A 70,701-nucleotide genomic window follows, 5' to 3' on the forward strand; every position below is an offset into this window, starting at 1 on the left:
CTACTTCATCATCCAGTGGCTAAAAAAGTTCATATCACTCGTTGCCCCACCACTGCCTCTAAGCCTCGACGGTCGCCATCTCCAGTACTAAAGATGGCAACGGGTAAGAAACCCGACGGGTGCTGGTTTGGGTTTCAATACTTGCCCGCGGGTATGGGTGCGGGTTTGATCTTAAACCCAATGGGCAAAAGGTCGCGAGCAAGAAAAAGGCATACCCGTACCCGTGAACCCATAAACCCGCTCTAATCACGTTACATATGGGTCCAAGTCACCACTAGATATATAATCTAGGAGCTTAGGTATATAAATTTATCCTAATTACCCGCAAACCCGTGCTTTGGGCGGCCATACGGACGCGCCCGCGGGTATTAGATGCCTGCGGGTAGCGGGCGCGGGTAGCATTTCTTACCTGTGGTGGGTAACGGGTACGGGTGCGGGCGCGGGTATAAGCTCGCATGTACGGGTTTAGGTAGCCTCTATCCGCGGGTATTTTACCCGTTGCCATCTTTATCCAATACACAACGGCAGTGACTTCTGTTTTCGTCGTGCTGCACCAAAGGTCAAACCTTCTTCTACACCACCTGAGCGACAAATGTCTAGCAAATCTGGCAAATAGTGCGCCAAAACGGTGCCTCTCGGAAAGCGCAAATCTAGAAAACAGCCGGACAAGGGGAAAGAGGTAGAAGAAGAACCCCTATCAAACACCTATATGCCAGATCCTTTGGTACAAACGGTTTGAAAAAAACATCCCACATAGGATTTTTGTAACGTATGCACAAAGGTTTCTGTAGTAGTGATGCATCAGCCGAAGAGAAGGGAAACTGGGCGAGATCGACGTCGAATGTGGACTTGTCCTTTGTTTTGCTGCTCGCTATTGTAGTGGGCGAAAGGAAGAGTCAAGAGAGTGCTCTGGCTTTATCAATATTTTTCATAGAGCAAGTGATTGGAGAAAAAATAGTATTGATTGACAACTACGTCGGTGGAGTGTCCCTAAACAAAAGACACAAAATTAACAGTGTTGCACATAATGCTTTAGAAATTTGGAATATTTCTGTTGGAAACTGATGGTTACCGCCGGGATTTGAAACCCTGCTCCTTGGTGATAATATACGTAACGTAGATCTACCTAACATGCATGATAGAAACTATAAATTTGCATTCGGTTTTTTCAGTTCAGTAGTACGGTATATCGGTAAATATGGTATTATTTGTTCGGTTAATACTGTGTTTCCTTAACGTATGGTTCGGTTTCGGTTAATACCAAATTATTTCCGTTCGGCTTCGGGAAATACCATATTTACCAAACTTTACGCGAATTGTAAACTCGACACATCACATGTTTGCACACAACGGGTATCACCCTTCCAATAGGTGTTTTTTTTTTCAAATTATCACCCATCAAAGGGGTAATAGCTTTTCAGCTGCCGTGCTGGTCAACATGGCTACCACTGTGGCTGTAACACCCTAGGGTCCCACAAAAGCCTGGAATGCTAATTAACTATGCTACAAGCATGCTGATCAAAAAAAATAGACAACACCTCCTTTGAAACGAGAGCCGACGCGGAAGCAACAGCAGATAGAGGTACATATTATGAAAGAACATCACACTAACTTTTAACAATATCCTAGTAAAAGAAAAAAACAAGAGCTTGACCTTTCTAGCACATTTTTTAAGATAGTCAAGCAACAACACCAGCATCTATTACATTATTATTGCAACACTACTTTGTATGGTGTAAGTGATGTTATGAACGTGTAAGATGTGATGCTAAGTCCTTCCCTCCGAGCTAGCTTCAAGAAGACAACCTGGGGAGGGAAAATGCAAGGGTGAGATTGGGTAATCTCAGCAAGCGAACTACTTTAACAAGCTGTTTAAACTACAGTATTTAAAGCATCAATTTAAAACTTAAACATGTATAGAAGACATTACATTATTCATCATGTTCATTTTTAAGCCAGTTAAATTGTTACTTCTAAAAGAAGATCAATGAATACATGTTCATAGCAAACATAACTATAACACAAGCAGGATAAAAAAAAACTATCTATCATGTATGACTTAACATTAATAATTGACTTCAACTTCTACGAGTTAAATAGAACTTGTAAGGAAATATCATCATCCAAGACATAATGAATAGAGTTCAAACCATATTAATAATAAATGACAGCTTTAAAATTAACCCTCTCATAATCACATGCCCTCTACTAGTAAGATTACTCAAGCATCTGCATATCATTCATCACAACTAAATTATATATGGAAGATTACTATAACACAATATGATGCATATGGATACTATGCAATGCAAATCCACTGAGGACTTCAATACATTCATAAATCCACAAGTCATACCACAATGAACATATCCACGGAGAAGCGTCGCTTCTCATAATGCCATCCAATGCAACATCAACATATCCAACAATCAATTCCATACAGCAATGCATATGAATGCAATGACATGTCTTCTTTTACATCGCACCCATCCTCGGGCAACATACGATGCGTGACCCTAAGATCCTGACATAACTTCCAATACATATGCAAATGCAAGTACATATGACACGCTACATTCATATTAAAGTATACCACCAATAATACTTAAAATACCAAAAGGTACAATACACATAACATGATCTTCAACATGCAACTTTGGAATAGAGATATAAATAATGCATTCTTTGCAAGCATCTATCAAGACATAAATAAAGCCTTTATGATCAAACCCCGACATACTAAATATGAATTTAACAATAGACTTCTTTCGTATGTAACCGCTACGAATATCGTGTTCTATGCAGAGCACCAATAAAACAACCAATCCACCTATGTTAACCCATGGTTAACCTATTTCATTTGAAACATGTATATGACAGCAAGAACTTCATAATTATAATTGAGTTAGTTCAAAGCATAGCTAACCTACACAAGCATACCTCATATGTTCAATATACGATCATTCACACACTGAATTTTTAGAACCATCATCAAGTATTTGCATTTACACATTCATCCATATTCAAGCATAAAACAAAATACCAATATCAGAGCCACATTACCATCAACGTAATGGAACATTCCAACAGAATTAGGTAGCAGGTTTGATCATCCAAATTATTAAATATAACTATGTGTGGTGCATTATTAATAGTGAAGTAGTAAAAATAACAAGTTATGTCGACTCCAACGGAGCCCCCAATCACTTTAGCATGCGAATTTGCTGTCTCTGCTGCCCACATCGCACTCCAGTAGAGGCAGTTTCCTCTGCTATAGGGATACGGCCGGGCTGCTACAGGGATTCGGTAGCTGCAAATTTGCCGGCCTCTCTTTCCTCCCGTATCACTGTTCACAGCGGATGACTGTGGGCCCAAAAAGAAAAGGAGAGTAATGGAAGGAAAGTAGAAAATATGGTAGCTGCTGGAGATGAAAAAAATATGGAGTAATATAATAGTGTTAGGGGATGCTGTAATAGTATTATAAGGGACGAATTTTTAGAGTATCTGCTGGAGATGGGCTTAAAGTTGTAGCAACACAACAGCTACATTCCCTTGCCTTTACTGATGATAGTGATAGGACATACACATCTCGGCGCAACACCACCTACTCAAGCACTCATATATCAAAACCACAACATACCACACAATATATAAACAGTAAGGAACACGGTCCTATGCCCGCAACCCGACAAACATACAAACTGACGTCTCCACTTTCGTTGGACTGCAGCAGTGCTGCTTCACTTTTTTTATCTTTTTTTCTACTATAGATTTGATAATACATAAATATATATTTGGAAACTATAGAATGAGGGTTACAACTTTCGTTGAGAAAACATAATTTTATCATGCCTCTAAGGTTGGCTAAACGGCCTCTCAAGAAAGCATGAAAAATTGTCACCAATTTCGAAACGCAGTCATTCAAAACTGAAATCTCCAAAATTACTCAACTAAAAATTCTAAACTTTAGTGGACTTGGAGATAAAAAAAAAGGAGCATTACAGTGGCCCATTGTCACCCTTTGATCGGGCAACATAACATATCGCTCAATCAGAGTGTGATATTTAGACCTATCGTCTGTTCAACAGGTGATAGGTTCATATCACCCGTTGACCAGACAGTATGTATATGGATTTGTAATTTTTAAAAATGGGCGCTCATTTTTACTAATTCTGAAAATAAAGAATATATAAATGAAAAAAATTGCCAACTAGGAGCAATGTGATGTATCCATCTCCGAAAAATTCACTGTTACAAATGGCATTTTATCAATCTTTTTTCTTTTTTTTTCTCACAAGAAGGGCTGGAGCCCTCATCTATATTAAATATATGAACACTACATCCCCATTTGGGAAAAAAAAGTCCCTAATAAAGGAAAGAAAAATACATTTGATAACCTTCTTCCACCTCCTCTCTACTACCCGAGAAGCTTGCCAAGAGATGCGGCAAAGACAGCACACATGGTACACCGCAAGAGATGAGGGAAGAGGAGCATCACCGCCCCTAGGCAACCAACTCTAGCTCACGCAAGGTGCAACAAGGAACATCGGCAGCCACCGCTGTTGTTCTAGAAGGAGAAAAATCTGGTCTAGCTGTCTGGAACTAGCCAATCAAGAACCTAGAGAAGCAATCGGTGTCAATTATGAGATCCCCAACGATCCGGAGCAAAACACCCACGGAAGGGATATAGAAGAACTCCAGCCCAATCACTATTAGTGGATTAGCCATACCTCACAAACTTGCCGGAGTTGATCTCATCTAATCGAATGACGCACCGTAGCCCGTCCGGAGTAACAAAATCCACAACCGCACAGCATGGGGAAAACCTAATCCCTAGATTCTAGAACCTACTAGCAGAAACTAGTATATACTAGCCGAACGCCACCAATCCGGGTTCCCCTTCATTCCCCTCCAGTGCCAGTCATCCGTCGAAGAAGTGGGGAACCCGGCGAGATCAATGTCGGATGCGGACTTGTCCTCTGTTTTGGTGCTCGCTGTTGTAGTGGGCGAAAGGAAGAGTCAATAGAGTGCTCGGGCTTTATCAATATTTTTCATAGAGCAAGTGATCGGAGAAAAAAACAGTATTCATTGACAACTACATCGGTGGAGTGTCCCTAAACAAAAGACACTAAATTAACAGTGTTCCACATAATGCTTTAGAAATTTGGAATCTTTCTGTTGGAAACTGGTTACCGCCGGGATTTGAAACCCTGCTCTTTGGTGATAATATACGTAATGTAGATCTACCTAACATGCATGGTCAGAAACTATAAATTTGATCTTGAGTGGCCGGCAGCTAGGACTGTTTTTTCGGTTTTTGGTTTGGGTAGTACTGTATATCGGTAAATACGGTATTATTTGTTCAGTTAATACGGTGTTTCCTTAATGTATGGTTCAGTTTCGGATAATACCAAATTATTTCCGTTTGGCTTCGGGAAATACCATATTTACCAAACTTTACGCGAATTGTAAACTCGACACATCACATGTTGGCAATAGTGCGATACATTATACCTAGACACATCACACTAATCAAGTCTGTAACTGCAATCAACTAATCAACAGTATAACACAATTCACTAATTGAGTGATTCACAATCACAGATCATAGTTCAGAGTTAGTTCACAATTCACAATCACAGATTCACAGATCACTAATCAACTAACAGCTTAACAGAATAGTTCAGATCGTTTCACAATCACACAAATACACAATCATACAAGTCCAATTTTGACCATACACTACTGTCACTACAAGTCCAATTTTGATAATCTGAATAACACTGAACAAGTGAACAGCATTGAATTCTTCTCTATCTCCGTCCTCCATCGCACGGCTACGTGAGGCCTCCGCCCATTCCTCTTGTTCCCCATCGTCCTCTCAATTCCTCCCAAACAAATACAGCCATGGCTCCACAAAATTGACCTTGAAGATGAGTAGATCGGGTCGTTGGCGCACAAACCAGGCCGGATTTGGAAGTAGGCATTGGGATAGAGAACCAGAGGAGATTGAGAGGACCCGTGCTGTTTCTGTGAAGGACGAGGCAGATTCAGAAACAATAAATTTGAGCTTGAGTGGTCGGCAGCGTATGAATAGTTAATCCAGTACCCAGGGCAGGGCAGGGCAGGGCATATTTCGATCACGCAAACGCTCATGTGCGCGCATTATCCTGGATGCGTCGGGATTTGGGACTTGCCATCTCCTACCTGACTTGCCGCGTTTTTTAACTCGATCCACGGCAAGATAATTAGATAAGCACAGAAGCCAACTGACCAACTCGATCCACGGCAAGATCAGCACCAAGAATGGCGAGGCCGCAGCCCCACGCCGTGGTGGTGCCATACCCGGGTTCGGGCAACATCAACCCGGCGCTGCAGCTGGCCCAGCTGCTGCACCGCCACGGCGTCTTCGTCACCTTCGTTATCACCGAGCACAACCTCCGCCGCGCGCAGAACGCTGCCTCGCATGGCGCCGTGCAGGGCGGCAAGGGGTTCCGGGTCGAGGCCATCCCGGACGGGCTGCTCGACGCCGATCGGGATGCGCAAGACTACGACCTAGGCCTGTCCAAGGCCGTCACCCACCGGTGCGCGGCGCCGCTGAGGAATTGGGCGTCCCCAACATGATGCTGTGGGGCGCCAGCGTCCCTAAGAGCATGTACAATTGGGATTAGTATCCTCTAATTTTGCTGAAGCAATATCAAATAATGAACGGTATCATGACATTAGTCCTTCTGAACTGTTAGATCCAAAACGGACGTAACAGATTATCTGCTACAGTATCTCTATAAACATTATAACCGCTACGGTAACCTGTTCTACCGTTCCTGAAGAACTTCATCGGGCTCAAACATGATGGTGGTCAGAATTGCGGCCACCGACGTTGTAGATGTGGCGATGGCTCAGATGCCAATGGGGCACTTTGAATGACATCCCACAAAGCCACATGGCTGCAAAGAAAATACCAATAAGAACATTGGAAAGGAAATAAATTTGAGCTAAAAATGAGTTATGCATCTTACCTCAGGGCTTAAGCTTGAGTCTGAGGGAGAGTTTGAACCTAACCTTCATGGAAGGAACTTTCGAGTTGGCAGGTCGTGCGCCGAACTCAAAAGCGGGGATCACCAGAATGACGCTTTTTGCCCTTGGCCTTTTCTCCGATGAATCCTCTATCAGAGGCTCCAATGTCATGGTTGGGACATCATCTACTTCCCCTAATGCTTTTGCCTGAGGCGCGCTCGAATCATTTGGATTTGCATCATCAACGAGGACCACTCGAGTCTTTGAAGTCTTTTCACAAGATGAGAATAGACTCCAAATGTGTGGGACTCATAATTGAAGATTACCTCAGGCAGAGTTCCCTTGCTTGGAGCATGATATAGATCAGGAAGGACGTGGACAGTCATATCTGCAGCCTTAGTCTCCAAGTCATATGCTACAATCCATGCCCTATTCCTAGCTTGGGTCATGGCTGAGCAACCTTGCACTGAGGGGGACTTGTACTCTTTCTCCCTCAGTCGTTGGTTCCCTAGTCGAAGAGCCTTGGTGAGTCTACTCCCAAAGTCAATTCAATCTGAGGAAGAACCTGCAAGGACTAACAATGAATTATGATGTCACGCCCGGTTTTTCAAAAGAATAACCATGTGTATTCCACATGTACGCCCGGTTGTCGAAATCTTGATCTTGAAATCACTCGAACTGTTCCAGAACGTCATCGACTAATCGTAGGAACTTTCGACAAACAGCACAAAGGAAACACTAAGAACAATGCACCAAACAGAAGCAAGACGCTATAAAAATCCTACTAACGGAAAGTACTCGCTACTACGATCGCGGGAGCTCGAGAATCGCCTAAAACAGAGCTCGTATGAAAAAGTTATGAGGGTTTTAAGCTACAAGGGCTTTTCTGAAAAAAAAACAAGGGCTAATTTGTAAAACAGAATTCTAGGGGCTGATTTGTAAAAGTCTAGGGACCTATTTGCAATTAACTAAAAGTTTAAGGGGCTAAAAGTAAAATAACAGGTTTGTCAGAGGTTATTTTGTGAAATCATAAAAGTCTAGGAATCTAATTGCAAAAGTACATATTTAAAAGGATTAACAGATTTATTTTTAATTAGAAAACCCTATTTATGACGTCAGCATGACATCATCACGCTGACGTGGACGCTGACCGGCTCGGCTCGGCTGACGTGGCTAACACGCGGGCGACATGTGGCGCTGACGTGGCTCTCATAAGCTGACTGGGTTAAAGAGGACACGTGGCGTGATCTAATTGGCTAGCGAAGGGATATTTTGCAATCTAATCGTGGTCGTTGCTGCAAGATCGGACGGCTCTCCTTGAGTCTTCCTCCTCTGGTCGATGCGACCGGCGGCGCGGGGATCAGTGCAGCAGCGCTCGGCCGGAGAGTCGCCGAAGTTGAGCTCTGTGGCCGGCCTTCGACGGCGAGCGGCGGAACGCGGAGAGGAGACGACGGCGAACCCGTTTGAGGGGCAAGTTCGCGTCGGCGCAGTCTCCAACGGCTCGGCGACGGCAGTGACCATCGGGGATGGTTCGGCGGCGATGTGAAGGCGCTCTGGGGGAGGAAACTCGATGAGATTTGGGGTTTTGGGCGCGGTGTGGTGAGAGGAGGCCCGACCGGGGGTTTGATTTGGATTATATAGACGGGAGGAGAAGGCGCGGGCTGGAGATCGTGCGGCGGCTTTTTCGGCGGCAGTTGCGGCACGACGTGAGCAGAGTGGGAGCGGGAGTTGGGGACGGCGATGGTTGCTGAGATGAGCCTCGTATATGATTTGGAGGATAATGGGGGAAGATATGGAAAATTGAAAAAAAAAATTACCTTAATTTCCATCGTCCTTACTTTGGGAGGAAGGTCACATAGGGTTTTCAGGACATCTTCCTAATTTTCTGCTAGAGCCTTGTTGAGGAAAAACTTGACTCTCTTTTTCACAATCACCGGCAATAGCTCTGCAAGAAGATAAATACACTTAGCTCTTATGAGTATATAGTTAGAGATAATAAGAATACGACAAGCTTACCTTTGTCGCTGTCTTTTGTTGGGTTGAGGGTCCTGAAAACATCCATGCTGGACGAACTCTAGACTTCAACAGACTTAAACAATATTGATTGACAACTCCATCGGTGGAGTGTCCCTAAACAAAAGACACAAAATTAACAGTGCTGCACATAATGCTTTAGAAATTTAGAATATTTCTGTTGGCAACTGGTTAACGCCGGGATTTGAAACCCTGCTCCCTGGTGATAATATACGCAACGTAGATCTACCTAACATGGTCAAAAACTATAGCGTTGAACTCAATCCAGTACCCAGGGCAGGGCAGGGCATCTCTCGATTACGCAAACGCTCAGGTGTGCACATTATCCTGGATGCGTCTGGACTTGGGAGTTGGGACAGGTCGTCTCCTCCCTGACTTGCCGCGTTTATTAACTCCATCCACGGCAATATAATGTAATTAGCTAAGCACTGAAGCCAATTGACCAAATCAATCCACGGCAAGATCAACACCAAGAATGGCGAGGCCGCAGCCCCACGCCGTGGTGGTGCCATACCCGGGTTCCGGCAACATCAACCCGGCGCTGCAGCTGGCCCAGCTGCTGCACCGCCACGGCGTCTTCGTCACCTTCGTTATCACCGAGCACAACCTCCGCCGCGCGCAGAACGCCGCCGCGCAGGGCGCCGTGCAGGGCGGCAAGGGGTTCCGGGTCGAGGCCATCCCGGACGGGCTGCTCGACGCCGACCGGGATGCGCAAGACTACGACCTAGGCCTGTCCAAGGCCGTCACCCACCGGTGCGCGGCGCCGCTGAGGGAGCTCATCGTTCGGCTCGGTGCCACGCCCGGCGTCCCGCCCGTGACGTGCGTGGTGCCGACGGCGCTGATGAGCTTCGCGCTGGAGGTGGCGCGGGAGCTGGGCGTCCCGACCATGATGCTTTGGGGCGGCAGCGCGGCGTCGCTCATGGGCCACATGAGGCTCCGGGAGCTCAGGGAGAGAGGTTACCTACCGCTCAAAGCTACTCGACGTCCCTTTGACTTGGTCAGCTGCATTATGAAATTTTCAAATTTGCACTGTTTATCACCCATGCCGTTGACTAATTAGCCAATCAACATCATCCGTGTTTAAAAAAATGAATAAAAATAGTTTTGGATTTTTTTTTACTGAGGGACTCAAGTAATTGGTAGTTAGTACCAAATAGATCTGACATTATCAAATGATCTCATTTTTAGTCTCTTTCCTTGGTAGTAGTAATTCAACCAAATGTTATCTACTATTTCACTTTTGTGCTATGCAATTGTTACAAGATTTAACTATTCTTTTTTCTTGGATCTGGTTGTTTTTATATATTACAGGCCAATTGCTTCACTTCATTTTTTTTGAGCAAGTTGTTTTGCATCAAGTAAAAGTCTTCTCTCGTGTACAGAGATGGCTTTTAAAAATTGAACTTAGCAGTTAGCACACCAAGCAGTATTCTGAGCGTGCATGTTAGAGAAGCGTTAGGGCTCAACATTATACATACTAAATTGACAAACAAGATTATGTAGTTTAGCACAACACAACAAACGCAAAATGGCCAGCTTAATTAGACTTATGTTTTCTCTGGTACAACTAGAACATTTTACTCCCAACGGGTAGACCTGGCCAAATAGGTGGCCCGGCTCGGTTAGGCCTGTTAGCCAGGCGGGCTAGGCTAGGCCAGACGGGGCCATGTGCCGAGTGAAAGGATCTAATGGTTCTACAGGAGAGGTGAATAGTGCACTAATAAAAAATTAAACTAACTATCGAATTCTAGAATAAAGAGCAATCTTAGTCTAGAATAAATAAAAGCAACTAGACGACCTAGCAAGTTAGAATGATAAATACAAACATGCCAGCATATAGAACATAATTAAAGTGTGGAATTAAAACTTGCATGAAGGAAATGCTAGAAGCAAAATACGAAATGTAATAAGAGTAGGGAAAAGGGACACCGAGTTTTTCCCGAAGTATCGAAAAGTTGGCACTCTTCACTAATCCTCGTTGGAGCATCCATACAAGAATGTCTCTCTCCCTTGAGTCACCAAGTATTCATTAGTGATTGTCATTTTTCCATCTCCGAATTTGCGGGCATCAAACCAAATACACAAGCTTTCCGGAGCTCTCACGAGACCTCCAAGAGCTCACTGAGAACATCTCCAATCTCCATGACCGGCTAAGTGTTGCTAACCACCAAAAGTAATAAGCTAACTAGTTCACTTAATCTCTATCAAGCCTAAACAACAGCTAGATGCACACTCACTACTCCTGAAGCACTAATGAAGTCTTTAATCTTCAATTAAGAACTTGAAAATCACATCAAGTGCTCTCCCTTGCCTCTAGATGATACACACTGTGTATGAATGCTTCTGGGTTGCAAGAGAGATGAATAAAACTAAGGGGTTATATAGAGGCTAGAGGTTCAAATCTAGCTGTTACCCAACCACTCACTTTTTTTGGAACACCAGATGGTCCGATGCATACGCCTCTATTAACACCGGACAATCCGGAGAGTTTACTTTTTCCACACGTTGATTTGACAGTTGTCAGTAGCCGTTGCAAAATACTCCGGTGTTCTTCCACATAGCATCACCAGATAGTTCGGTGAGTTATAATTCATTTCCTCCGAAAATACCAAGGTTCTATTAAATAGTCCGGTGATAACTCCTTTAAATCACCGAATAATCCGCTCAGTTCAACTCTGATTTTCTCCAGAAAAATAATCTTTCTATTAAATAGTCCGGTGCATGCGTACTTCAGATCACCGGATAATCTGGTGCATATAACTTCAAATTTCTCTGAAAAATGACTCTTCTGTTAAATGCTCCGGTGTAAAATTCCTTCAATCACCGGACATTCCAGTGAGATCATTTGAAATTTTCACAGAGAAGAAAAATAGTCCGATGAGCATAATTCTTCTCACACCGGACAATCTAGTGAGAACAAACTTTCTAGAACTCATCCAATTCAACCGACTTTGAGTTCTAACTTCTCAACTTCTCACCCATGGGTTTCTTTGAGCTACCTAATGCTAGATTTTCACAAGTGTGCATCCAACTATATTTAAACTCAACTAGGTCAAACTACAACACTTAGCCCCCTTTTATAGTATGATCAAAAGACAAAAACGAAACCTATGTCTACTCTAAGTGTCCTTCATCACCTTGTGACACTTAGAACAAGAAAACCCTTAATCTTGACGTAAATATCCTTTGATCGACCAATAAAATTTCATGAGGGACCAAGAAAACCCATTCATACATTGTGAACTAAAGAATTTTAATTCCCTTCAAAACATACGTATTAGTCACAATGATACAATTGTCATTAGTCACCGAAACACTTACCACTTAATTAGGGGGCTAGATGCTACACCGAGCCTTCGGCCCAGGTGCGGTGACGGTTGGGCGGGGCGGTGGGATGGGCGACAGCTGGACGGTGCAACACGGCGAGCTATGTCATGTCTGGACCGTGCCTACAGTAGTGGGTCTCATATCAGCTCATTTAGACAGCTTTAGCAACTAGTTACTGTTGGGATCTAGGATCCCAAACCCTCCTAGTGAGGATAATATTCATTTTTTTCTTGCATAGAAGTCAAGAGGTATGTTACCATAGTTTACATCATAACGAGAGGGACAGAAAATAATGGTGCCCATAGGCCACAGCTCCTTATGAGTATTTCTCTTCGTGAAACACATGGGAACGGAAGGTGGGATCACTGGCATGGGAACATACCATGGCTAAAGGAGTGTTCTCATGGCTTATTGTTACTAAAAGCATAGGTGTACCAGTATACAAACATATGCAGAAATAAATCACATACAAAAAAAAACAAAGTAGCTAGGGAACTTTTCATTGTATTGATATTTACAGAATTTACAAAGTATAGGTTCCTGGGATTTTACATCAACATGCGCCTTGATCGATACATCTGACAAATATCAGTGACACCTACTAGTTCCCGGAGCATCGTAAGACAACCCGGTTATTTACACATCCATAGACTGACATTTGTACGGTAAACTTTCGATTGAGCTGCGATGATAATCGTGTCTTCAGTTCTTGAGTAATTTGGTCTCCAAGATGCACAAATGCAATGCAAAATGACAATATTAAAGTGCCAAAGCCTCGTCAGTCAGGACTAAGTGTTTCCGGCTCATGGTCATGGAAAGGATGGTATCAACATTCTCCTAGCAGCCTCGTCCGTCAAAGAGCATGATCACGACCACAAACACGTGAAGTATTTGATAATTGACAGTAGGCACGAACATGTAGCTACACACTTAACACATGGAGAGATTGATGAATACTCAATATTTTGCCTTCAGTCTTCGCTTGCTCAACTTCTGCTATGAGAATTCTTCGTCAAAACCAAGTCAAGGCAACTTCTGCTGGGAGAGATTTTTATAAGAATAATATTAATTTATTGAAAAAATGCAAAAATATTATGCATATTTATAAAATTGCAAAATAGTACACTATTGGCAAATCAATTGCCAACAGGTGCTATTATGGCCGACAGGCTGACCCACCCGTTGGCAAACCAATTGCAACAGGATACTAGTTTTGCAATTTTTTAAAAATGTATATATAATATTTTGCAATTTTCTAATTGATTAATATTATTCTAAAAAATCGCTGGGGGAATTCACTTGATCAACTTCGGTAAGAATTACATATTTTAGAATAAGATATTTTCACAAAACCATATATTTTAATTAAATAAAGTTATATACAGTAGAATATAGAATCTAACAATGCGTGCGGCTGCCTCACTAAACTCTTCCTCCAAATTCACCAACCATAGAAAAATTCTCTTTTCCAAGGAAGTAGCATAGGAATAGTGCTTCGATCGAGGAAAGGAAATTTTACAGAATCAGGTCTAATAGAAAGACCTCCTCTTGTATATACCACGTGTCCCTCTTTTTCTCTCAGTTGCATGTGTTAGCTGTTGGATTGGAAAATGACGGTATGGATTAAAGATGACCAAATGGGCCAATCGGGCCGACCTGGCACGGGCCCAACTCGGCACGGCCCGAAATCGGCACGGCCCGATTGGCCCATTTACTATTACGGGCCGTGCCGTGTTGGCCCGCGTGCCGAGTCGTCGGCCCACGGTACGGCCCAGCTTTTACCGTGCTGTGCCGGGCCGGCCCACGGCACGGTCGGCACGATGGGCCCGGTCGGCACGACGGGCCCGTTCGGCACGACGGGCCCAGTCGGCACGGTGGAGGCACGACGGGCCCGACCGGCACAGTGGAGGCACAACGGGCCAGGTCGGCACGGAAAGGCACGACGGGCCCGGTCGGCACGGTGGAGGCACGTTCGGCCTATCAGCACTCCGAAAAATAGGAAAAATAAAAAATAATAGCTAAAAAATCCAAAAAAAAAATATAGAAAATAAATACATAAGAGCTTTATTGATTGGTTGCCTCGTTAAAAACCTTTCTACTAGAAGGAAAAAAAGAGTACAACCTATGATTATGCTCCGAAAATTACATGGTTTCATTAGAAACCCCAGAATTTTGTTTGCAATATTTAATATGCTTCCTCAAGTGTCCCGTTCCATTTGGAGATCTGGCACCTAATTCTTTGCTGCATATATTACATTTAGCAAATCTTACCTGTTCCCTGTTAATTTCTTTAAAGACCTTTTCAAAATGTTGCCACACCTATGACCATGCACGCGAGTTCTCGGCGTCTTGATCCATGAATTGAAATATGGAATTGGTTTCTTGATGTGAAGTGGCTACTGGCTACTTGGCTAGCAACTAGGAAAAGAGAGATGGGTGGCCGATGAGATCACATGGAGTTTGAGATGGAGTAGATGGTATTTATAGGCCACGATGAGAGGAGGGGTGGGTGGGGGTGGAGCCGTGGGGGTTATTTAAAAAAAAACAAAAAATATGAATAAAAAAAACTTAGAAATAATAGGGGCACATGATTAATTCTAAAAATAAGCTTTATTGATAGGTTGTCTCATTAAAAACCTTTCTAGCAAAGGAAAAAAGAGTACAACCTAGCTTAGAAAATTTGAAATTACGCGTTCTCATCAGCATCTAGATACAAATTTTGGAATGATTCTTCAAGCTCAGTATTTTCTGTAGTGTGTTGCATTCATGCTTCAGTTTGTTTCCAATCCTTTACTATGGTGAGTATTTCAACCATCTCACTTGACAGATTTGTTCTTCTCTCTTCGATTATCCTTCCTGTAAGACTGAAGGCAGCCTCAGAAGAAACTGTAGATACAGGAACCGTTAACAAATCTCGCGCTAACAGTGAAAGCACTGGATAATTCGTCTTGTGCTCATGCCACCATTGCAGTATGATGAAGTTTTCTTGTTCGTGGCTGATAACGTCACTGTCGATGAAGGTAGTTAGCTCCCCTCCAGATGTTGGAATTCCGGTGCTTGTAGACGATCGTGACGAAGAGTCTGAACTTCTTGATGAAGAACCTGCACCAAATATTTTCCCCCACGTTGTCGTCTTCTTACTTGTTGTGGGTGCTAGTGGAGGTCGTTGCAGGCGAACTCCGCCATACTTTGTTTCATATTTACTATAAACTTCGAATAACTTAGAACGAACCTTAGTATAATAATTAGAATAATTGTGACCAAGAGCATCACCTAGAATTGCGAGAACTCTACAAAAAGCTGCAATTTTAGCTCTAGGATCTAAAATAAAGGCAAAGGCATACAACAAAGGAATTTCTTTCCAATACTTTAAGAATTTAGATTTCATATGAACCACACAATCTCTTAGAAGATTGTCATTTTCATAGTTATTTAAATGAGTAGCAATTTCAATAATATTATGCACTACTAAACAAGATGTTGGATAATAAACTCCTGATAAACTCACAGTTGAATCATAAAAAAATTCAAGAAACTCCAGTATCCTTTTAGCAACATACCAATGCGCTTCCGTGAGTAAAGTTTGACCCCATGCTGATGGTAATATGTATGAATAAACACACCAAATGTGCTCTTATATGGTATAATATTTTTAAGCATTAAGAAAGTAGAGTTCCATCTCACCGGCATGTCCAAAGCAAACTTACGTGGATGCACATTGATGCCTTCCTGCTCCCTCTTACATGGTTACTGTTGTATAACAACAAGCTCCGGCCGCAGCCACCCTATCTAATGCCTTACACGGGCAGCCCATTCGAGGTCTGACACTCTCATATTGGCTTGCTTGGCTCAATTACTTGTTCTTAGCCTGTTCTCTGATGGACATTAAAATGCAGCCCTAGCCAGCGGGGCTGATAGCGGCTTACAAGAGTTGAGGTGAGTTGAATATGAAAACAAATCCACTAATTGAAGCGATGTCATCTTAATTTGAACTGAATTTAGATTATATATCAAAATATAAAAGAAAGGGGCAACGACGATCGACCATGGTGCCACTTTGTGGGATCATAGGAACAATGTATGTGGTAGCTGGTGAAAGGGAGGAGGTGGGTACCAAGTAGAAGTTGTGGGTGGTAAAGAAAGAGTATATAAGATGATGCCGAAAAGGTGGGAGTGCACTCATCCTCTGGAACCGGCTCCTCTGACTTGAGGAAGGAAAGTCACGGATGAATATTGGAATAAACAATATTCTGTGAGAGGATGAGCAGTATTGTAGTACGAGTGTCGGTCGTGAAAATAATGTGCTGGATTTACTGTACACTAGTACTGTATCAGCACTGCAACACTAAATCTGGGTGTTCCATTTCCAATCCAACGGTGGAAAGCGGAGCAAAATCACAGTCACTGTTCACCCATGACTTTGCTTCCTTAAGTCAAATGAGCCGATTCCCCATCTGCTGTAGATGTAACTGCACATAAGCTCTTCAGAGCGGACACGGATCCTCTGCATTAATGACGATTAATGCAGAGAATTACTGTTTGCACAGTAATACGAGTCTGCTGCTACAGCCCTCTGCATTAATTAATTACTGTTTAGTGATGATACTGTAGATACAGTATTGGATTATACTGTGTCGAGGACACATACTGTAGCACCCCCGGTACTGTAGCAGTTGATCTCGTCCATCATCTCCAAATCAACGGATGTGGAGTGCTCCTAATGCACTCCACTGTAGCTCTCTGCAGTTGCCGCTACTGCAGAGGATCCGTGTCCCTTCAGAGCAGGCAGGATGCACCAACAAGACAGCTTTTTAGGAGGAGTAGAGCGACTGTCTTTAAGAGGTGGACAGAGACGGGCTCTCTAAAGGTCGTAGATGTACAATTGTAAAAAAAACTAACTATATGTCATATTCTCTAGTAGCCAAGCCCAACTCTCAACCGCCCAAGCTTCAAGCTCAACGCCTGACGACCCAGCGCACAGTCGAATGTGTCTCCTGCATCATGACTTGTGACTTGGCCCAAACGCTATCTCCGAAGACCTGAGTCCAAGTTGCGAGAGCCCGAGCCAAGATGGAATTCGAGCATGGCAATGGCAACACGAGGGCCTCTACGACACCGGAGGGGCGAGGTGGCACTGGTGGCACTAGCGGGGCATGGCGCTTTGGGCTCAACCGAGATGGCGCCAATGAGAAACTGAACATCATCTTCTTTCTTAGCTTCTTTGGTAATTGTTGGTTTGTTGCTATGGTTCAATCGTTAGATAGTTAGATGTATGGTTCACTCATTCTATTTTGCTCATGACAAGGTGCATTGTTGTAATGGTTCGTCAAATTAGTTGTTATGCGGTAAATGAAGCAATCACGTCTATCTCCTCTTGAAGCAAGATAGGTCATAAGTCATAATAACTCCATTAGTCATATGTGACTCAGAAATTTAGATGTTAAGGTACTGCTCTGATCGAAGCTTTGAAAGATTTGGTCTTGTTCTATAGAGACAGTAAAATACAATAATAGCATATTAAATTTCTTTCTTGGCATGGGATCAGTAGTTAGAGGTGCAGAGTGTGCAAATTAGAGTACTGCAGAATTTTGCATGGTTCACAAATTGAAAGTATTGCATATTCACATAATTAGCATGGTTCACATGATTATAACATCTTAATTTCTTTGGTAATTGCCTAATTGGTGTAGTCATTAGTTTACTGAACAAATTTGATTGCTAAGAATGCTAATTTGTAACCGTCTATTGAGTATTGACTACTATCTACTTAATGCTATGCAAATTGTTTAATATTTATGGTTATCAAATAATTTTTTAGCTATCTAATTTGAAAATGTTAGACCCCGTCACTGGAGGTGGGGATTAGGATTGCGAGATAAGAAGGTGGTTTATATACGAAATGAAGAAAAGAGGGCTATTTGATCTTAATCCAAGAGTTGGGGAAAAGACAATTGGAGTGCCAAAAGAAGGCACTAAGTATAGGTGAAGTAGTATTCTTACAATGCTTTTTCTTTAGATCTCAAGAGAAAATCACACAGATTGCGATGCATATACGTGTAGTCGTCGTCGTTACAAACTAATTTTAGAATCTGTGTGGCCTTCTTTGTAAGCAGAGTACACACTATTACCGTGGGTAAATGGGCAATTGCAGTTCAGCAAATTTTCTTCCATGATGAACACAGCTGGCTATTAAGCCATATGAAGGCTCTGTAATTGAGGGATCACCTCAATGGGATCAATTCTACAGCAGATACGAGTCACAAGGACCTGCAATTTCTTGGCATGAAACCTGGAAGCGACAAGAACTTGGGTCAGCTTAATATCAGTGAACACCATTGTCGTCTAGTCCGGTTAGGATACCTGGTTTCAAATCCCGACAATGGAACTATATTTTTTTTTCACCGAATTTTTTTAAGTAGTCTTGGTTCTCTCCTAGTCCTATGTCCTATGGTTTTACGCAAAGAGTTTCAGCACTCACCGTGTAAGTATTTTCGACGACGAAGCTCAAGCTCTTTGTCAACAAGATCAGGTGATCAGGTACCGGTGCCGCGGCCATGGATCAGAGGAGTTTGGACAAGGGATCGCCTCTAGAACATTTCAAGATTCAGATACCCTAGTTCCAAACAGCCCCTCGTTTTCTCCATCTCCAGTCAAGTGTTATTGTTGGAGGAGATTGTTCTTGCATTTTTTATCGAGTGGGTTAGAGCATGTACAATGGAGGTATTTATTTTTGCCACGTCATACAAGGTGGGTGCTTATAAGAAAAAAGGAGTACTTAATTCTGCTTCGGGTGCTTAAGCTGTGTAACAAGACGGTTGGATCTATGTAAGCACCTATTTGCATTAGAAAGAAAAAAAATTATACCGTGCTTAATGATATGCCAACATTCTCTCTCTTTTAAGTCCCTGTGCCAAAACACCTTGCATGTACATGCCCTTATATTTATCTTATCTTGTTTTATTGCAAGCAGAGTACAGATGGCCCATGATTTTCTGTCTTTTTTTTTTCGTTTTTTAAGGAGCCCCACAATTTCCTCGAACGTTTTGAGGTTGCACGGGCTAAAGGTGGTCAATGGGCCGGATTAAATGGGCTGGTATGAGGCATGGTCATTTTGGCTCGGTCTAGTCACGGCACGGCACGACAGCTAACGGGCTAGGCCGGCACGGTATGACGGTTTGGGTCGTGCCTGGGTGGGAGTCGTGGCATGATGGATCAGTATGACATGGTACGTTTAACTATTTTTATTTTTTTAATATCTTATATATTTTGTTTAGATCTAATACTATATAGGATATATTGTGCAATGATAATATGTTTGACTCCCAAATAGAATATCGTCTGTTCGATTCTGGGTGAAAGCAAGTTTTTATGATTTTTTTTAATTTTCCGCTGACTGATGTGCAAAAAAGGTCATCGGATCTACTGTGCCGCGAGCCAGTACGGTACAACTCGGTCTTAAGTGAACCGTGCCTAAGCTAGAGTCGCGACACGTGGATCGATACGGTACGACCCGTTTATCTAACAAGCCTAAACAGATCGTGTCTCCATAGACCCGTACCATACCGGGCCTAGCTGCCCATTTGGCCACCTCTAGAACAGGCTACTTTACTTAGGACCCACGAAGCCCACTAGAAAAGTAGCCGACAAACTACCGCATACTGGGCCGGGCCAATATGGTTCGGGCCGGGTCGGCCCAATACCCGCCCCACGCGCACCGAACCGAACGACGGACGCGGTGCCCCCCGCACCAACGAACTGCTGCTTCTTTCTGCTCCTCGTCGCCGTCCTCCCCAATCTGCTCGTATCTGGATTGGAGCGGAGGGGGGCACATCCATCCGGACTCGGAATCGATCTCTTTCCTCGGTAAGCAACCCAAGATTTCTCCGTTTTGAGTTTCTCCAGGACTCAATGAGTTCTGTTCCATAGGATCTCTTAATCTTTCGACTGCCGTGAGCAAGGAATCAAATCCAAATCTTTCTTCTTCGTAGCGGATTGCTTCGCGACACGGTGCATTACTGCTAATCTAATCCATCCATCTGTATCTCTAGTTCGGTTCGATTAGGATATTCTTGTCCATCTTCTCCCCCTCCGGCGCGCGCAAGATCGATCGAATTTGAGAATTCCCCGGCTATAGCAAGCACTTGTTTTGGCAGGGAGAGGATGGAGTTTGGAAGGAAGCCTCTTAGCCTGGTGGAGCTCTGCGTCCGGACGGTCATCGACAACCTCCAGTACCTGGGCAGCGTCGACGGCGTGGAGATGCAGCTGCTCAAGCGCATCCTGCCGCACTGCACGCTGGAGCAGCTCACCTGCATCGAGAACCGCACCAAGGTAGTAATTCGATTGGAGTTTACTCTTCTTCTTGCTAGCCCTGTCAATTGTTCCTTGGAGATTAGATTGTCATTGTTTATATGTGTGTCGCCTGCTTGGAACAGATGGATCTTAGCCCGGTCACCGATGCGCTGTGGAAGCGGTTCTATCAGCGGCAATTCGGCGAGGACAATTTGAACCTTGTCATCAAAAAAATGAAGCAGAGCAGAGCGCATTACAAATGGCAGGACCTCTTCAGGGTAAAATACTATTCTTTCTTCGCTCTTTTGTTCTTTCAGTCGGCTTGCAGGACCTGTGATTGCCCAGTGAGGGAGTTAGGAGAAAGAAGTATGAGGTTTCCAGTACTATTTTTTAAAGCAAACTACCAGTACATTTGGCTAGAGTTTTCCTAAAAAGAGAAATTTTGGATGGAGCTTAGAAGCTACATTAGATACGTGTTTAATTGTTCACAATTTGTTCCCGTCCATCCTTCCAGAGCTAGGCACCTGCTTCAGAATGAGAATCTTCGACATTACCTTCATTCCGTAGTAATTTGTACCTGTAATTTTGTAGGCAAAAACAGAGAAGCAAAAGGAAATTGAAGATATGATGGTGGAGAAATTCACAAAGAAGTTTAAGGCTGAGAAAGCTGGTAAGTAGACTTTACCATGGAGTCAAGGCTTAAGACTTGTTTGTCTTTGCAAAGGTCCGCACAACATAATCTCAAACTTTAACAAGCTGGATTTGCAGTAGGTATGGGGTATTAAACAAGCTCAAATGCATCTTACAAATTGTTTTTGTGCACATGCTTTCATCGCCCCTTGTGCATCTCCAGGCTGTGTGTTTTGGATTACTTGGATATGGATCTGACTATTGTGCTAGAAAATAATAATGGCTTAACTGCTGACCATGGGAATAACTAATTGACTACAGGCAAAGTTTTTGGCCCTATCTACTGCAACTATTTTTACAGAATTGCAATATGCACAAGAGCATATTAATTTTGGCATTTCATGACATCTTTAGTTCTGGTCAATTAGTTTGGTGAAGTTTTCATATATAGCTGCCTGAGATAACATTAATACCTTCACAACCAGTTTAGCTCTCAAGAATTGACTCTGGAATCATGGAGCTGGAATTCAATTTCAGGGAGTGGAGCTCGGGACAACTTGAGCCTCCCACTGCCCTACTCCAGCTTCCTCTTGCTGCCAATTGATTCCACTCCCCTTCCCCCAAATCCCATTGCCTTTGCTTGAGACCACTGCCTCCAGAAGTTTTCTCCCCTAGATATCTTTTGGCTGCTTCGGTGGCGAGCAAGGTGGAGCTTAGGGAGCTGATGTGTGAGCATTGGCTCCAGGTGGCGGCCATGGTGGCCTTCCTTGTCCTCATCATCATTGTTGCTGCGGTCACCACCAACTCGATCTCCCCTGTTGCATCCAGGGGACCTTGCTGTGGTCTCCTGACTGCTGCTTCTTTCCACTTGGCTCTTTTCTCGTCACCGTGGCTTTGCTTCTCTGGATTGGCAATCTGTTGGGAAAAAGATGAACTTCTGGATATTTGGGTGCGGGTACTTTGAAGTTTTTTATCTATTTTGTTGTGCTCAACTGTTTTTTTTTTCCTAACAAAACAGAAAAAACCTCTAATTCTAGAGGTCACCGTAACTCAAAAGGTGGGATTCGAACCAGCATGAATCAAATTATAATTCTACTAGAAAATGAATTGAATCAAATTGCATGATTCTTTGTTTCAGTTCTTGGGACCAAACAGAAAATTCTTGTAAAAGGCCCATTTATAGGAGAAATCTTGACTGCATGCGTTTCAAAGTGTCATGTAAGACCAAGTACACAACTTGACCCACCCACCCAACTTGATTTGGAGATTACACATCACATATGGTAATCTTGACTTTTGAGGGTTTTTAGCCCATTATCAACACAATTCTAGCACTAATCTTTTTTTCCTCCCATTTTATGCAGAGAAACAAAGCAAACAAATTAAACTTTGTACAAAGGTGCCACCAAGCAGCAAAAGAAGTTTCTTCGGGCGTAATTTCCTGTCTCTGTTTCTGTTGAATTTTGGCTTGCAACTTTATTCTTTCCAGCACCTATCTAATATCCAAGTCTTCACAGGAGGTGGGCCTAGCAACCTATCCAATTCCAACTACAAGAGCCCTATACTGAAAAAAGCTAGGATAGAGGTTAACAGGTAACTGTTACTTTTGGAATTATGATCGTAAAATGAAATAACTATTTATGAAACTATATCTAATTCTGTTTTACAGTCGAGCAAGATTGCAGGCTGCTATCCAAAAGAATTGTCTTGCAAGGTTTGTCCCGTCACTATCCCATCGTGCTACATGAATGGTTTAGGAAAATGCCCTTTCACTACTGAAAAGCCTTGTAATTTTAACCTCATGTTACAGGTCATCTCAGCCAACAAGGATGACCTCTCTTAGTGGACAGCCAATGAGAACAACCACCATTCATAGACCCAATTCAACAATCACCATCACCAAACCAAATGGTGCAAACAGGCAAATTCAGAACAGCAGACCCAAATTATAGAAAATTGTTTACTGCGACATCGCATGTTCAACTCCAGAGCTCGTGTGGCTCTGCAGAAAGTATTTCTCCTTTGTACAAGTTGTTACTTGCCATTTCATGAAGTCATTGTACCCTGGGAAACAGCCTTTCCAGCTGTGCACTTGCAGATGTATCTTAAATGTGCATCCATTTGGCGAAGGAGAAACACAACAATTGTGCCATAAGTTCATTATCAATACTTGTAACAATATTTACTTATTAAAGGGGAAAAACATGTTTCTTGGTTGCTCTTCTTAGAAGATTATGGCTCGTGAAATTTCACGGTGAGTATCGAAAGTTTATCACGATTAACAATGCCGAGGGAGAACCATAGAATGTGCAGCCCTAAGATTGGCGTCTATCTCCACATCCAATAGAAGCTTCTAAAACTGAAGCAAATGGCATTTTTTAAGTGGCTGCAAAGCTCAGATGTGTAAAATGAAATACAGTTCACTGCGTCAGGGGGCATAAGTAAAGCATCTGTGGAGTGGTAAAATTTGTATAAAAACAATTAATCTTTAGTCTTACAACAGATGAACAACAATGAAGAAGAATTAGTTGTACATGGGCAAAAATTATCTGATAAGGAAATACGGATCAAAACTTGGACGTGAACTATCCACTTGGTCCTCTGGCTCATTTGGGGATCTGAACCTCTCATGCGACAGTTTTACCAGAAAATAAAGGTTAGATATCAAAGGGTTATTGAGGAATGGTGTGATAAACCCTTGAAGATCTAAAAATTCTTGCAAATAAATTGCATGATTGTCCTCCAGTTGTTCCAGAGAACCCGATTGTGTGAGAGCATATAAGCCTAGCAGATTTGCATACACTGATACGAACACATCTTTATGGTTACCTATGCCGCCAATCCAATCAGTTTCCCCCTCTTTCTCAAGATAGCCACTGGTCAGTGATGTGAGCTGGTTCAAAAAGCCCTCCCTCCAGTTCTGCAGGAACAATTCAGTTTTTCCTCCTGTATCCACCTGACATTTGGACTGCAAAAGCTTCTGAATATTAGAACAGCAGATTTGACATATCAACAGCTTCTCCTCATGGTGGTTATCTATTTCTTTATCAAATATCTGACGGACTAAATCTCCATGGGAGTTCAGAGTGTTACCAGTGTCCAAGACTATCCTTAACAAGTACTCGATGTATTTCAGCCAGTGGCCAAACAAAGAAGTTAGATATTCAAAGCTCAATTCAATAACTCTATCAACTTGCAGTGGTGTGGAATCATCACAGAAGGTATTAGCTGAACCCTTTGCTATTATTTTCTGAACATTCTTCGCAAGTTCTTGTCTTAGATGGGCATCCTCATCCTCCAGCAATTGAATGCATATGAACCATAAGTCAAGTATCTTGCATGTATAAAGACTGATAAATTCAAAAGCACTAGCTTCCATGCATTTCTCTTTGATATGGCCTTCATCACATTCTGAAGGGAAGTACATGTTGGACACAGACGAAGCAACAAAGCTTGCCTCTACAAGAAGACCCGAAGCAACAATTGCCTCAGCAACAGCCCTTCGAGAATTCACAGTTTCCGATGGTGCACTTCGGTTCTTAACAAGACTGACAAAGAAGTTTGCTCTAAGCATGGCATCAGAAAATCTATTCCCTTCATTGATTCTGACAAAGGATGCAGAGAGCCCAGCCATCATAACACCATTCCTAAGTAATTTAGCAAACTGCTTCATGCACATACCCATGCAACATAGAATTATTTCTCTGGTTTTTGCATGAGACAGGGTGCTGTTCAAATGAACTAATCTGTCCCAGAAGGGCAAAATTGTGCTGGTATCTTCTCCATTGTTGAATGGACATTCCATGTTCCAGGAAAAGATTATCTTTAGATTATAATAAAGGCACTTCGGGTGTTCTTCCACAAATAACCGCTCCATTAAAACAGGTTGCAGATTGGCTCCTGCCCATTGGTGCAAAATGTTTCTATTATCACCATGTATGATTGATTTTGTGAGCCGAAGAATCCTCTTCAGGGCTGTAATTCTAACATCATATGTAGGATCAGCAAGACATGACATAATCTCCTTATGTAGTTCAGGGAGGGATACCTCCTCGCTAGGCATCTCTGACATGATTGAAGTGGGTTCACCAAGTATTTTGAACTGAACATCTTCCTCAGAAGTTTCATCGTGTCTCTTAGAAAGACCAACGCAGCTGAAAAATGATTCAGTTGCTTGTTGTTGAAGTTCAATCTGGGTTGGATCATGGAATGCATATCGGGTTGATGTTGTATTGTTCAAGCACTGGGAGCTCAACTCTAACAGCAGTGTCTGGATGACTTCGGTATGTCTGCTTTTCCCTGTCCTTGCAACATCAAGCATGAGATCCAATACCCGCAAGTAAGATGTACTTACTACAGGGCATGAGCATAATTTGGTGCAGCCAAGCCAAGAACATCTTGAGAGAACCTCAATTAGTTGGCCAAGAATCTGATCCTTCTTGCTACTGTCTGTCAAACACCTAAAGTTGTTATCCAGAAGAGAAGACAGCTGCAGCAAAAGGCCATGAATTTTATTGAATGAAAACGACTTCGAAAGCAGAAGTAAATTTCCATTTCCCATATTAGCTGACAAGGGAGGATCAGAACACTGAACGCTGTGAGTTACCAATTCATGATTTCCATGAGGCAAATTATCCAGTATATCACCAACAACGTGCTGCAGTCTCTCATTAGATACCAAACCAATTAATGCCCTTGATGCAAGGACACGAACCCGGTAGTTACTCTGGGTAGCACACCTTTGGATGAAAGGCAAAAGCAAAAAAGGGTCTAAAGAATCGTCAGTTCCACAGCTTATGGGTGAAGGCTTAAGCCTTGATAGAAGAATAAGAATAGGGCACAGGCTAGGGTGTATGGCTTTCGCAATGTGTGACTCCAAATTGCTGGAAAATCCATCAGCGAGCAGTTCAGTTGCGATTCTGAGTTCACTAGAAAGGAAAGGATGAAGTGCTGGGTACCTACATAAGAAAACAAGGCATACATTTCAATTAAGTAGTTGAATCCACCTATTGAAGTACTAATTAGTCTGAGCACTTTGAATATAGATGTTTCACTACAAATAAACACAATAATAAAAAATAATGGAAGCAATAACCATCTGACTTCAAAACAGTAATGATGCCAAATTCATAGTCATATATCATGTTGAAAAGACTGAAGTGCTGAACCAGCAAAAGTACCAACTTTATACTTGCAAAGGATAAAATTCCTGTCTTTCACAAATAGAAGTAACACAGTATAACATTACATGACCACAATTATCACATTGCAAACATAAATGTTATGAACTTACCTGTGGAAGAATTCAAGGCCAGTTAATGATCGTCGTGCTGATTCACGTTTGTGCACATTCAGAAACCCAACCATGCGACGAACCAGTGCAGTATATGCAAGGCAAGCTGCATTGCGCACTTCCCAGTAGGGAGATGAAAATGCATGTATTGCAACTATTGTTGCCTCAGCACTGAAACCAGAAGTGTCAGTCGCCAAATTTGCATCATTAAAGGCAGCTCTAAGCACATTGAACACATGCACTGTGGGAACAACGCCCTCATCTCGGCTTTTAGATAAATTTCCATTAGAATGTACACTTACGGTAGTTCCTGATTGTGACTCACATAGCTCTGCACGACCATTTGTTATTCCAGACTTCTGGTTGCAGTCATTCTGAAAATTAGCTAAAGATGTCTTCGCAAATTCTATCAGCCATTCTAATGCCCTTGGAAGTAGTTTCTTTGGTGTTCCTTCCGGCTCTGCCAGGAACAGGGCGATGAAAGCAGCAGGAATTCCTGCACTCCTTCTTAGCAAATCATCCACAGTTTGCCCTTTAGCAATTGTCCTATCCATAAGTAGCACCATCCATGATTCTGTCATTTTGCAAAGCCTGTAAATGATGACAAAGAAAGATCCTCAGCAAGAAGGATACAAGCTACCAAAAAAGTTTATATTCACATGATACACGATTGTAGATTCTGGTTTAGCTAAATGTTTCAGCCCCATTTGTCACAGCTCCAGATCCAAGATTTCTTGGAGCTCAGTAGATCTAGAGCTATGGGTGGATTGAGGGTATTTAGTTGGCAATCTGGTTTTTATTTTGGACTAAAAATAAAAGCTTAAACCACTTTATTTTATCATACAAACTCCAGATCCAGTATGGATCTCGGAGCTGGAACTGTGTCAAACATGCCCTTCAACTCCAAATACAATAAAATCTAGAATTAGATACAGTAAAAAACTCAGTAAGGTACTAATGTCTATGAGACCATGATTCCATTACCACAATAAGGCATTTTTAATGACTCAAACTGTTAGAAGGCATCTGAATTTCATCCATCAGAATGTAACAAATTTACTGGTGTCCAGAGTTAAGGTATATATGCATCAGAATATGACTCAATTTATTCATCTGACATATGATTGTAACACAAGGATGAAACCGACAAAAAAATTGATGTGTTTTTTGTGATGTCTCACAAACTCAGGAACTGAATTTCACTTGTTGATGAGTTATTGATATAAACATTTCTAATGTAAATAAGAAATGTAGCACTGCAGGTTATATGCGCATGAAATCCCATTCTTTAGGTAAAGAGGTTCAGCAACCTGCCTCAGTGAGCATTGAACATACCTTGAATCATTTGAGCAAAGAAGACGATTGCAAAGGGCAGTAAGCCCAGCCCTTGTCTTGTCTATTGCACCATTATGCTTCATTTTAAGAAGAACTTGTAAAAAATGGTCACCCATTGTCTCTAACTGTTCCACATCAAGAATTTCCGTAGGCATGCTTGTCTCAGTGTTGTCAGACAAACCATTCTGAGATGAATTTGAATGAGAACAGCCAGGCAACGAAATTTTCCTGATGATAGTTCCAAAAAGTAGACTGACCTGAAATATGAAACGGAAAGGTTCATTATAGAAAAAGACATTTAAACACAATATAAAGAAAATTGCATTGCAACAATGATACAAAACTGAAATAAAATATGCAGCTCCTCAAAAACAAGATCTCCTTCTCAATTTATGAATTAGTCAAAATTATGACCTAAAGCAGGAAGAGAAGGCTTACAATAAACGCAACATTACAGTGGCCAGAAACATAATTTCTGAAAAACTACCTGCTAGGAAGTAACTGTTCATCACGTACTCACATTACGGTTATAGTATATCATAGCTAGTAGAATTTGCAAAGTTGCTCAACTAATCTGGAAAAAGGTAAGAAAATGAATCTGCTGAAAAGTAGACTTTTTTTTATAAAAAAGGTAAATAAGTGGTAAGGAACCAATTCATTACCTCCTTCATAGCAAGCCAGCAACCAACCATAACAACATGGTCGGCTGGTTTGCCATTACTCCCTGGTTTTGCGTTCTTCTCTTCTATTTCTGAAGCAGTATTAGGTTGATCCTCATATACATCTGAGAGGAAGGAACCATCATCAATCACGTCATCCATATCATATGGCATATACCATGCATCAGAAGAAACCACCCACAGTGCCAACGAAGTTACACGCATTATGAGTTGAAGAAGCTTTTCTACCAAGCATCTCATTTCAGAAACACATGATTGTACTACCTCAGAGTTCCAATCCAACTCATCAAATGTGTAGCGCAGGGTAAGAAGAACTCCATGAACAAAGCTTTTCTTACATGCTTCAGAAAGATCCCTCTCACCCTCTTCAACAACAGCACAGAGCCACCGAATGAGCGATGAAATATATTGTGCAACTGGGTTTTGACTAGTAGTAACTTCTGTATCGCCATCCATAGATTTTGTGTGACATTCAAGGCAATCACTTTCTTCAGAAAACACAAGAATGCATCCAAGCTCCAAAACATACTTCCTAAATATAAGACGGAAGGTTAATGCACCAGCATCACTTTCTCGGACTCGTGGGCTTAGCACAAGTTTTTTTGCCCATCTGATAACATCATTTATGGATGTACTCAAGGAAATTCCAGGTAGCGGTGTTGGAAACTGCAAGAGAATGCGAAAAGAGCTTTCCCTTAGCCTGTCCCAGCTATCAATTATAGACCCTACAAATGAAATTGTTGAATCTGGTAATGTTATGCTGTCATTATAAGGATAAAGATTGTTCCTCCCTTCAGAGCAGCAAAGAGGCCATACATCTAGTAGTGTAAGAATAAGCTCCATTGCAATTGTTTTCCTTTCGTAAGGACCAGAAGGGTAACAGGAATTAAACAGAAAGGAGCTCAGCCACTTCATGAATTGGAAGAGATCTTCGGCCCTCCGGACAACATCGGCCTTAGCAGTATCAACAGAATCAGCTCCTTTAACACTAGAGGTTGAAGATGGAACCCATGACCCCTGCTTTACATGTCTGTCAAGTGCTGTTCGCACCCTAGCAAAAAACTTTCTAAATAAACTTGTCCATTTCATTTGAAATGCTGTCGAGCTACAACGCATATTCAATGGGACTGCCTCTTTAAGCAAACTTAGTTCCAAGGAGGATGGAAGACTTGATGTCTTCGGATTTAGAAAGAGAGATTCAGCTGCATCTATACGGAGACTTTCATCACTGTGTGTCAGTGCCAAAGCAAACCAATTAACAGGCACTGTAACATTAATCCCTCTAACAGATATAACTGCAGCACCCGTATTATCCTCCTGCTGAGGCTGTGATAAATTATCAGAATCCAAATCAATGTCCCCTTCAACAAGAGCGAGATTTCGAGAGACCTTAAGCAGTGAAACAAGAGCAGCTATACACTGGTCATTTTTCAAAACAACGTCTAGTTTGGTTGCCTTTGCACTTGGGCCAATGGAGATGAATCCAAGCATTGCAAATATGCTATCTGCATCAACTTCAATTAGAGCGGGTAGAGCATAAGTGGTTAAGTTAGAACGTAGTTTTGAATTTCCAGATACAAGTCCCCGCATCAAAGGAGGCAAGCACAAAACTCTGAAGGCATCGTATCCTTGCTCAACACCATCATCATTCCAACATTCATCTCTTAAAGTCTCCATGAAGCATTTTAAAAATGTTGTCACAGCGCAACAAACATCATCATCTATGTACGCATAAGCAGTTTCTGAAAGGAGGGCTGGTTCCAATCTTAGAAGAGATTTGGCACCCAATCGCTTTGTCAAAGAAGCTAAAGGGATATATCTCCCTTTACATCGAGGACCTAGGCGAAGTAAATCATTTGCAATATTGCACAGGAATAATTTGTTGTTTTGTCCATGGCCTTCTGATGGAATACATATTTCCATATCTAATAGGAGATCAAAGATTAAATGCACCTGTTTTACTGTCTGACTCAAAGGATCTTCCAGGTTCCTCCATATGATTTTCAATATACAGTTGATAACATCTCTTGAAAAAGGCTTATAGTCCCTAGAGAAGTCAGTGAAATCAGCTAAAACAGAAGTCTTTATCTGCTGCAAACATATTTGTGTCACTGTAAGAGCATGGAAATTGAAGTGGCTATCAATTGGATTCTCACAATGCTTGCAAAGCTCAGGTAAAATCCCATCATACAATACAGTCCATACAGATCCATTGGAATGAAGCAAGCGCATGTTGAGTATTGTCCTTGGAATAGATGTCAAAATCCCTCTTAGCAAACAAAGTCTACTCAAAACCGAAAGATCTATGATTTCTTCACACAAATCAAAATCAGAAAGCACATTGTGCCCACGTAGATCTTTTCTATCTTCATGATCTGCACAGATACCGAATAGACCTTGGGAAATAAACTGGCAAATCTCCTCGGCGCTCATGAAAATCTGAATTGCAGCACAGAAGCTTACTCCAGAGGCCACCAGACAATCCCTTGAAAAGGCAGATGACTTGAGAACAGAGAGTATTGTCCTAACAGCACTCCTGAAGACATCAGAAGCCTTGTCAAGGCCAGTAAACTTAGACGGGTAGCGCTGCAGCAGGTAGTACATGCAAGACATGGCCTCCTGGCATTGCTCCATCACAACTGGAGATGGCCGGGACCCATCACCAATGTCTCTAGTCACTCCATCAAGCCCATCAACAACATCCAATGCCATGATCTCTGCACACCTCTCTACCGCCTCATCCAAAAATCCCAACTTTGGGTACCCAATCAGCGACAAGGCCGCCCGAGAAACCGAAAATCTTTTCTTTGCCTTGCTACCGGAGCTGCCATACTCCTCACAGAGCGACGCAAAGCACCCGCTGATCACAGGGGAGAATTTCTTGCACTTGGCGAGCACGGATATGAGCGTCCGGTGGAGAGGAAGGGAGTTCTCAAGGAAGAGGATCTCCAGGTAAAGCTTCGTGGCGACAAGCACAGCATCATCAGGAGTCCCAGGAGTAGAAAGAAACTGCACATATGCAGAGGCAAGGTCCTTGACCACGGCGATTTGCGAGTAGGTGGAGGTCAGGGGGGTCAAGTTGTTCAATTGGGTAAAGAAATTGGACGACGTGACCTCGGCCGGCGCAAGAGCTAGTGCTTCAAGGTAGTGCCTGGGGAATACAACTGAAGTGTAGGTATACCGGTGTCGATGCTGCAGTGACCTCCACTTCGCCGACATTCTCCCCCTAAATTAGCTCCTTCCCTTCAATCTGAAGGATAACAATGAACAAAAAAAATGAAGCTTCCATCACAATCGCACTAAACTCTGTAACAGGCATACAAAAAGAAGCAAAAGCGATGGGTTCACCTGAAATCAGCTAGTTCCACTAGGAATCTTGCTCCACGAATCCAAAAGAAAAATAACAGCTTGTTCTACCACGAATCTTGCTCCTGATAAATGACAACAAAGTTCATTCGGTCGGTTTCGATCTGCGCAAACACAACGATGAACTATTCGAGCTGAATTGGGACACGCAAGGGGGGAGCAGCGCTCAGGGGACGGAGAAATTCACCTGCACGCAGCAGCCGCAGCGGGAGTAGCGGCAGCCGCAGCTCGCTTCGCGGAGAAATCTCAAAGGGAGGAGCGAAAGGAGGCCGGGGTTTAGGGTTCCCTTTCCTGATTCCCTTTCCCTCGCTAATGCTGCTGCTGTGATCTGACCAAAATGCCCCTACCCCTCTCAAGTCTGAACCTCGCCCTCGTGCGTCTCGCTGTCTCTTCTCCTGTGCTTTGAGATCCGCGCCGCGGGCGCTTCCGGACTCGCGGTCTCGCCGGCGAACGGCTCTTGGAGATGCCCGCCGCCGCGGCGCGCTGCCCCCTCCTCTGGCGGGCTCCGGTGGCCCCCTCGCGGCCCTCCGTGGCACCGTCTTCCCCTCCGTCATGCGGCGGCGTCTCGGCGAGGGCGCTGGGGGCGGCGGTCGGCGACCGGTGTACGGCGGGCTGCTGCTCGACGGTGCTCCAGGTGGCGCGGCTGGTCGCCGAGGCGTACGCCTCCCTCGACCGCCGCTACGATTCGTACGCCTCCCAAGAAACCACCTTTCTCGCGCTTGCTTCCCCGTCTACGTCTCTCTCGGACATTTCATCGAACAAATGGCGTGTGGTGTTGTGGTGTTCGTGACATTGGGTCGTTCTCCAGGTGTGACCAAGCCTGAGAAGAGCGTCATGGAGGGGTTCAAGCGAGCCTTCTCAGCTTCATGGCCGAAGACGCTCAGGTACCAGGCAACGTACGTGAACGCACAATAACTGAATGTTCAAGGTTTGAAGTTTGTGTTTTGTAGTGTTAGTCGTCAAGGTGATGATGTGTTGGGTTTCGACTGTTATTGCAGGGAGATGGGCGGCCATTTTGGAGAATTGTGGTAGCGGAAGCGACCGGATGCACTGATAATTATTATTTCGAAGAAGTACATCAGGTAACGTCGCCGTGTTCTTGGTGTTGTGCGAATGCATAGTTGTAGTTTGCGGTAGGGCTTTGTGATTGAATGTGAAGCAAGCAACAGTGTTCTGGATATGCTGTTAGCAAACAATGCCCAGACAATAAAACTTGACAACTCCCATACATTTTTTTTTTTTGACAGTAGTATATCTGGGGGCCTGGTCTCATTGTTTCGACCAAGAGATGTAAATGATTCATTTACATGGGCAAATATTTCTCGAACTAATTTTTTAGAAGTTGAAGGAAACATTACAGGTTACTGGTGTGTCAAATGTTCATGTCTTACTCATACCATGTGGCCAATGGATGAATTGTTCTCATATTTTAGTATTATACACATGGAAATGCTTGGTGTTTGCCTGTTGGAGGAGACACAACACTGTGTGAACTGAAGGATGCTGGAGGTCACAAGCCCTTGTATCTTCTTCCGTTTTCAGTTCAAGATCTTCATTTCTCCATTTGTTTACTGCAATTTAATTTCTGGCTTTCCGCATTCAGGCCCTTATCTGAATCTCTTTCATCTGTACAAATGGCTCATATTTTAGTTAAGCTAGCTGTTGTATCTAACTTTGATACACGGCTACGGAAATTACTTAAGGACCTCAATGTCTCAGATATGTAAGTACTTATATATTGTTTGATTGATGTTTTTGTATGTATATTTTTTGCGAGTAATGGTTGTATGCTAACAGATCTTGAGCTCTCCAGGTTTGATGCCATTGTGGTATCATCCGAAGTTGGATTTGAGAAACCTGCTCCAGATATCTTCAAAATAGCATTAAGTATAAAATAGAATTTAGTTTTTGAAATTAATTTTTTGTTTGAGCATATGCATGATTCTTGATACACTGCAGTATTGAAGGTACTTCTTGCAGTCACACTCACGCCCTCCCTCCCAAACTAGAAGCTTCAGCACGTGTTCTGTGAAGGTTCAAATCATGTGATCTTCCTACAGAACTAAGGTCTTGTTTTCTGTTTGGCAGATAAGATTGGTGTGGAAGCCAGCAATGCAGTACATGTAGGAGATGATGAAACTGCGGACAAGGCGGGGGCTAATGCTATTGGACTTGAGTGCTGGTGTGCAAAGTCTTTTCCTTTTTGGTTTCTTTCCTTGTGAAGATATCATATTTCTACCATGTTTTGTTCTTCTGTGATTAACTCACTGATTATTGTATATCATTTTCTGTCACATTTATTTTTTAGGCTGTGGGATGAGGATGTGAAGACATTTTATGAGATTCGGGACCGAATTCTCTAACAGATCCACAATAATTGCAGATTTGGCTACAAAATCATCGCTTCTTTTTTTCCCTCCTTTTTTAACGGTTGCGTTCTGCTTTCATGTAGTAAGCTCATATCAACAGTAATATAATTGTTCTTCAATTCATATTGAGCTTCTTTTCCTCACAGGCAGCAGAGCAGATGAGTACTTGATGTGTACTAGCTTGCAAATTGCAAGCTTTTTTTTTGTGAAACCAAATTTCAAGTAAACATTATTCTTAAATATATTGTGTACAGACGTGAAAGTGCAGATTTGTTCCATGCCTGAAACAAAACTGATGAAACACACATGTGAAAATCGCGAAAACTACTGCTGCTGCGTTATGTAGAGATGGAATACACGTAGCTTCCAGGCATAGATTATTATCACAAGGATTGCATATGCATTGACACACTCCTGGTAGTGGCATGGACACTGACATTCCGCGCCGGGACCAGCCGGATGATCAGAAGATGATGTCCTCGTCCTTGGCGCCGTTGTCCAGCATGCTGGTGGCGGTGCCAACGGAGACACCGCGCTTGAGCGCAACCTCGCCAGCGACCTTCTCCTCGGCGTAGAGCCTGGCGGTCTCCTCCTGGCGCTCGAGCTCACGCTGCTTGCCCTAGATCTTCTTGAGGCAGAAGAACTCTTGGCTCTCCTGCTCGTCGAGCTCGTTTTTTATGTAGGCGATGGTGTTCTCCAGCCGCGGCTTCACCACGTTGTCCAGCGCGTTCACGCGCCGGTTGGTCACCTTGATCGCTGCGTCCAGCGTCAGGAACGACGTCTGCAGCGACGCCAGCTCCACCAGCACCTCCACGGCGCGGGCGTAAGGCGCGCGGCAGGCGGACAGCTGCTGCCCGCCGCCGGCGAGCCCCGCGAGCGACGTTGAGGAACCACCGCCGCCGTCGGCCAGGTAGTGCTCGAAGCGTGGGAGACGGACGCCGGCGATGTTGTCCTGTGGGCCCGCACGCGGAGGCTGGCGGGGCCGGCGACGGACTGCTACACGACGTGGCGGAACGGCACCCCGGCAAAGTAGAGCGCCTCGGCGAGGTAGAGCGAGGCTGCGCGCATCGCATGGCGTCGCCCATGGCCTCCTTGGAGGCGACGTTGCGCTTGAGGATGGCGCGGAACTGCACGGTGAGCTTGGCCGGCCGTGCCTGCACCACGCCAGCGTCGTCACTGTTGGCACCACGTTCAGCCGCTGCCCGTGCCCCGTCATCCCGCCGCACTTAGTGAGCGATTGCATTGCGTTCACGGAAGCGTGCAACATCTGTGCACGCACTGGGACATGAAAAAACAGTTTTTGTTACCAGATCAGTTGTCGATGTACTACACAACATTAGCATCGAATGAGACTATCTTCAACGGATTTCCTTCACGAGTCATATTTACTTCGCGAAGGTATTTTCATTCCATTCAACATTCCAACGGTTTCATTTCATAATTCCATTTACGAAGGGATTCTCAAGATCATTTCCTTGACCTCCAGATTTTCGCGAATCCTTTTGAAGGGAAACTGTTGAAAATGAGAAAAAATAAAGAGAATATAAACGGAAAGGGGAATCATAAAGAAAATAAAATGAAGGGAAAATAGTTGGTGATGGCATAAGGCCCTGATTGTTTCAACTTCAGATTGTGAATTCTGATTTTTATAATTTAAAGCTGAAACAAACAGACAGATGATAGAATCAGATTGTACTATAATCCAACAATCCAATTATGAAAGTGCGAAAGACTAAAGTACTCATCGCACTTTCATTGAATTACCTGTCACTGCCCTTCCCTTTTCACCCCGCCCCGACGCCTCCCCCTCCCTCGCTTGCTCCTGCGGAACCCTAGCCACTGCTGTTGTCGAAAGTACGCGGATCTGACGCGGATGGATCCGCTGGACCTCAACACGGAGGCGCTCGAGGTCGACGCCGCCATTGCATTTCGGGACGCATTGCAATCTCTGGCGCCCGAGCCGGAATGGATCACCGACACGGAGGGCTCGTTCCCCGGCGTGAAGGCCGTTCCCGACGCTACTTCTCTTCCAGGCAGTGTGTCCCATCTCGGCGTTGCTCTCCATCTCGTCACGGCAGCCCGCCCAGTCACGGCGGCTCGCCCCAGTGCGGCTCGAGTGCTCAGGCGTACAGGACGCCTCACCCCTCCGCCGGCGTGGCAGGCGGCACAACAACCGATGTGGCAACCGGAGCATCTGACGTCCCTCCCCCCCATCTGTGCCATCTTTGGTAAGGCCATTTCGGGCCGTGCTTGCAGTTATCGCTGCACGTGCGCGTTGAATTCTATTTTGACCCTGGTTGTGTGTGCCCTTGCTGTCGCGCGTCTCCATCGAGTTGGGTGTTGCCTCCAGCCATTAGTGTCGTTAAAGCGTTATGCTCCGGTGAAAGGATTGAAAGGCACAAGAGGGGGGGTGTGAATTGGACACTAATTAAAAACAACTTCTATTGAATTCTAGAACAATACGATCAAACTAGAGGAAGACAAGAAAACGAGCAAGCTAGAATACAAAGTAAATGCGAAATTGAAAGCTTGTAAGAAAGTAAATGCTCAAATCTAAATGCGGGAAAGTAAAGAGATGGGTAAGAAGACACTAATTTTTCTGAGGTATTGAGGAGTTGGCACTCCCCTAGTCCTCATTGGAGCATCCACCAAGGATATTGCTGTCCCTTGAGTCACTAAGACTCAAATGCTCCCTCATGATTGTCACTTCTCCATCTCCGAATTGGCGGATATCAAACCAAGTACATTGCTCTTCTCAGGGCTCCCACAAGAACTTCAAGAGCTCACCAAGACACATCCAATCACCAAAGACCGGCTAGGTGTTGCCAACACCAAGAGTTACAAGCCAGTAGCTTCACTTGACCAAGATCAAGCTTAAACTTCAGCTAGATACACATTTGCTACTCTCTAAGCACTAATGATGTCCTTAATATTCAATTATGGATTTTGCAAATCACTCTAGTGCTATATCTTGCTTCTTGATGACACACATAGTGTATGGGCTCCTCTGGTTTGCAAAAGAATAAATTAAGACCGAGTGAGGGAGTATATATAGGCTAGCGATCCAAATCTAGCCACTGCCCAACCACCCACACTTTTTGTGAGCATCGGATGATCCAAGGCGCACCAGCTCACATATGTCGGACCATCTAGCGTGTACCTTTTTTGAAAACTAACCAATGCTAGTTGTCAATAGCTGTTACTGTTTTGAAACACTCTGGCGAAGCTTCCTGTACTCACGCGCGGACCATCCGGTGTGCACAATCACACCAAACCTGCTGAGAAACTTTCTCTAGAAAAATTGCTTCGCTGAAGTCACCTTGTGTGTGTCGTACCATCCAACGAGTTATAATCACTTCTTCTGCCTAAATTTCGGTTCTGTATATAAAGCTTCGGCGTGAATCATCCTCAACGTCGGACCATCCGGCGTGTTAACTTGAAGCACTTCTTCTGAAAGAATACTCCGGCGAGTTCAAATTGCTAAGTGTCGGACCATCCGGCGTATGAAATTTTCTCTCGACTCGTCCAATTCAACCTTTCTCGAGTTCTAACTTCTTGACAACTTATCAATGGGCTTCTCTGAGCTACTTAGTGCTAAAATTTCACAAATGTGCATCCAGTCAAGTCTAGACTCATCTAGGTCAAGCTACTACTCTTAGCTACTCTTTATAATACGATCAAAAGACTAATAAATATAACCTATATTACTCTAAGTGTCTTGCATCTCCTTATGACAGTTGGAACTAGAAGATCCTTAATCTTGATGCTCATATCCTTTGATCGTTCATGGAATCACCTTAGGGACTAAGAATACCTAATGATCATTATGAACTAAATTTTTGATACCCTTCAAAACAAACTTGTTAGTCATAATGATACGGTTGTCATTAATCACTAAAACACTTCTCACTTACCTAGAGGCCTAGATGCTACAATCTCTCCATTTTTGGCGATTGATAACAATACAAAAGAGAAGATAAAGATATGAATTGAAGTACATTCTATTATACTAGGCAATTTATGGCAAATAATAATTAAACAAGAGAAAACCTAGCTACTAGAACAGCCTATCATGCTAGATGAATAAGAATTAAACAAGTACGAAATTAAACACAATGTGATAACAAGCGAAACACATAAATAAAGAGAGCCAAATAACATGTCATTATATCAAAATCCAATAAGATACAACAATTTGAACCTAACTACCCAAGCTCCCCCTGAAATTAAGACTCCCCTAACACACTCTCCACCTATCACTAGACTCTCTCGCCCTTTGGCATCTAAGTACCAAAAAGAGACAACTAGACATCCAGGGCTGGAGGAGACGAAGGAGCTGCTGATGAAGGGCGATTCTCAAACTAAGATATGGAGGAGGAGTCAGAGCTGGAAGGACTGTGACCTTGGGCGGCTACCTCCTGGTCGATTTGACTCTACACTATCCAAAGAGTAGTCTATCTTGTCAAGCGCTAGTTGTGCAACTGCTAGAGGCGGCTCGACTGACTGCTGCTGAACAGGGATTGTCGATTGTGGAGAGGTCTCAAAGCTAAGAGGTCCAGTGATCAAAGGTGTCATCAACAGAGTAAACACTGGCCTCTGAGAAGTCACAGTAGGCTGAGAAAAGACTCCGGTGGCGAAGAGTGCTGAGAGCAAGAAACCTGACACTGGAGTACCCAAAAGACCGCTGACACTGCCTGGAAGAGGACTCGAGGCTGGAGCAGCTGCACGAGGTGCAGCTGGCAGTTGAAGGCCTATAGCCTGGAACAAAGATCCCAAACAACCAGAGATGAAAGTGAACATCCTGTCGTTGTTCTCTCTGTCGTACTGAAGAGCTGCAAACATAGCCTATTGTTGCTACTGCATATACTGTATAAGCACAAGATCTGCCTGAAGCTTTGCCTGAGCCTCCTCATGACATCTCTGCGTGTGTATCTTTGTGCCGGTGTGTGCGTCTTCAAATGCTAAGGAAGAACAAACTGATTGACAGATTAAAAAACGGATGACCATTCCAAATTTTATCAAAGAAATGCATAACATATAGCATGCTTTCAGTGTATCTATGGCAAGATTATGGGGTTAAATGTATTTTTCTTTGTTGTTACATATACTTTCAGTACCCGAAGTATCTTCATCCAAAGAAGTGGTGGTAATAGTGAATTTGGATATGCTTTCTGTACCTGAACCTTCCGTGATAAACTTGTTAAAGCTTTGTTTGTTAGGAAAGAATAGGATGATTATGAGAGACTATTTGTATGGATAACTACTCAAGTTTGTATAAATTATGTATCTCTTAAATTTAACTTATATATTTACATATTTATGGACAAATATTCAATTTTGCATGAATTATGAATCTTTTAAATTTTATTTGTGTATTTTTCTATTTCAAAATAAATGTGTCACAAAAGAATAAACATACCACCCAAAATAACTGAGGATATTACAAACTATTAACATAAAAAGGCAGTAATTCACCCACCATAGAATCCAAGTTACCAAACAACTACCAACTTTTACAATTCAGATTGCAACATCTAGCTTTTTACAATCTACAAAATATTTTTTCACAATCTCCAGCTAAAATAAACAGGATCTAAGTAAAAACAAAGCGAACAAAGCTGCTCAATGATATAAGTTTCCAGTTAATCAAGAAAGAAAAAAGAGATTTGCATGATATATGCATCACAGACGAACACTTCCGGAAGCCATACACCGCTGGCCATGGACAACACTAGCCACATAGCATTGCAAACTGGATACAGAAGTAATTTAGTTGAACATCCAAGCATCATTTCAATGAGGTCGAACCATCCATCAAGCCAGAAAAAAGTCGACCAGGGCAGGGATTAGATCATCAGACCGCCATTTCTGAAGCAACAACCGAGGAATGGCCACCAAGATTTATCTATCATTAACATGTAAACGATATATAGAAGTTAACTAAGCTACCTGGATGATGCGGCAAAAACCAATTCAACTAAAAGTGAATGATGGGATGCAGACCCATTTCCTTTTTTGCATAAGTGCATGGGATCAAGGTCCGTTTATATGGATAGCACAAAACAGGTCGAATGAGAGGGAATCTAGGCGAGGTAGCGGTACAGCTTCCTGTCCATCTTGTCCCTCTCCAGGAACTCACGCTCGATGAGGGACTCGATCCGCTTCTTTATCACCACGGGGTTCGGCAGGAAACGAGGCTGCAGCTGCTTCGTCACCTCCGTCATAATGCTATTGTGATCGAGGACTCGCCTGGACTTCATGATTCTCACAATGGCAGCCTCAATCTGAGGTTTCCTGTCTTCCTCGACTCTCTGACGAGTCTCGAGCTTTTCGGGATCTGTCTCCTTCTGAGCCACCACAGTGCCAATCTTCACCTTGAACAACTTGCTAGTGAACTTGTCATTGACGCAGAAGCTGTCATCGTCAGCGATGTCCCTGCTCATGGGATCCTTCCGCAGAACTTGCTTACCCTTCACGAGAGCGAGCGACTGGAGGCATCGCTTCAAGTCAGCAACTGGTATTGCTGTAGCCTGCTCGATATCTCGGTAAGTCAAGACATCTGCTGAGTTAAACAGCATGAGAACACACATCTGGTAGGTTGATACATTCAGTTCATGCTTGCTGCCATTTCCAAATGTTGCTTTGATGTCAGCAGTCCCCATATTTGTCTGCCATGTTAGTCTCCTGCCATTGTGAGTACCAAGGTAATAAGCCCGAAACTTCTCAGAGACAGCAAGTATTTCAGGGGGGAGGTTGCAGGTACTGCATGGTTGTGTTGGCCATGACCCAGTGGTGAGTATCTGGACAGATATCGTGGGGGCATCTGCCACATCAGAAGTAGATGCATAAAACCCTTGCGTAGTATCCTGAGAGGTCTTCAGATCAGTGAACATGCCCTCCAACTTTGAAGTAAACTGGTATCCACATTCTGTCTTGAGCTTCACAAGCATACTCCTCTCAGAATCGTCAGAAGTGGCCTTCCCAGAAAGAAGACGCTTTGCCAAGTGTTGCTTATAATACTTTTCAAAAAGATCCTTTTCTTGCAAGTACCTAAACAGCGTCATCACCTTGTCCAGGACGGTCTCAAGATCCTCCTCATTGGCCTCTTTCACTCCCTTCCGCAATTTGTCATCAACAAACAATGATATGAACTCAGGGGATCTGTTGTTTAAGTTGATGAAGTGCTCAAAGGAGGAATTCAGAGCATTCAGGAAACTCTTGTCATTACTAAATGAAACATTGATGATATTGTCATACTTATCCTTATCATTTAGAAGGCGCTGGACGAAATCAACAGGGTCCTTTAGTCTCTCTGGGTCTGTTACCAAACTTTTTCCAGTTACCTTAATGTGAGACGTCATCACAGATCTAATTGTTGTGTGCCCGTCAGGAACATGATGAAACAAACTGTACATCCTGGTCAGGTCTTCATACCTGTCTTCGACAAGCATATTCACAAGCCCTGAGTTCTCCATTAGAATCAACCTCTGCATGTGATTTGCAAGCATCTCTTTTACCACAACAGCAGTTATCTTCTCATTGGTTTTAATATCCATGTACTGCGAAACACGCTCCGATTCTTCATTGAGCCGCCTCTCAGCCTGCTTGAGATATTCACCACAAGCACAGCACTCGATGAATTGCTGCGACTCACCGCTATAGAAACTAGCAGACACCTCAAGAAATGGCCTTTCAAAATCATCCTGATAAACATTAGACCCTAGATCCATCAACATTTTAGTTGTACTCCTCATCAAGGATCTATTTATCACCTCACCCATCCTTTCTCTATGTATGAGTTCAAGAAGTGTGTCAAGCAACCTCCCCTGAATCATGGGAGACCGAACGATGGTATCCCTCCAAAGCTCCAATCCAAGATCAAAGACAGGTGTCTTTTTATTGGTGGGAATAAATGACCTGTCCATGTACATCAAGACGTCTCTGATCATTGCCAATGCCTTGTTATGATCACCCCATTTTCTCTGCAACTCTTCCAAGAACAAACCACCTTGAGCAGCCTCTACTGATGTGCGCATTTCATCAAGATGCTCTTTCATGTTTTCTGTGAGTTTCTCATAGAGCTTCGGACCATGCTTGTTCAGTACCATGTTATAAGCAGTCCTGCCATAATATAAGTGAAATATTATATTCACCGTCAGATGACCAGTGGGTTTGAAGAAAGCAATATAGGTATCAACAACATGAGCAAAGATATTTTGAAAACAGGACATATCAACAACGTGAGCAAAGATATTTTGAAAACAGGACATATCAACAACGTGAGCAAAGATATTTTGAAAACAGGACATATCAACAACGTGAGCAAATATATTTTGAAAAAAAAAATACTTGGGAGGGAGAGGACTGAGCAGACATGGGGCTGTCAGTCCTTGCTTCTTTCATAGAATTTTTACTTAATTATGTTTTCTGAGCTTACATGTTGATGCAAGGAACATACAGAATATCACTTCTCTTTTTAGATTAAACATACAAGAGAATTTGGAATAATGTTTAGCTAATTTTGTGTTTGAGGCCTGATATTTTACATATACAAACAGCACGTGCAATAAAAAGTACAAAAAAATAACAGGGAACAAGAACCAATCATGAGCAAGAACTTCCCCAGTAACAGGTGGTGAGTATGATTATTTGTAAATTGTATCATACTTTTGCAGAAACTTAGTCTATAGCACCAATTATGTGTTTGCTATTTTCTTACACATTTTGCATCGTTCAAAGGCTGCAAGAAAACAAAGGTCATAAAGGTGGTTATTAAATGTTAAAATGAATCAGAGATACAACACAACTTACGAATACTATCCACCAAACAAAAAGGAATTGCATGTTACTTAATATTTTGCATGCAGTTTTCTCAACTTAGGAGATAAATGAGGGACAAAAGAGTGTGTCTTTTCCCATACCGTGCTAATTGCATGGCCATAAACTGACAACTTCATGATTAGATCTAACATCAATTTATGTTTCTATGTAGACTGAAAAAATGATGTATTGGTTACCAATACCTAGGTCCGTTCTGTACGGTTGTGGGTGTGTTGGCAATCTGAATTTTGTTTATTTATGGCTCCATATGAACTCAGGTAAAATGACATCCAGCCCAGCTGTGGTGTTACTAGTGCCAATATAGATTAGTTTTGTCTTAGTAAGCATGTATATGAGTTCATAAAGCCTAGTTGCCACAGGGCTCTAGCAAGACTCAAGGCAACCAGGACTCCTAGACGCCTAGGCACCCGTCTGGGAGACAGTTAGACAGTGGAAATAAAAAAAACAATAAATAGTACCTTGTAAGACAGGAAATTAAATAAATATTTATGTTATTACGGCAATTCAACACAGTTGGTTACTTGGTTGAGGGTGCGGATGTACGCCTAGACCACCCAAGTTCGAGTCCTCTTCGACACGAATTTGGGTGCCTATTTCTTCTTATTTTTAATACCACCTAGTTCCTCCTAGGTTGGTCGAGTTTTTTTTTAATGGGCCCTGGACAGCAAAACACCTAGTTAACTAGGGCCTACCTAGGCGTGAGTTAGAGGCTCGGCATAAAAACAATAAATGACTCATAACCAATAGTTAATTATATACAGCTCGTAAGTCAGGAAATAAGAATTCAGCAAGATAATACCATTACAAGTCAGCTATTATTTCAATTTCTAATATGTTGCGCCACACATTGAGTTCTTAACGGTACTACTTGTAATGTGCCAGTGTACCATATATTAAGATTCCTAGCCAATGTTCGCACCCCAAAAAAAAAAGGTAAAACAAAGCAGTATCCCAAAGCAAAGAAGCGACAAGAAGCACCCTGCAGATCTACAAGCAAATAAGACACGGCAGGAGAGAGGCAGGCACTGGTAAATGAGCCCCTCCCTCACTCTCAATTCCCAAATATGATTTGCCTCCCTCCCTTTTTCGCATCTCGGCCTACTCATCTGGCCTTCATTCCACTACAGCGCCCAATTCATCCAGATGACACCCAGTTGCCCAAGTTGACACCTAGAAGAGCTTCCTAAGTTAAGCCATGACAGCGGAGCATCATGTGTCCTCGCCGGACCAAGTGGACTCCTAGGCGCCAACTATGCGACCCACAGATGCGGTAATACCATAGATGAATATAGCTTTTATGGTAACAAATTAGGAAATATAATTACACAACAATAACAAAGGGATTGTAACTAAAGTTCTCTAGATAACAACTTATGGTAACAGGTTCTCTAGATAACTAATGTACAACTCTATATGACAGTCCTTACTAGTTTGGCTCTAAAGTAGCCCAAAAATGTAACGTGCACGTCTAGTTTTTACCAAAATTTATCAGTAAATACACATACAGCTATGAGCAAACATGAATCAATACAAGATCACAATATCATGATAACAGGTTGTGAATATAGGAAAAGCCATAAAACACTAGCAAGACCCATAAATCAAGATTAATCTATTCAGAAACATTCACATATCGTCATCTCACATGTGTACCCGTAAAAAGATCAAGTATAAAATCACAAAATTAAGGATCGCCAATCAGCACAGCAATCAATGGAACTCACACCGCAATCCGATTCATCTGCTTCCCATACGCGATCATACAGCCCGACCTAATCTGGGGGGATAAAATTCCACCGAAACAGGGAAAGAAAATTCGGGGCGGGGCGGGGTGGGGCGGCGCGCAATGTTAACCTGTAGAGCTCCTCGAAGGAGAGGCCACTGGAGTTGTGGTTGTAGATCTCGCGGATGGCATCGTGGAGCTTCCGCCACGACTTGTCGAAGAACATGGGGTCGGTATCCACGCGGTGCCGGAACGGCTCCATCCTCAAGCCGCGCTTCTTCTGCGTACTCATCTTCTCCTCCTCCGCCGCCGCCTCCTCCGGCGAGGCCCTCGGGTTCCGGCGAGATGATGGGGTGGGGCCCGACGGAGCGGAGGAGGCTAGGGTTTCGTCGCGTGAGAGGGGCGGAAGAGATCGGAATGTTCGGAGCTGCCCCTTTTAAGCTCTAGACTTCGGGGCTCCGATGGATGCTGATCCTTTTCTATTTTTGGCGTTTAGGATTCCAGGTTTATTTATTTTCGGGTTCGAATTTAGCACGAATTACAGGCAATACTTTTTCAATAAAAAAGTTTGAATAATATCCTTCCTAACATACTCGATTGGCTTCGTCTCAATAGTCCCTGCAGGCCGATTAACACTTTTGACCGTTCATATGTCACGAGATGGAAGCATCCAACTTTCCCGTAAAATATGCAATTTCTACTAAAATCAAATTTTGGTTGACCAAGAGCGGTCAAAAGCATGATTTTAAGAATAAAGTTTTTATTTTTACATATCCATGCAGACGCATATTCACATGTACTCTTATAACGTTGAACTATTTCTTATTATTTAGCACAAAATCGAATAGCACTTTAAACATTAGGTCATTGGACCAGTATGCTCACTACATCAAGTATAGATATGCTCCATTTTATATTATCTGAGACATGTTTTATGATATCTTTATGTGCTAACAATTTTTCTTTGATCACATGTATGTGGGCACACAAATCAACTAGTGTTGTTCGGCTTGACAAAGGAATATCACAAATTACAGATATATCCATTTCAACTCTCTTACGGTCAAACTTGCACTTTCTACTCAAAACATCAACTAAAAGATCTTAATCAAGACAAGCTTTACCCTACTCCAAATACGTTGTACCATCTGAATAGGTAACGAGAATGATGCAAAAAAATTCCGCTGTCACATGGAGCTTCATTGTTCTATTATTGGCTTTTGCTAGCAAAGCTTCAAATATTGCTCTCCGTTTATCATTAGAAAATTCACATTCCTACGTATATTCTATGTAGCATACGGACTAGTCCCAGAGTCCAAAGCATTATCATTAGCATTTTAAGCCCTAAAACCATGATCAAAACATGTATAGTTAGATTTAGAAATTGTTCTTTCATCATTAAAGAAGATGAAAGAATCTAAATAAACCAATATTTTCACCAATAATAATCACTCAAGTTCAAACCAACAAGAATCACACCAGCACAACTGAATAGCATCTCATATTTTTTTAAAGAATCGTTGAGCATAAGTTGGCCCTATCAGCAATTCAACATTCATTTCTATGGTTGGACAAGCAAAGAAAAAGGTAATGAATCTCAAAAGGGGAAGGAAAATAGGAGCTTACCTATCAGCAATTCGGCATTCACTTCTTCTGTTAGTTCCACATTCAACTCAATTGCTCCTAGTGCTCTATGATCTCCAGAACTTGGTGCCACGTTGAAATAAATCTCTCATAGAACTCTTCAACCTCCAGAGCTTGGTGTCATATTAAAATCAATCTCTCCTAGGGTTCTTCGACATTCAGAACTTTGAGCCACATTTAAATCAATATCCCATCCATCAGACAACACTAGTTGTTACCCACATAATCAAAGAGGAGGCAGTCTACTGGGACTTCGGAGGAGCACGATGCCTTGGGTTTCTAATTGGACGAGAATATGCCTTCTCGCTTTATGGGCTACGACCCTTTTTAATTTTTTTTTATCCATCGGATACTCTTATTAATATAAAAGGTAGCTCTCCTTCCCTTTACATTGAAAAAACAAATCAATATCTCCTAGTTCTCTTCGACCCCGAACTTTGTGACATGTTTTCTCTACAAAAGTTTCAAAGAAGATGAAAGATGTTGACAATAACAGAAATTTCATTTCCCAATAGACCACTTGGAACCTGTTGGCCAACAAATATAATTCAAGTTCTCTACTGCCAAGCAAATAAGTATTGCAACTTATTGTAGTAATGTTTGAAACTTTGCTGGTCAATAGAAGATAAAAATTAGAGAGTCTACATTGCCATATATCTCCAGGCCTAGCCATGAAGGATTCAGATGGTCCACTATATACAAGTACGCACCAGTATGAAATGTGATCAACAATTCAGCATGACTATTGGTATCATACACTCCCTATTTTTTTTACTAGCAATAGAAGCGAAGAAATTTTATGCATCGTATTAGAAATTTTAGATAGCCTTAAACCCCAAATTTCACATCACCTTAAATACCTGTTCATCTCATATTTAGTCATGAAGTGCATTAAACCTAAATAATGTGCTCGTCCATAATATTTTCAGTCGTGAATTGTGACTAACAAGTTCTCTCAATGCCCAACGCAATTTTGTACTTGTGCAATCAATCAAGAGCTCTCCATATGGTGAAGCTGATCGCGTTACGCGAATTTCTAGCTTTCTCAAACTACAGTCTCAATTTGAAGTTCATCATGCTTTTAAGAATTTTGATGTTCATCAGACACTACTGCTACTAGTATCTAGAAAAGAGAGTAAGAACAAGTCACGCACATGACGAACAGATCAAAACTTGTCCCCACATAATGTTCAACCAGTTTGACAAAGCTTTCTCACCCATACGCATTGGTTTCCAAATTCTAAGCATGACCTATTTTGTTCCAGATAATGCAATGCAATGCAATGCAATGTAATGGGGCAATGGTGGTGCACCAACACCATGAATGCAACTCTTACTTGCATTTCCTACTCCAATCTGCCATCTAAATGCTATTGGTGCAATCGATGCATCCTAGAAAAGCCTCAACCAAACAAGAAACCAAACCCATGGCTATTAATCAGCTCATGGATCAAAATGAAATCAATCAAATAGACAGGTGTTGGGATCATATTCCCTTCCAAACACCATGAACCAACCAAATAGATAGTCACCAGGTACTCGACTTGTCCCCAACAATACACATGCAATTTTGTATCATCCTGACCATCCCCAACAATCTACCTTGAACTAAGCATAGATTACGTGAGTTAATAACACTAAAGTAATGGGCAAAAAGAGTCTAGGCACATGTCAATCTCAGAATCCCATCAGCGGTGGAGGAGTAGTTCGTGGACCAGCGGTGGCATGTGGATCTTGGTGACGATAGAGGATATCATGGACCAGTGGCAGCATGCGAAGCTCAGTGACGACAAAGTCATAGCTGCGGACAAGGATGGAGGTGGTGGAGGTCACTAAGTTTCATGAGGATCGCCGCGCGGAGGATGAGGAGGTCGGGCAGGGGGTTGGAGGCATGCGAAGTCTGGAGTCGATGGATCATGGTCGTAGATGACAACAGCAGCAACAACGGTGGAGGTTTGTGAATGGGGAAGAGCTGGGACCAAGTTAGGACTGCTTAACGTTGTGAAGCTATTAGAGGCAAAAGAGTAATAGCATGGATGCCTTATTTAGTGGCTTCATATCAAAAACATCATGAAAAAATGAGTGGAGGGAGTTATTTGGATCCTAATCTAGAGTATGTTCCTTGTTCACTAGTAAAAGAAATGGCTCGAATTTGAGAGCAAGTGATCACCCAACGAATGGACGAACTCCAAGGAGAGAAGAGAGGAGGCAAAAACCATGCTTTCAGGGGAGTGGAGGTCGATTGTCACTGTTTATGGGCCCAAATATGGGTGATCTATCCATGAACAGAATTAAGCTTATATGAAACTAAGGCTCTATTTGGTTCAGTTTTTATTGGCTTTTGCTACTCAAAAGCAAAAAGTTGAACCAAACAGTCCGCTTCTGAAAATAGCTTCTAAGAAGCAAAAGCCGCCATTATTACTATAAGCCATAAGCTGATCTGGATGAGCTTTTTATAGTTTCTGAGGGATGATGTCCTGAGAGGTATTGCATATATTATATATTTCATTCGTATCAAAAGTCAATTCAAAAGTAGTTTTTCTATAAGCGGCTTTTCAATAGTAGCTTTTAGAAAAGACTCAGCCTAACCAAACAGACCCTAAGCAAAGGTCTGAATCGACTGCACTGTAACAACCAAATACTCATTCAAATAAAGTATAAGTAAAGCTTTGAAATATATGTGGCCAATTAAGTTTACATTTATGCTATCGATATCATGAAATGGCTACTCTATGGTTAGAACAGCGGCAGAACCAGGAACCGCGCAAGGGACTCCACAGTCGACACATATGATATTAACATCTTAAACTCTGCTAGAGTCTCTTGCAGAATACATTCGCCTAACAAATATGGACTCTAGTGGTTGAATTATGTAAACAGATTATTGGCGAAAAAGAGAAGTTGCATAAAAACAATTTTAGTGACAAAACGAAGAACATGCCCCATATTAGTGGGGAAAACAAAACAACATGCACACATTTAGGTAGTGTTTGGTTCCCTATATAGGGTAGTACATGTATGGGATGATATGAGATATACTGTTGTCAAATATTTAACTATAGAGTATATACGCATAAGTAATACATGTATACAAATAGGTTCACCGCGCGCATACTTAACAACTCCAGGTACTATGGAGCTGAATCTGCAGTACCTAGTTGGAGTTACCAAAGTTTGTGGAGTCGGTTATGCCCGGAAATCTAGAAGGTGTATACTAGGAAGGTCTCGATTTGTTATCCATCTCGAGTATGACTAGTATTTCAGTCAGATCTATCTACTTTGTCTTGACGGACAAGGTGAAAGACTCCCTATCTATTACAGCTGGATAAGAGACAGTACATCAACCCAATATAAGGCGGGGACCCAGACTCCCGAACAAGAATGAAAGACATACACATCTCAACGCAAGCACCAAGATCATAGGAGATACTCGGCGACTTGATCTCTAGTTTAATTTAGATCCAATCTACTCCTTATAATAGGTTTAGCTCCGTTGTTTCAAGAGAATACATATGCATCTACATCCATACAGGACATAGGGTGTCACTCCAATTGAAGGCTCGAACCTATCTACATCGTGTTTCTCGTTTCTTATTCAATCCCTAATCAATGAAGGTAATCCTGTTCTTTATGGACACATTGTTGGGAATGAATCTTCGACAGTTGGCACGCCAGGTAGGGGACTTCTTCTGCTCTTTATGATCGATTATGTCTCGAGTGCACATCTACACCGGATTCTCTGACGCTGGCTTCTACGACCACTTCAAGTCGGCGGAGATTGTCTATGCATCGCCTCTAGCCAGATCGGAGATCACATTCAGAACTATGGTTTTCTGCTGGGACGATCAGGCTAGACTAATCCACACTGGTATTCTCGAGTCCAGCATATTGGATGCATACCGCGATGTGGGATACCTCGAGTGGGATCCCATGGAGCCCAACGTTCTGCAATTCATGGACACCGACAGCGACGGTGAAAGTCATGAGAGTGGCAACAACGGCTCCAACGATAGCCAGAGCAGTTGAACAGATTGATTCGTATTCATGGCCGGAGGAGTCACTGGCGCACCCCCAGAATCGACCACGGAAGACCTAAACGCCGTGGTAAATGATGGTGTCCCGAGGATCCAGCAGCAGCAGCCGGCGCCCCACGGTACCGACGTTGTGTGGGGAAACGTATCACCCTCGATCGCACTCACGACATGCTCTGGTCCTTTGATCTCTAAGGAAGAGCGCATGCAATGCATTGAGCATGAATGAGGTGCAAAGATGTATGCTACATGATGCATGACAATTTAGGATGTAGCATAACAACAAGCTAAAAGTACAAAGATACGTGAAAGAACGATGAAGTCTACGGTCTAAACAACATCAGAACTTCTGACTAGAAATTGGAAGTTCCGGATTGAACTCGGAACTTCTGAGTTAACCTCTGGACAGGGGTCCTCGGGTTGCAACTTTTGATAGGCTCGAAAGTTCCAGGTCAAGGTCGAAACTTTCGGGTTAGGCCAGAATATCTGGACTGTCTTCCAGGAAGGGGCTCTCGGTTAAAGGTAACTCTGATTAATCTGGAACTTCCGGGCTATGGCTGGAACTTCCAGATGGTCGGAACCTTCAGGTGTGGCTCCGAGTAAGGGCTCTCAGTTTGGCTTTGATCAGTTTAACTAAGAACTTCTGGGTTATACCTGGAACTTCTGGGTGGGGACTCTGGGTAGTTCTAACTAGGATTACTTGGAACTTCCGGATTGTAACCTGAAACTTTCGGGTTCCTGCAGAAAACGTGTTTGCGTCGATTCGTCGACCGATTCATCTTGCATGTTGAAATCTAACCCACACAAGCATGTAAAGGCACTAAAGCAAAGATTCTAGACCTATTTTACTCACTCCACAAGCACTAACACCAGCGCTTGCTCATCCAAACATCTTATACTAGCTCTATAACCTCAACAACACTGGTGCTTTGCCATTTCTCGATTGTAGCTCCCAAACTCATCCAATATCGAACTTAAAACGTGCATTGCTACCATAAGATCCTAGGAGACTTACCCCACGTTCTTGCCAAAGTTGGTGACCGTTAGTTGGGGAAGAATCAGAGGAAATGGCTTGGAGAAGAGAGACCAAAGTGCTAAAATTTCAGAAAAGAGAGGGGTGACAAAAATGATTTGCAAACCTCCAAATCTTCATGCATGCATGAAAATATTGGATGGATGGAGAGCTAGAGAGGTGGGGAATGCAAGGGTAACACATGCATACCTTGCTTTTGCCTCTTGAGGTGGGATTTTGGGTGGAGAGTGGAGGGGAGTGCTTGAGGGAGGAGGAGAGCAGCAACTCCCTTGTGCTGCTCGACTTGGGGGTGAGAGGGAGAGAGTGAGCACGTGAGAGAGAGGGAGAGGGGGTGGGGTGCGGATGCTGCTGAAAGAAAAGGAGAGGGGTGAGGTGTGGGGCCAGCCAAGTGGGTCTCACGCGTTAGAGAGACAACCATTTTCAGTTGCGAAATATTTTCATAAAACATGCACAATGATTACAAACAAGATGAACCCATTTTAAATTGATTCACTTGCCATGCCTATGTGCGACTTAAACTAGAGGAAAGCTCTATTATCGGGTATTTTCATACCTCTAAACAAAAGTTAAACCGTCATTTAGAATAACAAACACTCATAATATGCTTAACAAATAAACATGATGCTTATGATACATGATTGTGCATAATGACATGATTACGAAATTGGGACATGATACGTTGCCGGAAATATACCACCAGAGATGTCTGCGGTTGGGGCCTTGCGTGCCCCTGAGACAACCCTTCATCGACGGATTGCAGGAGGTTAGGTGTCTCCTGGCCTTTAACGATGACTCCCGGTGGGCACGCCCCCACCAGTAGCGGTCCCAAAATCAAGGAACAAACTCCCTCAGGACAAAAGTGATGTTTTTAGTACTCCAGAGGCTAATGACCAGGGAGCTCATATGATTTTAAGATCCCTTCTTGAGTTGGATCCGATGAATCCCTTAATGCCAACGGTCAATAAGCTGAATACTTTACTCGATGCAGCTCAGATCTAGGCCGCTTAAGTAAACAATCCAAGCGACTCTAGGTGCCCTAGCCTACTGGGCGCAGGTTTGAGGAGGCATGGGCGCGGACACCCCCGAGTCAAGGGGTCATAGACGTGAAGCTTAGGTGGTCTAGCTCGAGCTTAGCTCTGCAGGTCAAACTGCAACTGCCCTCTCCATGGGCGTAAGAATCAGGAAAACTTAAGGAATCACATTCCTCACGATCGACACAATCTATGAAAAGTGATAGAAAACCATCACGAAGAACACTGTGTGGATGATCGACGTTACAGCGAACATAGATCTCTAGGACGGGACGGTCGATGTGACCCCTCGTTTGAAGGGACAAGCGTGATAGTCCGCCCCCATCTCCTCTTGAAGAATTCAATGGAGCTATGAAGCTTTTGTACATAAGCTTCGATCGATACGGTGGCCCAAGAAGTTCAAAGCAGGCTCGATCCAAAAGTACAACAGGAAGCTCAACCCTAACAAGTGGTTACAAATCTATACCACTGTTATTCGATCAGCCGGCGGTGACAACAGGGTGATTGCCAATTATCTATTAACCGCCCTTGATGGATCCGCAAGGTCCTGGTTGCTTAACCTGTCACCCAACTCGATTCATTCATGGGCCGAGCTAAAGGCTCGATTCATTGTAAACTTCTAGGGTACGTTCAAGCGCACGGGGACGGAAGACGATCTTCATCAATTAACTCAAGGTAGGGATGAATCACTTAGAGACTTCATTCATAGGTTCAATTACAGGTGTAATAAGATTCTGGACATCTCTGACCAGTCAGTCATTATCACTTTCAAGCAAGGCGTTAAGGACACGGATCTAGTCGGGAAGCTGGCTATTCGGAAGATTCATATGGTTAAGGAGCTTTTTGAGTTGGCTAACAAGTACGCAAAGCGTGCCAAAGCTCAGGTACACGTTAAGAATCCTCAATCTGGCAAGGACAAGCCTGAGTCCTTGAAGAATGAGGATAAGAAGAATAAACCTAGGGACAAGCATAAAGGTCTAGACACGACTATAGCTGTGGTCGATATGAGCAAGTCGCGCAACACCGGGGATAACAAAGGCCCGAACCGAGGTGGTGGGAAGTGGTGTTCCGTCCATCAGACCAACCAACATGACTTTGACAAATGCCACATCATTAAAAAGAAGGTCGATGATAAGCTCAAGGCCACCGTTGTTGAGTATCACAGCAAACAGGCCAAGCCATACACTAAAGGTGACGAGCCTGAATTCCATGAGACAGATCAAAGTTTGGCGCACATCTTCAGAGGATCCGCTGTGTATGAGTCCAAGAGGCAGTAAAAAGGCGGTCGAACGAGAGATCAACTTGGTTTTGACTAGGCCTACTTGATACCTCAAATTGTCAGAAGTTCTGATCACCTTTGATCAAGTTGACCACCCAACCATGGTTTCACACCCTGGTCAGTATCCGGTTGTGGTCCAGTCAACTATGCTCAACATCAAAGTTTCTCAAACCTTAGTCGATGGGGGTAGTTCGCTTAACCTCATCTTTACCAAGACCTTAGATAAGATGGGGATCGAAAGGTCGAAGCTCAAGAAAGGAGTTGAACCCTTCCACGGCATAACTCTCAACTCATCGACCATACCCCTTGGTCAAATTGAGTTGCCAGTCACATTCGGTGCGCCTGACAACTTCCGCATGGAGAAGCTGACTTTCGACGTTGTGGACTTCAAGACGGCGTGTAATGTAATCCTAGGCCAACCAATGTTGGGCAAGTTCATGGCCATGATGCATTATGCATACCAGACGCTAGAAATCCACGGTCCTAAAGGGGTCATAACGGTCAAAGGGGATCAATGTGTAGCAATCAAATGTGACAAACAGAGCCTGGATATGGTCGAACACTTCTGCTAAGCGTCAATCACTTCTAAAGGTGCAGAGTCCAAGCGCCAGAAGCATTAAGCCATTATTGAGGTCAAGGACTCCAAGCTCATAAGTCTTCCTGACACTACCAAGTTCGACGAGATCGCCAAGGGAGATTGCAATGACAGTGCCAAGGACAAGAAGATTGTTGGTGGTGTCAAGGCAATACCCATCGACTCGTCTGAACCAGCCAAGATGATCAACATAGGGGTTGACCTTAATCCCAAATAGGAACTCGAGCTCATTACTGTAACATCCTGAGTTTTAGCATATTAGTTTATAGAAAAATTCACTCTAAATTAAAAAAATTATAATTAATTAAACCAAATAAAATCAAGTATGTATATATATACTTGTATATATATATATATACTCATATATATTAAATTGGCTAAGTATTCCAAATGCACTACATTAATTTCTAAACCTATCCATGCATTAATAGATTCATGTGCTTGGTTTATTGTTCTTATGGTTCTTTGAGTGGAGGTTTGAATTTGAATGTCTCTCAAATTTGAATCTACTCTTAGTTTCCATTCAGCTCAAATCCAATGCGAATTCAAATATTTTGGATTCAAATCATCTTCCAAATCTTAGAGCTTTACTCCTATTTCATAATTCAAATATCCCTATTTGAATTTATACCAAGTTCAAAGTCAAATACAAATTCAAATGTCTCTATTGAATTTAAACCCAAACCCTTTTCTTTTCTTTTCTCCCTGGGTCTAATCTCTCCACCTCTTCTCTTTTTGCGTGGCCCAGCCAACTGGTCAGCATAGTCGGTCGGCTTCTTTCCTCGTCTCCTGCACTTGGGCCGCAAACGTGCCGTCAGCCCAACCTCCCTCCTGCGGGCACGCCAGCCCACCCACTCGCCCACGCCCGCGCGAGCCTCGCCATCCACGTGTCGCCCATCCATCGGTCTCCCTTCTCCAGTGCATCGCCATGCCGCGCTATCCCACGCCACTGCGACAGCCGGTGCATTCAATGCATCGGCAACTTGCCTCTCGCTCACGCTCTCCCGCTCTTTTTCCCCCTCTCAGCTCTCTCTCTCTCCCCCGTAGCCCGAGTGCTTGACACCGCTTGACTTCTGTGAGCCCAAACGTGCGTCGCCGCTGCAGCCCTGCCACCACCGCAGAGTCACCATACCACGAGAAATATCGCCGCCGCCACCGTTCAGTTCACCGTGGACAGCACAACGCACAACACCACCTCTTTGTTCACCCCTCCCTCTATAAATAGGGCAGTCGGTCCCCTCCATTCCCCTTTCTTCCAATCCGCCTCACCGCCACTGCCATTCCTCGCTGCTACAACCTTGTCGTTGTCGTTCCGTCCACGTGAGCTGTCAAAAAGCACCAGGAGGTCACCGTTGTCCATGTGCTGCTCTTCATCGACCAGAAGCCTGAAGGGAGTTCGACTACTAGTCATTTTGACCATGATGAGCCCATGGCTCCCTCGGATACACATATGGTGCATTCATTCCTTATTGTTCATATTTTTCTTCGTAGAGAATAGAATACTTCTAAGTTTTTGTGTTATTTTGTTGCTTAGGAACAAGAGAGAAGCACCATAGCCTTACCTGGAAGCATCACAAAGTTCACATGGACGTCATCATTCGAAGGTCAAGTCTAGACGCCATCACTCAAAGGCCTAGTCTGGACGTTATCACTCGAAGGCCAAGTCTACTCAAAGTCAAAATCGAGTCCTTGTCGAACTCCAAATTCTGTTCGGAGTCCTAGGATATCATGTTAGTAAAACTGGCATAACTCTCTCATACGAAGTCTGATTGAGGTAATCTTGGACATTCTGGAAAGCTTACGATGAGCCCTTTCCAATGGATATGAGCTCGACCAAATTTTCCTTATGGTGTAGTCAGATTCGAAGAAATAAGATGTTGTGCCACCATTTTGGACCTAGTTGGGTCTTGTAATCATGCCGGAGTCAGAGTCCAGGTTGTGTACGCCTCTTTCCACAGCTGCACAACCCTAGGTCGATCTCCTCACATCTCCCCTATATATACACAGTAGTTGTCGTAGTTTAGGCTCAAGTTTAGCTTAGATTATTTTGTTTTAGACAGTTTCACCGTTTATCGGTTTGTTGAACCCCAACTCGAATACTTAATTGATAATTAGCAATATTCAGATTGCATCTACCTATTCTTTCTTGTGTTCTTTATTCACTTGGAGGAAAATCCTTCTTGGCGAGGTCAACCGCGTCTTGGCACGGTTGATAACCACAGAGTAGTGGTGTAGTGGTTGTGAAGGTTCTCAATTTGTTATGTTCGGAGCCTTTGGATCATCAACGTCGAAGCTCCACCAATCGACTTATCATATTACCTTTCAGAAGATCAGGCAAACGCGCATCAGACCATCTACTCAGGTTTGACAACTGGTCATTTCGACCATCTATTCGGATTCTATCACTAGTCGGTTCGACCACTTCCTCGGATTCGACCACCTAGTCGGATTCGACTATCCACTCGATTTTGTCTCCACAACCTAGTCGGAGTCATATCGAGCATTGTCTGACAAAGTTCGAGTAGCAACTCCTTAGCCAAAATAGAGCAAGCCAAAGTTCAGAGAGAGAGTTTTGAGTCAAAATAGAGCAAGTCTTTTTATTACCTATATACTCCTGCTCTCAGAAAAAGTTTGTGACCCACATACCTCTTTGGTCCTAGAAAAGGTAGTAGATGAGTTTTGAGTTTGTGTCATATTCTAAAAAAAAAAGAGAAAGCAAGAAGCAAAGAGTGCGAAAAAAAAGAGTAAAAGAAGAAGAAGAAGAAGAAAGAAAGAAAGAGAATTCAGTCGGCATTGCAAATTTTGTTCTATTGTTCTTATATCTACCCTATTTTATTTGGCTAGCTTGAACTAGTTCTAGGACATGTTCGGGTCAGCAACTGTGACAAGTACCGTGAACTTTTATTCAACTTTGCTAATCTGATTTCAACTATTGCTACTCCTTGCTACTAAATATTGCTTTTCCAAGCTCTACCTTCTCTCGATCAGAACAGTTCTTCCTTTGTAACCGCCTCACTCACACTCGATAAGGTATCATGAACCAGCCACCGATTGTGCCACCTGTTGTGATTGGTAAGAATACTTGCAAGAGCATGGTAAGATGCTTGAGAGTGTGTTATTCCACTTCAATCTCCACCGCCTAGTAGTCAATAGGGATAATATTGTTGTCTCTTGTTTGCTACTAACCATGGCAGGTGAAGCATCAGATGCGAAAGAGTGTGTTTGGAGGGAAGAACTCACAATGTTGTTGGATGATCATCGATAAGCTATTAATGATGACATTGATAAGAAGCTTGCAGGAACAAATAACATACTGCAGCAACTCAATGATAGCATTGCAATGCTCAATACGTGTTTTAATTGGTTGGTCACTCAACCCCCAAACAACGGCTGTATGGACCCTCATGGCACAGCCCATGAGCATGACGAGTCCGTCGCCGATGATAAAATTTTGAGGCAAGAACAAGATACCTTTGATGCACGACAACTGAACCGATTAAACTTCAACCGTCAATGTATGAGAGGTAATAATTTTTAGTAACATAACCTACGTGTTAATGATGATCCATTTTCTAAGGTTAAGTTTACCATACTATCTTTTGTGAGTGCCTATGATGCTAAAAAATATTTAGATTGGGATATGACGGTCGAACAAAAAGTTTAATGCTCATTTAGTTCCTGAAGTACATAGAGTTAGGCAAGCCACTAGTAAATTTAAAATTTTTACAATTATCTGGTGGAATAGAGTATGCATCGATGGATTAACGCCTACTACCTGGAATGCCTTAAAGGTTGCTATGCGTAACAGATTTGTTCCACCCTCTTTTAAACGTGATTTGAGTAAGAAATTGTAGCGGTTAAATCAAGGCGATAGATCCATAGAAGAATATTATCAGGAGCTAAAAATTAGTATGTTACATTATGATATTATTGAGGATGAAGAGGCTGCAATGACACGTTTTTATGGAGGATTAACATGTGAAATTCAGGACATAGTTGATTACAAAGACTATAATAGCGTTTCTAGATTTTTCCAACTTTCATGTTTGACAAAGAAAGAATTGCAGGGACGATAACAAAGACCCAGGAACAATTTTGGAAGCACGACTACTTCAAAATCAATACCGGGACAAGTCAAAACAGTCCCACATTCAGCTACATGATCTGCTGCCCCTTTCTCGATTAGGGCACATTCAACAGCACCTCCAACACTATCACCCACTTCAGAGGTAAGCAAATTTACTAATGTATAGGCTCCAGCCAAGAGCTATTCTTCGGTTGCTTCTACAGGTCATTCGACCAGAATTGTATGCCACCGATGCAAGGGAATGTCCCACCTCATGAAAGATTGTTCAAATCAGCGAGCGTACATTGCAACAAAAAACGATGGGTATGTAAGTGCTAGTAATGTTGAGGTTGAATATGCTCTTGCAGTTAACCATGCAGAAGTTGAGGACGAACATGAGATAGAAATCGACCACGAGGAAGAATTGAGTGTCGTGGCCATGAAGAATTATAGGATCCTCATTGTGCAGTGAGTGTTAAGCACTCAAATGGAGCAAACGGAACAGCTACAACACCATAATTTATTTTAGATGTTACTCATAGTCAAGAATTACCGTGTTCGAGTCATTATTGATGGAGGGAGTTGCACCAACTTGGTAAATTCGGATTGGATTAAGAAGCTTGAATTACCGACTAGGACACATCCTTAGCCTTACCACATTCAGTGGTTCACTCTTGTTAGGTCGACCATAAGAATTTGATACTGATGCAACACATCATGGTAGGAGTAATAAGTACATACTAATGCATAAAGAAAAAAAACTTTTCTACCTTTAACCCCTGCTGAAATTGTGAAATATGGACAAGAGATAGCTGAAAATAAGAGAAAAGAACGTGAGAATGAATCTGAAAATCAGCAAGTAGCAAAATATGTTTTTCCATCCAAAAAGGAGAAATCAACAAGTTCTAAGTCCGATGGAATTAAATTAAAGGGGTGTGTTATACTTACCACTAAATCTGACCTTGCTGAAATGATAACAAGCTGACATGCTATGATTTGATATGCAAATATGCCTTAGTTTCACTCGAGGATATATCTAGCTCTTTGCCTCCTCCTGTTGTTGTTGCTAGCCTTTTGTAGGAGTTTATGGATGTATTTCCAGCTGAGGTACCCTGGGATTACCACCTATCGAGGAATAGAACATCAAGTTGATTTGATTCCAAAAGCAACCTTGCCAAATCGTGCTACATATAGGACTAACTCGGAAGAGACTAAAGAAATTCAGCGATAAGTCCAAGACTTTTTGGATCATGGGTACGTATGAGAAAGTCTTAGTCCTTGTGATGTTCTCATTCTTTTGGTTCCTAAGAAAGACGGTAGTTGACGTATGTGTGTTGATTTTAGGGCCATAAATAATATTATCATAAGATATCATCATTCTATCCCTAGGTTAGATGACATCCTTGATGAGTTGAGTGGTTCTATAATTTTCATTAAAATTGACTTGCGAAGTGGATACCACCAGATTAGGATGAAACTTGGAGATGAATGGAAACTGCATTTAAAACTAAGTTTGGCTTGTATGAGTAGTTAGTAATGTCTTTTGGGTTAACTAATGCACCGAGTACTTTCATGTGATTGATGGGCAAAGTTTTACATGCTTTCATTGGAAGATTTGTGATGGTTTATTTCGATGATATATTGATTTACAGCAAGTCACATGAACTACACTTTGATCACTTATGTGCTATTTTTAATGCTTTGAGAGATGCACGTTTGTTCGGTAACCTCGAAAAGTGCACCTTTTGCACGGATCGAGTCTAGTTTCTTGGCTATGTTGCTACTCCATAGGGAATAGAAGTGGATGAAGCAAAACTCGAAGCCATAAAAAGTTGGTCAACCCTTGAGACTATCACACAGGTGAGAAGCTTTCATGGTCTTGCGATTTTCTATGAACGATTTGTGTGAGATTTCAGCATCATTGCTGCTCCATTAAACGAGTTGACAAAGAAAGGAGTGGTTTTGAAATGGGGACCTGCAAAAAAAAAAACATTCAAGTTGTTGAAAGAGAGGCTCACCCATGCTCCCTTGCTCCAACTCCAAGATTTCAGTAAGACTTTTGAATTAGAGTGTGATGCTAGTGGGATTGGAATTAGAGGTGTGCTAATTCAAGAAGGTAAACCTATTGTTTATTTTAGTGAGCAATTAAGTAGGCTAAGTCTGAACTATTCTACCTATGGTAAAGAATTGTATGCTTTAGTTCATGTGCTTGAAACTTGGCAACATTATTTATAGACCAAAGAATTCGTTATACATTCTGATCATGAATCATTAAAATATATATAAGTTAAGCTAAACTGAATAAACAACATGCTAAATGGGTAGAATATATTGAGTCGTTTCCATATATCATAAAACATAAGAGAGAAAAAGATAATGTGATTGCTGATGCGCTTTTTAGGTGTTATACCATGTTATCTCAACTTGATCATAAGTTTTTTGGTTTAGAGATCATTAATGATTTATATGCTGCTAATTCAGACTTTAAAGAAATGCTTGAACATTGTAAGAAAGAAAAAATATGGAATAAATATATGTTCATTGATGGTTTGCTCTATCGTGCTAACAAGCTATGCATTCCAGCTAGCTCCGTTAAAATTTGTTGTTGCATGAGGCGCATGGAGGAGGATTGATAGCACATTTTGGAGCAAAAAAAAACTAAAGATATGCTGGTCGCTCATTTCTTTTGACCAAAGATGAGACATGACGTCGAGCACTATGTGTTGCGTTGCACTACTTGCAATAAAGCTAAGTCTCGCTAAAATCTACATGATCTTTACCTATCTTTTTCTGTTCCTAGTATACCATGGGAAGATATTTCTATAGATTTTGTGTTAGGTTTTCCTAGGACAAAGAGGGAGAGGGATAGCATATTTGTAGTTGTGGATCGATTTTCTAAAATGGCATATTTTATATCTTGTCACAAGAGCGATGATGCTACAAACATAGCTAATTTATTTTTCAGTGAAATCGTTTGACTACATGAGGTGCCTAATATTATCGTCTCTGATCGTAATGCAAAGTTTTTTAGCCACTTTTAGAGATCCTTTTGGAACAAATTGGGGATAAAGCTGCTATTATCTACTACATGTCATCCCCAAACTGATGGACAAACAGAGGTCGTTAACCGCACATTATCGACCATGCTTCAGGCTATCTTAAAGAAGAATTTAAAGATGTGGGATAAGTGTTTACTGCATATTAAATTTACTTACAACAGGTCGGTATACTCCACCATCAAGGTAAGTCCGTTTCAAGTAGTGTATAGATTTAACCCCCATCCTTCTATTGATTTACTACCTTTGCATACTTCTAAAAAACTTGTTTTGCATGCTAAGAAGCGTGCTGCATTTATTCTTAAGTTGCATGAAATAACTAAAGAGAATATAGAGCACATGACTGAAAAGTATAGGATTACTGGAAGTAAAAGTAGGAAAGAAGTAAAATTTAAACTAGGTAGTTTAGTTCGGTTGCATTTGAGAACTGATAGGTTTCTAGAATTAAGAAAATTAATGTTGATGCCTAGAGTTAATGGTCCGTTTAAGATAATTGAGAAAATAAATGACAACTTATATAAATTGGACCTACCTTCTAATTTTGGGGTTGGTCCCACGTTTAACATTTCAGATTTGAGGTCATACTTGGGAGAAGAAGATGAGCTCAAGTCGAGGATGACTCCAATTCAAAAGGGGGAGGATGATGAGGACATGACTCCTTCAGATACGAGCAACACTACTAATAATCCTCAAATCATACAAGAGTCAATTAAAAGAGCACATGTACGATAATTAAATCACTAGGTGAACTCATTCATCGCTGTCCATGCCTTCCTGGATGGATTACTACTAATTCTTGTGATGTTTTATTGATTAAGAATATGGGAGAGGCATCATAAGCTCACCTGGATGTAATCACTCGAGTGCCAAGTCTACCCGAACAACAAGTCGAGCTCAAGTCGGACTCCAAATTCAGCTCGATATCTCAGGACAACACCTCAGTAAAACGGGCATAACTCTCGCATACGGAGTCCAATTGAGGTGATCTTGGACTTGCTGGAAAGCTTATGACTAGCCATTTCCAATGTATTTGAGCTTAACCAAATATTCCTTATAGTTTAGTCAGAGTCGAAGGAATAAGATATTGTATCATTGTTTTGGACCTTGTCGAGTCATGTAATAATGTCGAGGTCAGAATCCAGGTTGTGTATGCCTCTCTCCACGGCTGTACAACCCTAGGTTGACCACCTCATGCCCCTATATATACACAATAGTTTTAAGCTTGGATTTTGCTTACATTCAATTTGAAGAACCCCAAACTCGAGCACTTCATTGGTAATCAACAATATTCAAATTGCATCTACCTGTTCTTGCTTGTGTTTTCGATTCACTTACAGGAAAAGCCTTCTTAGCAAGGTCAACCATATCTTAGCACGGTTGATAACCGCGGAGTAGTGGTGTAGTGATTGTGAGGGTTCCTGATCTGTTCTGGTCGGAGCCTTTGGATCATCAATGTTGAAACTCCACAAAATTGACTTATCATATTACCTTCAGAAGATCAAGCAAACTCACATCATTTGCACCCCCTTCTCCCCAGAGCCGGCCCATACCTCATGACGCTGTGGAACTGTGATGACCGCAGTGCGATGTACGCATGGCCTCCACCACCAGCTTCCCTCTACCACCGCCGCTGCTTGCTTTCATCTTCTCGCCGCCACCGACGACAACAAGCTTGCTGAAGGGTGGTGGGGCCCAGCGAGTGGGGTTTCATGAATCTTCAAGTGGCTCATGACGCAGCATAAGCCTAGCGGTGTACACATTAAAAATGGAATGAAAACTCCTTGCCAATCTAATGAAGTGATGCCAACCCTTGGAAACACTGCAAGAGACAACACGTCGAACCCTCCGTTGATGCACATAGAAATCACTGAACAAACATCAGCTCAGCCGCCCTTCACCAAAGAAGAAAGAGATAAGATCCGGCGCCTCCAACTCTAGATCAATCAAAGTTGGTGGACCAGAAGCTAGATCCACCGCCACTAGACTCAGATCAGCCAACACGGAAGGTTGAGGTAGACATAGCTCATAGAGAAGTTGCAGGAGTACGCACCAAAGAGGTTGACGACATCAGAGACCACCTGGAGGAGCAAAGTTTGTCTTGGTGCCATCACCAACGGTACCACCAGAAACCCTAGCCTTGCAGGAGTTCCATCATAGATGGCATCAAAGTCGATGCCCTCACTAGATCCACCACCATTGCTAAGGAAATCCTCAGGAAACCTAACCATACTAAGATGCAACATCGACACATGCACCAAAAGGAAACCCTAACCTAATAAGATCTAGCCTAGCATCCTAACTATGAGCCGCCCGTCGATGGCTGGGCCTCCCTCCTCCTCCCGGGTATCAAGGACGCCGGAGGAGAGGGGAGGCTGACAGATTCGACGACAGAAGTTGATGTAGCTTTGTTTTGAAATTTTGCTTCATCAATCTTTTAAGAAGTATATGGCTATGCTTGAATTTGACGTGAATTTAGAGCATACATCCCAAAAGCGGTTCAAAAGGAGAGATGAGAGATCAAATCGGTTCAAAACATGGAGACACTTATACTGTAGAAAAAGATTCGTCGATTGGAACAATGGAATTGAGTCAATGCCAAACCAATACACTGTTGTGCTATGGATTGAAATGATTGAAATCTACAAGATATAAAGAGGGGGCACAACAGAGAACGGGGCATATGGGGAAGGGAGGGTGAAGCGGGGTGAGGCGGTGGAAAATTGATCAATTATGCCATGGGTGGGAGCTATGATCAACTATAGGTGAGGAAATGAGAGAACAAGTGGTTTAGGGGCGACAACCTTGTGTGTGAGAGAAGATCAGTACCTAAAGGTCCCCTAATTGTGTTCTCGGATGTGAGTCCTTGAAACCAGATCTAACTGCTACCAGAAAAAAAAAATTGCTAAGCTTTGTGTGGTCATATATGGCATTTGTCAGCAATAATTTCAATATGCACAACGTGGACGCCATTATTTGGACAGAGGATTTTCCACTCCATATGCGCAGATAAGCGCTTCATTGTGCGTCATGAGTTGTATGCGAAGTATTTCCATGTAAAGAACATTCGAAACAGGTAAAAGGAGATTAGCTGGAACCTAAGAGCATAAGCATCAATTTCACATCTGAAGTGCCTTGTTACCTCTAATTTTACTCAAAACTAGAGTTCGATTCCCACCAACTACGAACAAATCAACCTGATAAAATACTGCAACCTATCTTTTACTTTTCGGATTAAAACACTGCAATCTATCGGACAGTCAGTAACAACACACGGGGCATCTGATCAGCCCATTCTCGTTGCAGTCCGGGCACCGCCGGAAGAAGCCGGCGAAGCGGCACCCCTCATCGTCGACGAAGACCTTGCAGCTGCCGTGGCACGTCTCGCATGGCACGAACCGCGCCTCACCGCACGCCGCGCACGCGCCAACTGCCGGCGCGGCCTCGCACCCAGCCAGCGCGCGCGCCAGCTCGCCGGCCTCGTGCAGAGCGCGCACGTCCTCGGCGCCGCCGAGGTCGTGCCGCCCGTCGACGAACACGCGCGGGAGCACGGCCCCCGCGAAGTCCGCGCCGAGGAGGTCGCGGAGCTCGGACTTGAAGGCGGCGTGCATGGACACGTCGCGCTCGTCCAGGCGCACGCGGTAGCACCGCAGGATGGCGCGCACGGCGCGGCCGTCCTCGAACGTCCTGCGCACACCGCGGAGGCTGGTGAAGTACAGAACCACCGCCTTCCGCGCGCGCTCCGGCCGGCGCCTTGGCGTCGGGACGTCGTCGTCCTTAACGTCGGGGGCGTCGTCTCCAGCTGCCTTCTTCTTTTCCATCCGTTCATGGAACTCGTCGACGCGTGCCCGCACGAAGCCAGTGACCTCCGGTATGTCGCGCGCGGCTGGCGTCCCCATGTCAGTGTCGCGGGTCTCCTCCATCGTCTCCTGCGGCGAAGGGTTCTCGTGCTCCGGGTACAGAAGCGCCGGGTGCGACGGCGACGGTTCGTCCACGGTCTGCCGGAAGCAATGCAAGATCGCCGGGTCAAGGTCAGGCGGAGGCAGCACCGGTGGCGAAGACGGCGCCGGTTCTGCTTGCCATCGCGCCGTCCACGACGAAGTCGCCGACGCGACGTCCTCGAAGCCGGTCGTGACCGCCGCCGGTGTTCTGGGCGCGTCATGCCTCCCCTCCTCCTCTGCCGCCGAATCATCGCCGGGGAGCGCCTCCTCAGCCGCGGCCCGGTCATTGGGGCCCCCCTTCATCATCTCCTCGAACGGCAGCCTGTTGAATGCTTGCACGCCGTCGTGCCCGCCGCGGCACATGCCGAGGGAGGTCAGCGCCGAGGCGGCGCTCGACAGGGACCGCGAGCGCAGGCCCTCCCGCCTCTTGGCCGGCGCCGAGGCCGGCGGTACCACGCCGCTGCGCGCCTCCCTCGAGCTGGAGCAACCCATCGCCGGGCGCGAAGCCGACGCACGCACGTGGTTTGCTCCTCGTCTGCATGCGCCCACACGTGCACGGGTTGGTTTGATGGAATGGGAAGACAAATATAGGAGGTGAACTGGTGAAGGATAATATGGGTTGGATTATGATAAGGATTTGCTTGTATTTTAATTGCTCAATTAATCAGTGAGTTATTTGGGAGATGTATAGAGCTGTTGTTTAGGAGGAGAGTAATGCTACACATAAAAAATGTTTACTTACACACGGTTTCTAAAGTTCATATGTCTGAAATATTTCACGTGAGATTTTAGTGACCGTGCGAACGGTGACGAGTTTAAGGAAGTGGGTTATGGTTCAGGATTTATCTGCGACTCCGAGAGTTAGAGGGAGACTGGGATGGTGGCTGGACCGACGGTGGGTTGCGGCAAGGCGGCGGTGGCGCCGCTAGAGCTGCAGGTAGCAGTGGGCAGGGTTGGCTGCGAGAGAGCTCAAAAATAAATTAGTTAGTGAGGGAGGGGCGATGGCGATGGATCCGATAACGGGGAAGCCACCGGAGACGGAGGAGGTCAGCAGGGTGGGTCGAGGTGAGGTTAGGTGAAGAAGAAGGTTGTCAGTTACAGGAGATAGAGGATGAGCCAATGCATCTGTTTTGAATCGGACGGCTCAGATGGTCTCCGTTTTTCAGGCATCAGAATTATAGCACGACGCTGGTTACCTGGATGACAAAAACCTTACGTGCTGATTTGAAATGGCCATCCACATATGCAGGTTGTTGTCATCTACATCAATATATCTACTACTTAAAAAACACCTACAGCATCGTCGTTCCTCTCCATTCCCGTTTCGCTCTTCGATTCCCGTTCCGCTCCCACCCGAACCCGCTGTGCAATTCCCATTCCCAGCCATGACGCCACATCCACCCTCCTCCGCTGCTCCAATCCCTCGCGCAACCGCCTCCTTCGTCCGCCTCTGCTCCCCTTCCCTCGCCCGTTCCCCTCTCAGATCCGGCGTAACCACGATGTCTACCGCACCCCCTCCCCTTCCCTCCGTCGCCAGGCAGCCCTGTTGGATCCACACCGCAGCAGCAGCGACCGCCATGGGGATCCGCTAAAGGGCCGTGTAGGAGCTCGCCTACCCCCTCCCCGAATGGAGCCCGCCGACACGCCTTCTTCTTCCCCACGACGGCCCGCCTTCGCCCGACCTCAACCCCCTCCGTCGACCCACCTCTCCGGCCACCCTCCGATCGAGCCAACCTCACCATGACGTCCCCCTCGATGAGGTGAAGCTCCCCGGCCTCTTCCCCCTTCTTCTCTCCCTCCGTATTGCACCGCCGTAGTCCTTCCCAACCCACCGCTGGCACAGGCTCGCCGCTGACCTAACTCTGGCCAGTGCATGCCATCGCTGACCCCCAAAACGGGTTCTCCGTCTCACGCTGGACCTCGCCGCCATTCCACGCCGGTGAGCGGTCAACGGTCGGTTAAAGCCAATCCCCCCCCTTCGGAGACCACGATGCGGCTGCTGTTTGTGGCATTCCAAGGGTACGCCGGTGGGGTGGAGGAGTTGCTCAGGTCAAGAGTGGACATCAACAACATCGACCTCAATGGGACGCACAACGCTGCACATCTAACTAGGTCACATGTTCATGGTACCTAATCCCCAAATCATCTCTCTCCCCAGCAACAGGCGCTAGACGGGGATTTAGGATCTGATCAGCAGCGTAGTAGGCGACGGTCCATCGGTGGGTTAGGATGCCATGGTATTATCATGTTGTTCAGTACCATTTTTTAGCTCTGTAAAAATCTTTGCATATTGTGCTCTTGGTGAAATACTTGTTTGTCCTATATTTCTTCTTATTGTTTGAAAACAAGCTTGAAACATTGATCTACAGTTACTGTCCTTTGCTAAACACCTTCTCTTTTGATGATTAGTTTCCAACATTTTGAAATTTATTCAAGTCCAATATTTTGGTTGATTTATTCAAGTCCAATATTTTGGCAGTCCGAATTGAAATCGGTTGACAGCGATGTTTGCGAAGTGCCTCTTGCACAGGGCTTTGCATCATCAGGTCCTCCCCCTCTCATTCCCCTTGCTGACTATTAATTTGATCCCACTAGACTAGCTGCTTAAAAGTATGGCAAATTTGACTATTAATTTGACCATGGCACCACTGATCACACCAAGACTTGCCTTTTTTTTTTTAGGTCTCACGGCTTGCTATGGAAAATCAAAAGTTGTTGTTATAATTGCCATTTTTCAATATGAATTTTTGACTTATGTTATGTTCCAATGAAATTACTTGTTGGAGAGATGATAGTCATAGATCAGAACAGGACATTCTGGCACTAAGAGCAGCTTTTTCATAAGAGGTCTCTGTTTGGCATAAGGTACTATTTGATTGAACAAGTTTGTTTCTGTCAAATTTACTTGCTGATATGCTTTGCTGTTTTAACATTAGCATGCATCAACTCCGTTCGTATTCAGGGATACATGAAGATATGGTGGTAAACTGAAATGGATCTTCAATGTCGAAACTCATACATAACTGGTTGTACTTAGTTATCTAGATTGCATATCGGGTGCTTTGGATGCAAACATTCAGTTTGCTGTCTCTGTGTTGTAACATTAGTAATCTTATTGTAGTCTTATTGCCTTCTTCCTGCTTGCTATATTCTTCCATGCACTTGTTGTATGATTAATTGTTGTATCCAGAATCAGATAAGTAGATAACCCATGCAACATTTTGTTTGATCCATTATTAATTCTATGCTTATGTTGTGATTGTCAGCCTCTGCTTGCATTGCCATTTTTTAATGAGCCATGAAGTGCAATGCCGTGCCCTTATACAATTTTGCATGCAGCTCACTGTTTTTGCATGAAGCTAATATATTCTTGTGAAGCAAGCCTTACTCTGCTTTAATCTCTTCATTTGTTGCAGTTTGATTTTATTTATTTATAACCATCTTGAAAGTTTTTAATGACTTTCTTTCTTCCTTTTTCTTTTTTTTTTTTTGTCAAAAAGAAAATTTAGCTATTCTTCTACAAGTTGATGCAGATATTTCAGATGCAACACACTTCAGTTAGCTTTAGACCCTGGATTTTGTTTATTAGATGACTCATGGAGTATTCTTTTTATTTGCAGATATTTTAGACTAAAGGGCTGCTTGAGTAACGTTCTAAAAATCTGGAGTAGTCTAAGGTATCCATAAAAAATAATACTATATGGTTTTGAATTGTTATGCACTTTTAGGTTCTCCTATAGATCACATATAACAGCGTTGAGATAATGTATTGTGCTGCCACTAGAGAAATTAAATTGCAATATGTAATGCTAATTTTGTGATATGTGAGATAATCATAAATTATTTCTCTAAGCTAGCAGTTAGACCTGTCATGCTCTAAGAGTAAAAAAAAATGATCACATATCTCAAAAGATAGTAGTGCTCCGTCCCCTTCCAGATTTGCGTGAACATAAGTTTCAATCTTTGTGCAAGTACAACATGGCGTTTTCCTTACTGTGGATTGAGCTTGCTTCTGCTGCTGATTTTGTTTGAGCTTTTACTGCTGCAAGGAAGCGGAGGGGTAGTAGGAGAAGGACCTGCTGGGGATGTGCCTGAAATGGACACGCAGACCCCAATTCACTATGGGGTGATCTACACCACTCAGTTATCGCGTTTTATCCTGTCTAGCACCTCCTCGCCCTCGAAACGCTGTGAGCTTCCCTTCCAACCTTTTGAATATTTAACTCCTTTCTTAATTTCAAGATTAGAAGACCTCTTGCCATTTCTCCAAAAATTCCCAGCAAGTTGATATGCTACTGAATTACAATTGCTCTACATGTTCTGTTGTTGCAAATTCGTATGCTTGGCGCATGTATGTATCCGAAACAATTTTGAACATATAAAACATGAACTGTTTCGTGTAAAACATGGATTCCGCTGCAACACACGGGCACTTAACTAGTGTAACTAATTTCTTTTGAAACATTTGACTTTAATTCTGAGGGCATGCTAATTATGGGCGCGCAAGCGATCCAACTTACTCACGATTTCAAATAGGAACAAGAAATGGTTCCCACATCGCCTTCAGCCTCATGCGGCACGCGGACCGCTCCTACCTCCCTACCCTTTTCTGCAAAAAAATCAACAAAAAGGAAGCAAATCTGGAAGAACCTTTCGAGATAAAATAAATTTGATAAAAAAAGAATTGTACGAAAATGTGGAACCAGAAAATTTAAATAAAAAAGAAGCAAATTTGGAAAAAAATCAGTCAATTTTTTTGGATAAAATAACGTGGAACGGATTTTTTTATTAAAAGATGAAACGCAAATTCTTCATAAAAGAGGAGGAAAGTTTTTATTCCAACGTTTTCAGAAAAAAAAATTCACTAAAAAATTCAACATAAAAATTCTAAGAAAACAAAATGTAGAATCATACCTCTATCGCCGAGGTCTTTCTCCTCCGGCGGTGTGGTGGGAACTCTACCTTCTTTGGCCCCTACTTGGCATGGCCTCTTCTTCGACGGAGATCGAGGTGCACCCTCGGCGAGGGAGGCGGAGAGTGACAGGCTATCGTCAGACAAGATCTCCTAGTCTCACTCCTTGACTCGTCCTCAGTTGCGTTGGGTGAAAAGAAAATGTAGGGGAA

General features: G+C 43.2%; 6 protein-coding genes and 1 pseudogene across 12 annotated transcripts; 3 read left to right on the forward strand and 4 right to left on the reverse strand.

Annotated features, from left to right (window-relative positions):
* Positions 1-9,366: 9,366 nt before the first annotated feature.
* LOC133896194 (linamarin synthase 2-like) lies at positions 9,367-10,401 on the forward strand. The gene has a single exon (XM_062336744.1). It carries the CDS (start codon positions 9,527-9,529, stop codon positions 10,109-10,111), a length of 585 nt encoding a protein of 194 aa, XP_062192728.1. The 5' UTR covers positions 9,367-9,526; the 3' UTR covers positions 10,112-10,401.
* A 9,645-nt stretch (positions 10,402-20,046) lies between these two features.
* LOC133895450 (uncharacterized) lies at positions 20,047-23,514 on the forward strand. 4 transcript variants are annotated; one of them, XR_009905605.1, is made up of 10 exons: positions 20,047-20,241; positions 20,367-20,385; positions 20,532-20,706; positions 20,811-20,945; positions 21,259-21,337; positions 22,436-22,515; positions 22,662-22,730; positions 22,815-22,890; positions 22,967-23,011; positions 23,108-23,204. XR_009905605.1 is itself a non-coding variant. In XM_062335765.1 (9 exons), exons 1-9 carry the CDS (start codon positions 20,052-20,054, stop codon positions 23,247-23,249), a joined length of 930 nt encoding a protein of 309 aa, XP_062191749.1. In that variant the 5' UTR covers positions 20,047-20,051; the 3' UTR covers positions 23,250-23,514. The 4 variants fall into 4 exon arrangements, 3 of the variants coding, with proteins under 3 accessions (XP_062191749.1, XP_062191750.1, XP_062191751.1); XM_062335765.1 differs by lacking the exon at positions 22,436-22,515 and having other exon boundaries at positions 23,108-23,514; XM_062335766.1 differs by lacking the exons at positions 20,367-20,385; positions 22,436-22,515 and having other exon boundaries at positions 20,109-20,241; positions 23,108-23,514.
* A 236-nt stretch (positions 23,515-23,750) lies between these two features.
* LOC133895448 (uncharacterized) lies at positions 23,751-32,303 on the reverse strand. 2 transcript variants are annotated; one of them, XM_062335764.1, is made up of 6 exons: positions 32,159-32,303; positions 31,954-32,036; positions 28,588-31,855; positions 27,926-28,182; positions 26,591-27,181; positions 23,751-26,255 (listed from the first exon to the last, which is right to left on the reverse strand). In XM_062335764.1, the coding sequence occupies exons 3-6, from the start codon at positions 31,822-31,824 to the stop codon at positions 23,843-23,845; spliced, it is 6,498 nt and encodes a 2,165-aa protein (XP_062191748.1). In that variant the 5' UTR covers positions 31,825-31,855; positions 31,954-32,036; positions 32,159-32,303; the 3' UTR covers positions 23,751-23,842. The 2 variants fall into 2 exon arrangements, with proteins under 2 accessions (XP_062191748.1, XP_062191747.1); XM_062335763.1 differs by having other exon boundaries at positions 31,954-32,075; positions 32,159-32,296.
* A 70-nt stretch (positions 32,304-32,373) lies between these two features.
* Positions 32,374-34,607, forward strand: LOC133895452 (uncharacterized). Of its 3 annotated transcripts, none has more exons than XM_062335769.1 (7): positions 32,374-32,658; positions 32,780-32,867; positions 32,970-33,053; positions 33,405-33,694; positions 33,785-33,858; positions 34,060-34,153; positions 34,280-34,607. In XM_062335769.1, exons 2-7 carry the CDS (start codon positions 32,838-32,840, stop codon positions 34,332-34,334), a joined length of 627 nt encoding a protein of 208 aa, XP_062191753.1. In that variant the 5' UTR covers positions 32,374-32,658; positions 32,780-32,837; the 3' UTR covers positions 34,335-34,607. The 3 variants fall into 3 exon arrangements, with proteins under 3 accessions (XP_062191753.1, XP_062191755.1, XP_062191754.1); XM_062335771.1 differs by having other exon boundaries at positions 32,375-32,867; positions 33,405-33,480; positions 33,622-33,694; XM_062335770.1 differs by having other exon boundaries at positions 32,375-32,658; positions 32,780-32,855.
* Positions 34,608-34,661: 54 nt separating this feature from the next.
* Positions 34,662-35,556, reverse strand: LOC133895451 (V-type proton ATPase subunit D-like; annotated as a pseudogene).
* A 4,672-nt stretch (positions 35,557-40,228) lies between these two features.
* Positions 40,229-45,378, reverse strand: LOC133895360 (cullin-3B-like). The gene is made up of 2 exons (XM_062335614.1): positions 45,036-45,378; positions 40,229-42,461 (listed from the first exon to the last, which is right to left on the reverse strand). Exons 1-2 carry the CDS (start codon positions 45,194-45,196, stop codon positions 40,424-40,426), a joined length of 2,199 nt encoding a protein of 732 aa, XP_062191598.1. The 5' UTR covers positions 45,197-45,378; the 3' UTR covers positions 40,229-40,423.
* A 19,518-nt stretch (positions 45,379-64,896) lies between these two features.
* LOC133894989 (uncharacterized protein At5g39865-like) lies at positions 64,897-66,069 on the reverse strand. Its single transcript, XM_062335212.1, has one exon. It carries the CDS (start codon positions 66,067-66,069, stop codon positions 64,897-64,899), a length of 1,173 nt encoding a protein of 390 aa, XP_062191196.1.
* Positions 66,070-70,701: the final 4,632 nt, after the last annotated feature.

The sequence above is a fragment of the Phragmites australis genome, chromosome 16, assembly GCF_958298935.1.
Source record: "Phragmites australis chromosome 16, lpPhrAust1.1, whole genome shotgun sequence".
Taxonomy (NCBI): Eukaryota; Viridiplantae; Streptophyta; class Magnoliopsida; order Poales; family Poaceae; genus Phragmites; species Phragmites australis.

Bases quoted from the DNA above. Each gene is read 5' to 3' on its own strand.
- LOC133894989 (XM_062335212.1), bottom strand. From the start codon at position 66,069: ATGGGTTGCTCCAGCTCGAGGGAGGCGCGCAGCGGCGTGGTACCGCCG.
- LOC133896194 (XM_062336744.1), top strand. From the start codon at position 9,527: ATGGCGAGGCCGCAGCCCCACGCCGTGGTGGTGCCATACCCGGGTTCC.
- LOC133895448 (XM_062335764.1), bottom strand. From the start codon at position 31,824: ATGTCGGCGAAGTGGAGGTCACTGCAGCATCGACACCGGTATACCTAC. The intron at 27,182-27,925 runs GTATGTTCAATG...CATCATTTACAG, and splicing joins CTTTGCTCAAATGATTCAAG to GCTTTGCAAAATGACAGAAT. The intron at 26,256-26,590 runs GTAAGTTCATAA...TTTCTTATGTAG, and splicing joins GGCCTTGAATTCTTCCACAG to GTACCCAGCACTTCATCCTT.
- LOC133895360 (XM_062335614.1), bottom strand. From the start codon at position 45,196: ATGAGTACGCAGAAGAAGCGCGGCTTGAGGATGGAGCCGTTCCGGCAC. The intron at 42,462-45,035 runs GTTAACATTGCG...ATATTATGGCAG, and splicing joins TCCTTCGAGGAGCTCTACAG to GACTGCTTATAACATGGTAC.
- LOC133895452 (XM_062335769.1), top strand. From the start codon at position 32,838: ATGGCCGAAGACGCTCAGGTACCAGGCAAC. The intron at 33,695-33,784 runs GTAAGTACTTAT...TGAGCTCTCCAG, and splicing joins GACCTCAATGTCTCAGATAT to GTTTGATGCCATTGTGGTAT. The intron at 33,859-34,059 runs GTATAAAATAGA...TCTGTTTGGCAG, and splicing joins TATCTTCAAAATAGCATTAA to ATAAGATTGGTGTGGAAGCC.
- LOC133895450 (XM_062335765.1), top strand. From the start codon at position 20,052: ATGGTTCGGGCCGGGTCGGCCCAATACCCGCCCCACGCGCACCGAACC. The intron at 22,891-22,966 runs GTAACTGTTACT...TCTGTTTTACAG, and splicing joins GCTAGGATAGAGGTTAACAG to TCGAGCAAGATTGCAGGCTG. The intron at 23,012-23,107 runs GTTTGTCCCGTC...CTCATGTTACAG, and splicing joins CAAAAGAATTGTCTTGCAAG to GTCATCTCAGCCAACAAGGA.